We start from the raw sequence: 72,089 nt of genomic DNA on the forward strand, positions 1-72,089 counted from the left end.
GTTGAAATGCCTGGGTCACAACAGATGTGAGAAGTTAATAGGAGGTCAGTATTACATTATAATCGTCAAAATCTGCTACTAGTCATTGCTTAATGATGAATAATGCACATGGAATTTACCTGCAGAAACAGTGTGGCTAAACACTTGTGTTAACACGTATTTTTGAAAATGCAGGCAAAGATATGTGCCTCTCGGTGAGCTTTGGCGCCATGCGTATAGTGTGGAGCTTGTCGAGCTCATAAAAGTTTGAAATATGTCACCAAAGAACATCTTTGCCTTGGATCTAAGGATGTAAATAATTATGAGGTGGTATGAGAATCATTGCGATAATGTTGTATCTTAGTCATTCCATTCGTCTTCATGAAACCATTTCATAGACAAATCATTACAAATGTGATTGCTGTGTTTACTGTGCTTACCTTTAGGCCATATTTGAAGAGGTTGTTCCTGATGGACTTCAGTAGGTGTGGGACATCGAAGACCACAGGAACCCTCTGAACACCCACCAGAATGCAGTGGGAATCCTCGCCACCCAGAGGGTCCAGGGTGGCCCCAAGTAGGTGCAAAGCCTTGACGTTAGTCGTTGCCTGGTCACATATTACTGCCTGCACCTTGGAAATAGGTTAACACATTGTGTCAATACATGGTTTGATAGTAATTGTAGATTGTTAATGTTGCTGTTTAAAAGTCTGTCCAGTACATACTGTCAGCCCTATATGTTCTAGGTTCCGAATGGCATCCTTAATGATGCTGGCGATTTCCACGGCTGCCATAGAACCGGGGGAGAAGAAATAACCCATGGCCTGTTGAAGGACAAAGTTTTAGGTAAATGTTTTTGATATACACAGCAAAACAAAATGTTGGTCTTAAAACAACAACAAAATTTGTTGTTGGCTTGCCTGTTTCCACTTCCCCAAAATGCCCCTAACCATGATGACCACTGCCTGTTTGGCAGCATGGCCTGAGGAAGATACACCATAAATGGCATCATTTCTCTTGTCATAGTCAAATTGCATCTTGATGGCCATCTCATCTAAAACCAGAGTACACATTCTTTCTGCAGGGGTCATGGTGGAGGCGATCACTCCCATTTGGGAAATGATTCCTTGCAGGAAAGCCTGGCTGTTGGAACAAGCAAGTTAAATTAACAGTTGGCTATTGGAACAAGCAAGTTAAATTAACAGTTTTGTGTACATTTTGAAATTGTTAAACGGGGTAATGTAAAGCAGTCTATGTTAAATTGGTATTTACAGAGAAGTATCCCACACGTCCTGTAATGTATCGGTGTATTGTGGTTTTGGAGGGTAGAGCAAAAATGCTTCTTAAGTATCTGTAAGCCTTTGGGCTGCTGTGGAGTATCTGCAGCCTCAGACCGTTGTTAAACCTCCTTCCTCTTCCCTTTTTCGCAGCCTCCGACAGTTGTGCCTTAATAAAGTTCCGACAGCCTTCAGGACAGCTCTTCAGCATCTCTTCCAGAATTTCATGAGGACTATGGAAGAACAGGATGTAGGTATTAAGATTCAAATATTTTGTAAAAACAAAGGTTTATAATTCAAAAGGCAGTGTTATGGGGTGCGAGGTCACAGCTCGAATTTGTCTAGGGGTTAAACTAAACTTGTCTTTGTGTTCATGTTACATCACACGTCATGCTAGCCCTATGTGTGGTGCACAGACGTGGAAGTACATTACTTGGGTTGTTTAGGTTTTGTAGCTGGCTTCCTTCTTCTTTTCAGTCTTTTCAGCCGTGCAACCTTTGCCACTAGTTCTGCATCTGCATCCTGCAAAAGGCATCTTTTATTTGATTCTGTGAAAATGCTAGTCACAATCTTGAAATCGAATAAGCTCAGAACATCACCTTGTCCTTTTGTTGAAGGCTGCTTAAGGAAATGGTCACCTGAGCCTGAGCCTGTTCTTTTGTCCCTCCATTTTGGTCATTTTCTCCCTTTCTTTCCTCTTTCCCTTCTCCTCCTCCTCCTTCTGCAACTGCTCCTTCTGCTCCTTCTCTTTCTCCTCATTCTCCTTCTGCTACTGCTCCCTCCTCTGTCATATCCCCTATCCCTTCAGGTGCATCCTCTGTTTTTTTTCTCTGTCTCCCCCTCTATCTCTACAATGTCCCTCTCTTCTTCCTGCTCCTCAGAGTGCCTTCTCTCAGCTTTGGAGGATTAAGTCAGTCAGATCATTTAATGTTAATTCATTTAATTTAATGTTCCAGTAAATGTAATGTCATGGTAATGTTCCTGTAAATGTAATGTAATGTTTTGTCTTAATTATTTTTATTTAATGTTGGTCTTGCACTGTTCTTGTCCTCAATTGTCATTCTTACCTTCACTTCTTTTCCACCTTTTTAGAGGAGGGGAGGCAAGAGGTGGTGGGTTGATGCAATCAACCAATGTAGGGATGGCATCGCTGGTATGTGCATTTTTTCCGTTATGCTTTTTAAAAACATTAACACAAAGAAAATGTATCAGTATTTGTATTCTTTTATTATATTTAATTGGATTGTCATTGGATTCCTTCCAACTACAGAACTCACTTTTTCAAGGAAGCATTCCTCGAAATGCAGCTCACACACCACATATCCTCCCCGCATTAACTCCTTATGTGACATGGTTTGTCTGAGGTCCTTCCATCTCATATTTATGAGCCATCTCCTTCTCCTTAAATCAAAACCTGAATTAGACTGGTATTTTTCATTCTCTCACAAATTCATATTCTATTCTCACACATGTGTTCTTCACTAGCTCTCAGTCATCAAGCTCCTACACTCTCAGAAATAAAGGTACAGAAAAGTAAAAAAAAAAAAAGGTACAAATGCTCGTCGCTGGGGCAGTACCCCCAAGGGGAACAAACTTGTACCATATTTAATGGGTACAAAGAAGTACCCCTACAGTTTGTGCCTTTTAGGTACAAATATGTACCCTTAAATATGTTCCTTCAAGGGTACAAATGGCTCGTCGCTGGGGTGGTACCCCAGAGGTACAGCAATGGTACCCTTACCATAGGTACAGAGACAATTTGGTACCTTAGCAATACATTTGTACCTTAATCCACTGGTACAAAGAGGTACCCCATTAGATGGTACCAATTTGTTCTCATTAGGGGTACCACCCCAGCGACGATGCCATTGTACCTATAAAGTGGCAAAAATGTCCTTGATAAATAGAAAAGAATGAGAGCAAAAGAAAGCAATGTTTTGTTTTCCCACAATCAATGATTTAAAAGAAGTTAAATTGTACAAATTAAAATACTGGAAAGAGAATAACTACCGCACACCACAATCTTCGTTTGCAATAAACTTTAATGAACAAAGTTTTTCACATTTAAACAACTTTAATGGAGAATCACTTTATTAATGCATTACTTACTGCAGTGTAAGAACATAACATAACATGTTATCATGCTTTTTTACTGATTAAAAGCTACTGTGAGTGGTCATTGTATGCTTAAAGAGAAAGGCAACAGCAAAAGATTAGTCAATTCACGCAATCTGAAAATGTAATTTTTAACTATTCTTACACAGTATTTCATTGCCACAAATACAGATCTCCAGGTACCTCATCTGCATGCGTGTAGGTTCCAGATCACCCTCTATCCTTCCCCTCCAAATTTTTTAAAACTATTCTTACACACAGTATTTCATTGCCACAAAGATATCACCATCAACTGTATATACAGTGGGTACGGAAAGTATTCAGACCCCCTTACATTTTTCACTCTTTGTTATATTGCAGCCATTTGCTAAAATCATTTTCCTCATTATTGTACACACAGCACCCCACATGACAGAAAAACACAGAATTGTTGACATTTTTGCACATTTATTCAAAAAGAAAAACTGAAATATCACATAATCCTAAGTATTCAGACCCTTTGCTGTGACACTCATATATTTAACTCAGGTGCTGTCCATTTCTTCTGATCATCTTTGAGATGGTTCTACACCTTCATTTGAGTCCAGCTGTGTTTGATTATACTGATTGGACTTGATTAGGAAAGCCACACACCTGTCTATATAAGACCTTACAGCTCACAGTGCATGTCAGAGCAAATGGGAACCATGAGGTCAAAGGAACTGCCTGAAGAGCTCAGAGACAGAATTGTGGCAAGGCACAGATCTGGCCATGGTTACAAAAAAAATTCTGCTGCACTTAAGGTTCCTAAGAGCACAGTGGCCTCCATAATCCTTAAATGGAAGACGTTTGGGACGACCAGAACCCTTCCTAGAGCTGGCCATCCGGCCAAACTGAGCTATCGGGGGAGAAGAGCCTTGGTGAGAGAGGTAAAGAAGAACCCAAAGATCACTGTGGCTGAGCTCCAGAGATGCAGTCGGGAGATGGGAGAAAGTTGTAGTAAGTTAACCATCACTGCAGCCATCCACCAGTCGGGGCTTTATGGCTGAGTGGCCTGACGGAAGCCTCTCCTCAGTGCAAGACACATGAAAGCCCGCATGGAGTTTGCTAAAAAACACCTGAAGGACTCCAAGATGGTGATAAATAAGATTCTCTGGTCTGATGAGACCAAGATAGAACTTTTTGGCCTTAATTCTAAGCGGTATGTGTGGAGAAAACCAGGCACTGCTCATCACCTGTCCAATACAGTCTCAACAGTGAAGCATGGTGGTGGCAGCATCATGCTGTGGGGGTGTTTTTCAGCTGCAGGGACAGGACGACTGGTTGCAATCGAGGGAAAGATGAATGCGGCCAAGTACAGGGATATCCTGGACTAAAACCTTCTCCAGAGTGCTCTGCACCTCAGACTGGGCCGAAGGTTCACCTTCCAACAAGACAATGACCCTAAGCACACAGCTAAAATAACGAAGGAGTGGCTTCACAACAACTCTGTGACTGTTCTTGAATGGCCCAGCCAGAGCCCTGACTTAAACCCAATTGAGCATCTCTAGAGAGACCTGAAAATGGCTGTCCACCAACGTTTACCATCCAACCTGACAGAACTGGAGAGGATCTGCAAGGAGGAATGTAAGAGGGTACCCAAATCCAGGTGTGAAAAACTTGTTGCATCTTTCCCAAAAAGACTCATGGCTGTATTAGATCAAAAGGGTGCTTCTACTAAATACTGAGCAAAGGGTCTGAATACTTAGGACCATGTGTTATTTCAGTTTTTCTTTTTTAATAAATGTGCAAAAATGTCAACAATTCTGTGTTTTTCTGTCAATATGGGGTGCTGTGTGTACAATAATGAGGAAAAAAAAATGCACTTAAATGATTTTAGCAAATGGCTGCAATATAACAAAGAGTGTAAAATGTAAGGGGGTCTGAATACTTTCCGTACCCACTGTATATCAAGGGCATTAAAATCTAGCTCTGCCCCAGGCTGTATCACAGTCCATTCCTGGTCAAATTTGACTGAATAAGCATAAAAGTGCTGGCTAAAATACTTAGGAAATATCAGTTTTCCACAAAGAACCCACGTAGTGTCCACATTAAAAATGTATTTCATTTGGAAAAAAAGAGGAATTCTCTCACCATGCAACACATCCAAAACAAAAACATCTTGTGTGGCATACTTGACAATGTTAACGGTTACTTCTGAAACACGTTGAATAACTTTATCTTCACTAAAAGAAACAGCAGTAAAATATTGCTCTAGAGCACACTGGAGAGTAAGTGGTAAGGAACAAAATGGAGTGCTAGTACTGCTTCTTGGTACCTTCTCAAAATCATCTAAGAAATTATTTGAAGAAAACTCCCAGCATTGTTTTAACTGGTGACAGTTGCTCAGAGTGGAAGCTATATTAATGAAATTACGACAATTACTTGCAATATTCTTAAAATATTGGTGTTTGCCTTCAAACCTCATGCACCAGAGAGACCGAAGAGGCCCAAACATTGACATTAATCTAGAATAATGAATTAAATAATGGCACTTCGGTGTAATAACATTTCCAAATACAGCTTTCACCTCTGTAAAAAATTCTTGCACAAGTACATCTAAAAGAGGAAGGTTCTCTCTTCTCATCGTTGGAGCTAGAACAATATCTACAGTTTCTCGGCACAACAGGTACACACGCCAATATTGACGCTCAGGAGGTATACGATGTGCGATCAAAAAAGGAATAAGTCTAAAAAGGCACCATTTCTGAGATGCCGAGCCCACAATGCCTCCTTTTTGTAGTAGTCATTCAGACAACTGTACCGGCTTATTTGCTCTATCATTTTGACCTATTGTCATTCTCTGTAGCTCTTCGTTTACCTCTTGGATGCTAATATGTTTCTCTTTATGAGCTTGGCACAGGGCAAGTTTCAGAACTAACGGTTTGACACCCTCTAACATGTCATGCATTATGTCTGGAGGTAAGGACTTAGTAACATCAAAATAAGGAAGCAAATTAAATGGACAACTACACTGTACCCCATACGTTACTCTACTGTCAGGATTTTGCTGGATACATTCCAGGTGATACTGGTGAACGTCAGATGTTCTTAAAACATAACTATCTTCCTGAAATGTCTCTTTTATATCTGTATATGTTCCCATACAATGTCTACAAACTCTTCCTGAGTTAAATTACATACTGAATCCTCCAATCATGTGAGCTGAAAGGTTATCACCTGAAATGGTAGCTAGGGCTGCATGGACATTCTGCTCAACCCCAGCAACAGTGAGGGTGAACCCATCTGTTGAGAGCACTTTAAGATCATCTAGCAGTGGCTTTAGGATAACTTCTAAGCCACACTCATTTAAATAGGAATAGTGCACCAGTTATGCTAAATGAATATGCTTCACTTGAGACCTGTACCTTCCATGTACATTACCTACAGTGTAGTAGAGGGCGCACAGTTTGTGTTTTGTTTTCTTTGAACCCAAAGGATTTACTACCTCAAATTCATCCTCATAAAAATGCAGTCGTAATGTATTTGGATATTCTCTAAAGAAAGGATGCTCTTTATAGTACAATCCATCACAAAAGTCAGTTAAGACCTGTTCATCTTCAATATTTACAGAGACTATGTCATCCCATAAATCCTCATGGGAACAATATTTTTTTAAACATCAGAAATGGGAACATAGGAGAAGCTACCTATTTTATGTCCTGTAGACCCTCTTAAAGTGTCTGACACATTCTCAGTTTTTGCATTGTAGATTTGTCATAGACATTTACAAAAACTTTGGTAAAACTTTCTTTGCATCATATAAATAACTATTTTCATAAACATTTTGCTTATGTTATGTTCATATTTTGGGAATCAAATTTTTTAAATGAGATGTTCCTCACCCCCTGAACAAATACTGTATTTGAAATGTTGTTTGTCCTCTCTTTTTTCAGTATTTATTGTCATCTAATCCTGATTGCAGAATTGAGCTCCAACCCCAGTTAAGCAGACCTGAACCAGTTGATCGAGGTCTTCAGGATCAGCAGACACTACAGACAGGCTGGAGCTAAACTCCTCCTTGACCAGGACTGGACACCACTGCTGTAAGTGATCGATCTAGTCATGTTCAGAACATTTAGCAGGGGATCTCAACTCTGGCCCTTGAGGACCACTGTCCTGCAGACTTTAGCACCAGCCCTGGTCCAGCACGCCTGAACAAGTTAATCGAGCTCTTTTGGTTAAAAGAGCAAGTGAGATTGATCAGGTCTGGACATAAACTGCAAGACAGTGCACTTCGAGGACCAGAGTTGAGAACTCCTGACATATTAATTAGTCAATAATCACTGATGAAAAAAAGAATCATTTTTATTTTTATAGATTTATGTAATACAGATGGTACTCACCCAGAATAATACTTTTACCGCCGCCGTTCCCGCGGCGATAAATTGTGGGTGTGTATTTGCAGCCTCTAACCGCTAAGAGGCGCTACAGTCACAGACTTTGCAAAGTGTCAGTTTATTCTCTCTATTGCGTAATCTGCCGCCGCGCCGTGGCTCATTGAGAGCGATTGAAAGCTGGTAGCAAATCAATTCAAATGAAACATTGAACGAATTCATAATCACAATACTGAAATTACTGAAATTAAATTGAATAATGAAAAAAATTCAACATAAAACATTGTAATAGAATAATATTAGGCCACATCAATGAGGCTTTGTAAGAGCAGACATTAATTTGACAGTATTCAGACGATAGCTCTGTGGTCGATGCAACAACATGAGCCTCGCGCAGCTTCAAGCGATCTGAGATCGAATCTCAGTGTAGCCGACAGTGTTTATGTTTTTCCGTTCTTGATGCTTAAATATGTATCTGTTTATTAAAGGCAAGCATCTTGTTTAATTATCAATTGTACATTACAACATAAATTTGCTACATTCCAGTTGAGCCGACGCAAAGACGACACATCTGATGAAGGAAGACTGTCAGCCACCAGAAAATGAAGATGATCGTCTTTAATCTGCTAAATTATTATTATTATTTTGTGAATCATTCACGAAATTGAGATGACTGACAGTGATACCCGGCCATAGCAACAGAAGACATTTTTCAAAACAGATCGAACAAATCAGAAAAATACTTACAATAGCCTACAGTATTGCTTTCAATTAATAAACAATGAAAATAACAATAAGCAAAAAATAAACAATGAAAATGTAAAATAAAAATAAAATTAATTAAGTTTGAAACCCCATCGCACATTTCAAGGTATAAATAAAGTGTCGGGACAGTTTATTTATTTAAAACAGGGTTGCATCGATAGAGTTTATTCCCTTCGCGATGCAAAATAAGAAACTTATTCTTGCAACATTTAAAATTTCTATTGTCAAAGAAATTGCAGCTAAGTTAAAAAATTTAAACGGTACAAAACGAAAATAGTTCAAAGCAACATAAATTAAGAACAGGCGTTTTTCTTAGCCTACTAAAAGATCCAGCGCAAGAGAGAGGCAAGGTTTATTTTATCTCCCTCACTGCGCACGCCGGGTCTCTCGAAATGAAACATTTCAGGGTAAAAACACATACCAGCTGATAATACTGTATATGTCGCTGCGTGTCATCCACACAAATCACGAAAGAAAAAACTGTAACAAATAGTCTTTGTTGCTTCAAAGATACATTGATACATTTAATGTATGCCTTGCTGAATTCACCTTACAATAAAACAAGGTTGATCGCGAATTAAAGAGCTCTGTATCTGCTAAATTGAAATTGTGTGTGGAAAACAATAAAACATACAATATTTATAGTTTAATAAGATATAGGGCCTACATATGGTCTTTTGGAGATTTTGAGATTTATCCTTAAAAGAATTTTACCTTTGCCTGCTCATCAGGCTGGCTATCCGACACTCTCCATATGAAAGACTGAACATTAACACCTATTCGGGTTGGTCCTGCACCCCCACGATAAAGCAACTGCTTCTCCAAACCCCACAGGCTATCTGAGTTTGCAAAACAAAACAAAGAGTTTTCCATTCACACTTAAATCGCTATTCTAGACATTAGCTATAGGCTATTCAAGTGTTGATAATGAAGGAATTAAATAATTTAAGATATGTAGTAATATTTCTGTCATAAATGTTTATTACTAAATATTTAATTAGGCCTATTTCAATAATTGAAGAATTAAAACGCTACTTCAGTTTGGGCCAGCTTTTTCCAACAAGCAAAACTAAATCCGAAGCATCCGAAGGGGTTGATCCTGATCCTGTTAAATCATGATCCTGTTAAATCATAATGCAAGAGACTGGGATGGTGGAAGGAGCAGAAGAACCAGAAGACTGGAGATCTGGCAAAGATCTTCTAGTATCCGAGGGGATTGATTTATTTTATTAGAATTTTCTTATATTTATCCTTTTTAGAGGATTCATAATCCACCTTAATGTGTTGTGATGTGGTTTTATACGATTTTTTTGTTTTGACTTTGTTTATTTTTTACTCAAAATCTATTTAAAATAAATGCTGCTCTTTTGACAGTTCTGTTCAAACGTTCCTGATTTTTTTTTTCACGATTTACATGCCGACGACTGGATGCTGGCTACTGAAAATTAATTTTTAACATCCCAGGAATAATTACAACGTTCTTGTAATTATTGTAAACATTTTTATTTATTTATTAAAATAGATTAAAACAGAAAACAGTTATTTTAAGTTACAACAATATTTCAGAATATTACTGTTTTTAATGTATTTATAAAATAAATGTAGCGTTTTTCTAGGATTTCTTTCAAAAGTATTTAAAAAATGTTACTGACCCCAAACTTTTGAACAGTAATGTATTGTATTGTGTATATATATTTTAAATGACTGAATAAATGAAATTATTTGAAACATATGACTTCTAATGTACTACTTTGACTTTCAACAAGTGCAATTATTTTGCATGTATTGTGGCAAATGTAATGTACAACCAAACTAATCTTGTTGTTTGTTAAGGCCACAGGTATATTTACAACACATCTTTGCATTGTCCACAGTATGCCCACACTTTTCCCAGTGTACCCACAGTATGCCCACACTTAACCCAATGTACCCACAGTATACCCAATGGGGGCCCACTCTACTTAGTGTGGGCCAGCCCACAGTCAGCCCACACTTTGGGCTGTCCCGATGGGGGCCCACATGTGCCCCGCATTTCACGCCAGTATCTGGACCCACAGTGGGCTGCCCGCAAGGGCCCCATTCGGGCCCCAAAGGAGCATGTTTGCTGGGAATGTGCGCAGCACAGATCGTTTACACTATAAATAGTTTACAGACACAACAGTCTCATATACATAGGAAACAATACAGTTAACAGTCCTTCTTATGAAGATCTAAAACAATTCTGGTGTGCATTTTATACATTCGTTACCTGTAAAGGATGATATTAATGAACAAGTTAAAGCGATGCGATCATCAGTGTTGCTTTATCTTGAATGAAACGTATTGCGAGAACTCCTTCTCTAAGGGCCGTTACATAGTCAACGCATCGGTACGCATACGCGTCCGCAAGGCTACGCATCGCTACGCTTCGGCCGCCATTATGCGTCGATGCGTAGCCAAATGTGTCGTCCTAGTTTTTGATACGCGACGCGCCGATGCACGCAATACTATGCGTTGTCGGCGGGGGCGACATTGCAAGTATTGTACATTAATTCAAGTATATTATGTTTACAGAAGAAGGTTTGAATACAATGGCGGGCGAAGAGGAAAAATTATGCGAGCTTATATACATCTCGTCTACAATGTGTGTGTATGTGATTTTGGTTGGGTGACAGTAGTAGGTTACAGTTTGACAAGAGTTTACAGTTTGACAAAAGCACAATGTTGTGTTTTACATAAATATAAGTAGGCTAAACACTTTGCAGTTTTAATGATGTCCTGTATGAACAAAATGACGGAGTATGCTTTTATGTTTCCACTGTTCGATCGCGCCCGTGCCTCTCTTTCTCTCTGACACACACACACACACACACACACACACACACACACACGCACACACACACACACATTCCAGCATTGCAATCTTGACATCGCAGCCTGTTATTATGCTGCATTCACATCAAACGCGAATAGAGCGTCAAATTCGCGTCTATCGCGTCTAGTTCGACGCTTGAACATTTTGAATCCATTCGCGCGTCCAAAGCGGAAGCGAGCGTTTGAAGCGAAATAGACGGGCGTTCAGGGCTATGACTCTACTACCCCCTGTTGCGTGAGCGGTGTATTGCATTTCATGCATCGCCCGTGGCGCTTGCGTCTGCTTGCTTCCACTGTTTTGACTATGAAAGGAAGCGCGTTGCTCTCATTGACTATGTAACGGCCCTAAATGCATGCAATGACGCGCCCACGCCCGCACAACCAATCACACACATCCATCTTTAACTATAATAATATATTTAATTAATTCGAAGAAATAGTGCTTATTATAGAACCCAAAATATATGCAACAAGTATTTAAATGATTATAAATCTGTAAATAATCCCTTAGCAGAAACAAATGAAAATACATACGAAAACTGATAGTGATAATAATTATGCACTTATCACAGACGATTATTCAGCATACCTCATTTACAAATTATGACAAAGACTCTATCAGTCTTAGAAAAGGCACGCATAAGTAGCTGCTACCCCAGAGGATTGTGTACCCTGTCACTTGAAAAGTACTTCTTAGTACCCCACATGAAGTGTACCCTTTGACTTGAATAAGGTACTTTTTTGTACCCTACAGGATGTGTACCCGAAAGGTACTTCTTAGTACCCCATGGGAACACGATAGGACCTTTAATGGTACATTTGTGAATGTTGTACCTTAACTATTACTTTATATATGACAATGTACCTTTTCAAAGGGTACCTATATGTACCTTTCACCATGCATATTTCATTGTGTACCCCTTTTCTTTGGAAAGGTACTTTTTGGTACTCAGCTGGATACATGTTTGTACCTTTGCTGGCACATTTGTGAAATTTGTACCTTAAAGTACTTAATTGTACCCTCACTGTACCTTTATTTCTGAGAGTGTAGAGAGCACAGAGTTCTGTTGTATTCCCCCAACACCTCTTCCTTTCTTTATCTCTACAGTTGTACCTTAATGCTGTGATGTCCTTCATCCTCCTTCTCCAACCCCCTACAAACACACCACCCTCATCCTGTAGCTGTAGTTGGTAGTATAGTGTATTGATGTTATTGTAGTGTAGTGGTATAGTATATTGTAGAAAAAGTTAATATTGTAGTATTGTAATTGTTCATGTAATGTTGATGTAATTGTAATATTGTAGTGTAGAAAAGGTTCATATTGTTGTCATTATGTTAAGACACCCCTTCCCACTATCCCAACACACAAACACACCCCTTCACCCTTTAGGTTAGTTGTAGTTAAGTAAGTAATAATGTATTTAATGTTCATATTTTCATTTTTAGTTACCCCCCTCACCCCTCCACACATCAGAATTGTATTATTTATTTATTTAAATTATTATTCAATTATTTATTTTAAGTTGAGACCACCACTTCATTCCCACCACCCTTATCCTATTGTTGTTGAAAGGTTCTTAGGTTCTCCGGAAAAGTTTCTTGTTTTTCATACTGGGTAGCACCTGAGAATGTCCTTTCCAGTGTCTCTTCCTCAGCCCTGTCTCCTTCACAATTTCCCTCCCTTGTCCCTGCACCCCTGAATCTCTCATACTTTTCATATGCTGTTCTATTTAATAAATCAACAAATCACCTCCTATTGCAATGTTCAATATCTGATAAAAAGAAATCAATGAGAAATCATTTTTGTTCAGGATTAAATGATATGGTGTGTATACTTCCATCTATGCAAGGTCATTAGGCCACAGCATTGGGTAACTCCTAAAAAACCCATTCAGTCTGTAGAAAGTGATTCAGTGAACTAGTTAAAATAGTTAAAATATTAACAAAACAATTTGTATGTAGCAATCGAGTAAGGGAAGAGTCCCCCCTCCAAACATGTATCGTTATGATCTGTGGTAGCCCGCACAACCTGGCCGATTTTGGACATTAGCCAACTTGGCATTTGGCCAACTTTCCCTCCCACGGGAACCACCGTAAATTCAGGTAGGCTTTGACAATTAACACAGGAGCACATACGTTACCTTTTTTCGTCCTTGGGAAATGAGAAATAGGACAACCCTTGCCCACTATTAGAACAATTTATCATTGCACACCTGCGAGGCATTTTTCTCCTTTTTCAATTTGTATTGATATTTAGCACTATTGAGCGGGACATTGGTTGTTGTTGTTTTTTTAAGGTGGCAATACTATACCATATGTATCCTGTATTTCCTAACACAAGAATAACACAACAAGTACTCAAATTCAATTTATTTTCCGTGTAAATTTCACAGTACATACATAAACATAGGCAGATAAAAGTGCCAGCAACCAAAAAAAAAAAAGTTGCTGCGTTGAAAAAAAAAAACTTGGGCGAAAAAGTCTGCCTTAGTTTGTGTTTGTGGGGTATTTTCAGCTAAAACTTCACATACTGAGGACATCAAAGACTTCTTTTACATCTTGTGAAAATGGCATTATACCACCCCTTTCAGCGTAGTGTCAGTTCTGGCAGGTCAAGTTAGTCAAGCTCACATCACCTGACTCTCAGCTGATCCACGCCTACCTATTCGAATACGACGCCTATCACTGTATACATGCACGTATAGCTCTTCATCAATAATTAAAATGTTTTGCCCAAAAACAACGGATTATCATAAAAATTTCTTTCTAATATGGATTACTATTATTCTGCCTGAATTACATTATTCAACAACAACTGAGAGAGCTTGACAGACTGGTATTGGAAGCAAAAAAAAGTCGACACATGAAGACTATCAAAGAACTATCAAAGAATCAACTTGTATTGCTTGCATGCTTCAGCCATGTTTATCAAGTCTGAAGGATTGAAGATGAAAGATCAACAGACTGCTAAAGATGCTGAGGAATTTCCACTGCTATACCAAGAAATTTGGAAATTTGAAATTGCAAGCCAAGTGCTAACTCCGCTTAACCAGACCAAGTGAAATTCTCCTCAGATTCTACCATTCACACAGGATGTCCAGAGACTTCATTGCTATTTGTCTAAGAAACAGAAACAATTGAGTGTCCAGCAAGAAGCGCCTTTTCCCTTAAACTGGAAGGACCTTGCTAAAGTGACCCTGGCCCAAGTTATCCTCTTCAACCGTCGTAGAGCAGGAGAGGTATCCCGAATGCCCTTGTATGCGTACTTGTCAAAGCTCATATCAGAAACACACGAAGATATTAACCTAGCCCTTACAGCAATCGAGCAGAAGCTTTGCAAACATTTTGTCCAGATTGCCATAGTAGGAAAGAGAGGAAGGAAACTCCCTGTTCTCCTTACCCCGGTCATGAGGAAATTGCTCGACTGCGACTAAAACATTTCCTCTCACGAGTCATTCCAAAATTCATGGCATTGGATGTTGGTAGGTTAATGTATATCGCAGACACTGCACTAGCCATTATTTTTAATGGAAGGAGACGTAGGTCTGTTATCCAGGAAGGAAAGACCATTATCCATGTCAAGGAAAGACCATTATACTTGGGAGCGGCACATTTGAGGTGTTTCTAGGAGGTTATAGTATGCGATTTCATAGAGGAACTGTGAATTTAGAATTTCCAGAATAATAGTTAATGAAGAATAGTTAATGAATAGTTTAATAATGAACTCTGTCTCGTCTTCTGTCCGAACATGCCCTGGTGCCTTTAAAGAATAATCATGTGAAGAATGATGGCTCGATGGTGTTTTAAGCCCCCAATGGCTCCTTAGAGGCAGCTAACCCTACCCTCAACCTTAAACCTACCCATCCCCTCGCTGCCTGGAAGGCACCTTTGGGGGCTTAAAACACCAAACACCAAGAATGATGCCAGGTGAACCATAATGGTTTCTATTGAAATTTTGAGAAATAATCATTTTTTTAATTGCCTGAAAAACCACCTCATACTTTATTAATTCACCCACACATAAAATCAAGACAAATGGCACAGACCAAAATGGGCACATATAGTCATGTGTGAATCAGGTCTCCCAGAGAAGCTATCCAAAGCTTATAATAGGGAGCCTGAGGACATATTGAAATAATACATTAAGAACAAATACTTAAACTAAAACAAAACAACAACAACAACAACAAAAAAAAGATTTTAACACCAATCACACAACAATGATATCATACAAAAATACACAATACAACATAAGACACACAAAAGGGAATCAGGACAATGCTTTTAGGATCTACTGTAGTCTATGTAGGCTACTGGAAAGGTTATAGATATAAGCGTAAAAGTTCCTTTTTTAGTGTTTTCTTAAAGATGGATACAGATTTCAACACCTTCAGCTTGCCATCTAGCTCATTCCAAATCTTTGGGCCTCTACTTGTAATGCTCAAACTTGCACTTTTAAGTCTTCTGGTTTTACCGGTGATCAGGTGTTTGTTCCTGGTGGCATGAGCGTGAAGCGGACTACTAATTGGAATGAGCTGAGATAGCCTGCTGTTTGTCACATTAACTACTTGGTGCAAAATGCACGCATTGTGGTATATATTCAACTCAGTAAGCCGGAGGAGACCAAAGCAGTGAAAGAGGGGTCTTGTGGGAGTGTTGTACCAAGACCACGATATGGCTCGTATTATCTTCTTTTGTAGACTTATTAATTTATTAAAGTGACTCGGGTAGGTATTACACCAAATTACGTTACAATAACTAATGTGAGGTTCAAACAGAGTTTTGTACAGGGTAAGAAGAGCAGGTAATGTAAGATAGTGCCGTATTCTGAAGAACAGACCAACATATTTTGAAAGCTTCTGTATCAAGTGATCAATGTGGCATTTAAAATTTAGACATTTATCAATGTGAACCCCCAAGAACTTTGTAGAAGTGGTTGGTAGTATCTCCTCATCATTTACATTGAGGCAAAACTGTTTTGTGGCTGATGCCCTTATATTTGATTGGAACACTATATAGTTCGTTTTTTTAATGTTGAGAGATAATTTATTGCACTTGAACCAGACAACAATTTTTTGTAGTTCTTCATTTAAAAGAATTTGTAAGTCACTTGAATTTTTATGTGACAAAAACAAATTGGTGTCGTCAGCAAACATCACCTTTTGAAATACTTGAGAGGAATTCACAAAGTCATTTATATATATGTTGAATAGTAATGGACCTAATATTGAGCCTTGGGGAACCCCGTATTTAATTTCTTTCTTTAGAGTTATATGGTTATTAATCATCACATATTGTTTACGACCATGTAAGTAACTTTTAAACCAGTCAAGTGCTACTCCTCTAACGCCATAGTGATGTAATTTCTCTAGAAGAATATTAAAATCAATAGTGTCAAATGCCTTAGATAGATAAAGGAAAACACCAACTCCACAGTCACCCTGGTCTAAAGAATCATTGATTTTTTCAATAAGGTCTAAAACAGCCATAAAGGTAGAGTTCTCTTTTTCCTGAAACCATACTGTGATCTTACTAGAATATGAAGCTTATCCAAATAATGACTTAACCTAATATGTACCACTCTCTCTAATACCTTAAACAGAGATGGTAGAACAGAAATTGGACGGTAATTGCCCATATTATTTTTGTCACCTGATTTATAAATTGGAGTAATTCTAGCTATTTTTGTCATACTTGGCACTATACCATACAGAAGTGATAGGTTAATGCAATGTGTAAGTGGCTGTGCTATTATGTCTGCAACAGCTATCAGAATTTTACTACATATTCCATCAACTCCTCCTGTACGAGAGCTCTTCAAATTTGTAATAATTTTATGAATTTCAGTTTTGTCAGTAGGTTTCATGAAGAAAGATTGCATATCATTTCCATAGAGATAGTGTCTAAAAGAAGATCCATTGGGAGGTCTGATTTTTTTTAGCAAGATCTTCACCTAATGAGACAAAGTAATCATTAAAACTATCAGCTAATAAAGGTAAATTGTCATTCGAACATTCAGGTAACACAGCTGACTTCTGGCCCCTGTTTAGAGCTTTGTTCAACCTTGGGCTGCATTTATATGTTCGGTGTAGTAAATTTGTTTACTCTTCCTCATAATATGAGTAAGTTTGTTTCTAAACTTAAAATATTTGCTTTTGTTTTCATCATTGGGATTTTTCCTGTAGAGCTTATAAAGTTTATTTTTACATTTGATAGAGTTGAGAATCCCTTTAGTGAGCCAAGGGTGATGATCATCATTTCTGCATATGACAGTCTTCACTGGAATGGTATTGTGGATGGACTCCATTAATTCGTGCATTAGACTGTCATAGGCAGTCTCTGGATCACGGGTTTCATACACACTAGTCCAAACCTTACTCTCCAAGTTATCACGGAGCTGCTGTAGTGTTCTCTCATTCAGGACACTGATCTTTATCTTACAGCGTTTAAGTGGAGGTTTAGATGCCAGGTTTAAAGATAGCACAATTGGGTAGTGATCAGATATATCAGTCACAACCACACCTGACTCCAACCTCGAATTTTGGATGTTTGTAATAATATTATCAATGATAGACTTGGATGAGTGAGTTACTCTAGTATATCTATTAATGGTCGGTATAAAGGAGGAGGAGTGAAGAGTGTTCATGAAATAATTTTTAATAGGACCATCCCTAGAGATGTCAATATTAAAATCCCCGAGGATTATACAGTTGCGATTTTTCCTATTGATATCAAAAAGAGTTTCCTCAAATTTACTAGTAAAAGTAATAGGATTCACATCAGGGGGGCGATACACTATTTCTTTATTTCTTTATTTTTCAAGGATAACCCCTTGAGATGCACCATCTCATTTTCGAGGGGGTCCTTTACATTACAAAGAAACCAGCAACAAAATGGAAAATCATAATTAAAGTAAATACTACACAAGACTATAAAAAACATTTAAATACAGTAACATTCATACACACACACACACACACACACACACACACACTAACAATGCTCCCACAAACCTAATCCCCCCATTTTAGCCCATACCATAATCGGAGAAATCAATGAGCCATCTGCAAGCATGCAAATACAAAAACAAGGTATAAATATGCTTACACACTTCACTATACGCATACAGGTACATAAATGCAAACATGTACAATATAAACAAAAATAATAAATAAAATTAAAATTAAAAGAAAGAGAGATCAGAAACAGGAACACGGTGTTTGAAAATAAGTAAGAAGAGATGATTTGAAAACATGTAAAGTAGTTATAGATCTGAGCGAGCAGGGAAGATTGTTCCAGTCTGATGGAGCTTTAAATTTGAACGCACGACGACCTACTTCTTTGCAAATTCTGGGTACATAAAAGAAGAGCTGATCCGTATGCCTTAAATTGTACTGTGTATTAAAAGAAATTAGGTAACATTTCAAATATGGAGGGAAATGCAAGTGAATACACTTAAAAATAAGTAGTAACCAGTGAAATTGCCTTCTTGACTTGGGAGCCAGCCAGCACAAAGACTCATACATTCGGCAGTGGTGAGTTCTATAGGGACATCTGAGCACAAATCTACAAAGACTATTATAAAGTACAGAGATAGGACGAAGATTTGAATCAGTAGTATTCCCGTATATAATATCAGCATAATCAATTATTGGAAGTATCAATTGCATAATTATTCTTTTTCGAACCTGTTGTGAAAAGCAATCAACAGAGCGATAAAGTGACTTCAATTGACCATATATTTTCTTGCAGATTGAATTAATATGAGGTTTGAAGGAAAGCTGAGTATCAAGCCAGAGACCAAGATATTTAAACTCTTCAACTTTTGTTAAAGCTGTTCCATCGAGAAAACTAATAGACCAGCTTTTAGATATAGGCAAGGAATTAGGTCGAGAGCAAAACAACATAGTGTAAGATTTGTTTTTGTTCAAAAGGAGTTTATTAGAAGAAAACCATTTTTGAACTAAGTTAAAATCAGATTGAAGAGAATATTGAATTTGTGAGACTTCAGCACTGGATGAATATATTACAGTGTCATCTGCATATAAGTGAATTAAACTATCTGGACAGATTTGCGGTAGATCATTAATAAAAATGGAAAATAAGAGAGGACCTAAGGATGAACCTTGTGGAACTCCTTTATCAATAATTTTGAAGCCAGACTGGCTGCCTTGAAAAGTAACGCATTGACTTCTGTGATGAAGAAAAGAATTAAAAAATAATAAAGAATCAGAAGAAAGACCAATAGCATGTAATTTGTCTAAGAGAAGATAATGATCAACCATATCAAATGCTTTGGTAAGATCAATAAATATAGCACCTGTCAGCATATTACTGTCTGATGCTGACAGTATGTCGTTTGTGAATTTTAAAAGAGCAGTGGTGGTTGAAAAATTTGAACGAAAACCAGATTGATGTGGAGATAATACATTTTGGTCATTAAGATATTTAGAAAGTTGATTAAAGATTAATTTTTCAAAGATTTTTGTTACACTATTGATAATTGAAATAGGTCTGTAATTATTAATATCTGTGATATCACCTCCTTTATGAAGAGGAATTACTCTGGCACAATTCCATGATCGAGGTGTTTCGCAGGTCGCCAATGATAAATTAAATATATCAGCCAATGGAAATGATATAACATGAGAGGCAAGTTTAAAGAACTTGATCTCAAGACCATCTGGACCAGCACTGCATCCGGGGTTTATGCCATCAATAACCTGCTGAACATCATCTGGAGTGATAATATTAAAGCAAAATGATCTATTAAACCTATTTTGAGTCAAAGAAACATCAGAGTGAGAAGGAAATGAAAAAGAACTGCCAACTGTAGAGAAGTGCTGGCTGAAAGCCTCTGCAATTAACAAAGGTTCACTAATAGTTTCATTATTTACTCTAATTAGGGAAACAGGGTTTTTTATGGGTTTGTTGGTTATAGAATTAATTCTCTTCCAGAATTGCTTTGGGTTCTTAAAGTCAGTTGATAAACAATCCTTATAATAATTTGCTTTAGCATTTCTAGTAATAGTTTTACATTTATTCCTTAGTTCTTTATAAGCATCCCAGTCAGCAGAATCATTTGATATACGATATTTTTTCCATGCCTTGTCTCTTTGTTTAAATAAGTGTATGAGATCTCCTTTGATCCAAGGTAAGTGTCGACCCTTAACCTTGATTGATCTCCAAGGAGCATGTTTATCTATTATCTCAACAAATTCAGTATAAAAGTAATTCCATGCATATTCAACAGATGGAATTAACTGAAATCTCTCCCAATTTATATCTAGTATGTCTTGAGTAAAGTGTTCAGTATTAACGTTATTCCATTTCCTTACTCTAATTAATTTTGGAGGAAGATGAGGCAATTTGATTTTCCAAATACAATAAACAATAGAGTGGTCACTAAGAGAGTCCGGTAATACCCCAGATTTTAAGATTCTACCAGGATGAGAAACCAAAATCCAGTCAAGCAAAGAAGAGGAGCTAGGACCAACTCTAGTGGGTTCAGTTATGAGTTGAGTTAAATTTATGCTGTTAAAAAGATTGCGATCTTTATGAGAGGAATTAGCTAGCCAATTCGAATTAAAATCACCTAATATGATTTTTTCACTAGCACAATCTAAAGAATTAATAGTAGACAAGATACATTCAGTGGTTTCAGCAGGAGCATTAGGAGGTTTATATATATTTCCTATTATAAGTCGTTTGTTTTCATGGAAAATAATTTTAACAAAGAGGCCTTCAAAATGCAGGGGATTCTCACTTGGCAATACAAGTTCTGCAGTCAATTTTGAGGATACATATATTAAGAGACCCCCACCTCTTGAGCCCCTATCTTTCCTGAATAAAACATAATTGTCAAGTCTGACTTCATCATCAGAGATCTCACTGTTTAACCAGGTTTCGGAAAGAGTAATGATATGTGGATTATTATAAGCGAGCCAAGCTCTTAATAAATCAATTTTAGGAGGCAAACTCCTAATATTCAAGTGAATAACAAATAAACCTTTAGTGAAGTTCATTACTCATAAATATTAATATACACATGATATGAAAGCAAAAAATGATCATAAAGCAACATTGCAGGTTATTGTATAGAGCAGTAGGGGGCAAGTGAAGAGAAAGGCAGTAGGAGAACAAACACACACACACACACACACACACACACACACACACACACACACACACAGAGTATGCACATAAACCTGTAAGTGCACCACTCAGTCTGCATAACCCAAATAAACGAGGTCACTTTCTTCAGGAATAATTATATAGTATAACCATAACTGTATAAAAATCATCAAATGACATAACGTCAAACAATAATAATAATAATGATAAAAATAAAATAGTAGAATATAAATGCTACTTTATTTAATTTATTTAATAAATCAAAATATCAATTGCATATATCAGACTTATAAATATATATCCTTTCCCATTTAGGAGACCAAGACTAGCCCATCTTTTAGTATTACGCCTTTTTACGCCATTTGATTCATATTATATGGCAAACAATAGTAAAACAACACCAACCCTTTCCACTTCCAGCATTGATTTGCAAATAAGAAACAAAAAAACAGCAGTCACTCAAATAGCACTTATGCCAATGATAACAATACAAATAATAAATAATAAGTTCAATGCCAGTCCGGCGAGGAAAGTACCCACTGGGAGAGAAAAAAAAAAAATAATAATAATAATAAATAATAATAATAATAATAATTCTCTCTTTTTTTTTTTCTTTTTTTTTTTTTTTAACAATTCATCAGCAAGCTGAGTATTGTGCTGCTATTAGCACTAGCCTTCATTTACTAACTTTAGGCTGTCATGTCAGAGTCAATGGAGGAGTTCATAAGAGAGAGTTCACCAGCAAGGGATTCCTCAGCTTCCTCAGGAGTACGAAAGAAATGTGTCTTACCAGCAAAGGCAACTCTCAGTGTGCAAGGATAGATCAGAGCATACTTAATGTCCCGATCACGAAGCTTTTTCTTAACCGCATCAAACCCTCGGCGTCTCTGGACCAGAGCAGTGGAGAAGTCCGGATAAATGAAAACACGAGCTCCTTTGAATTGTAGGGACTCTTTCTTCTCCCTGGCTAGTTTCATTACTTTTAGCTTATCCTGGAAATAGTGAAACTTTACCAGGATCGGCCTGGGACCCTTGGCTCTGGAGTTGTCCTGCATACCTGTACGATGACAGCGCTCAATCACCGGAGGAGAGGAGAAATTCGCTTCACCTAGAAGCTGTAGAATCAAGTGTCTCACGAAGCCAAGGATATCTCTGGCCTCTGCCCTCTCTGGAATGCCGATGAATCGTAGATTAGAGCGTCTGCTTCGGTTCTCCGCGTCCTCTGCCCATGATTTCAGCTCAGTGTTTTCCTTTTCAAGCACTTTTACCCGTTTGACCAGCTCTGTTATATCATCCTCATTTGAGCTGACTCTCTGCTCCAGCTCGATAACCTGCTCTCCAAACATTTGAAGCGATCCATCTATTTTGGCCAGGTTGGCTCCAAGTGAATCAATTTTGGCATCCAAGTGTGAAATCATCTCCAGCTTCATTTGCTGCATCATGTCCAAAATACTTTGGAGAGTAATTGTTTCATCACCCATTGAGAGGCCGGTTTCTTCCCACTCGCACAAAGAGAAGAATATGTTCCAATAACTTGTTGGTTTGAAGTTGGAGATTGGTTTAGTTTGCTTATCTTGATATAACTCTAATAGATCCTTGAAGAAAATCGTTTTGTAGTGGAAAAATTATGTCACAATGACCTCAGTTAAGCAAAAACATTGGGCCAGCAGACTGAGCTTGCAGCACACACTCACACCACGGCGGCCATTTGTGCACTATGCCAACAATGAGATTACTGGTTGCATTGATGCTTATGTCAACAAACAATGAATCTGTTTGTTCATCATCCAAGGCCAAATTGTCACAGACATTGGCCTGGAATCTTGATTTAACATAAAGAAACACACCTCCACCCATTCTACCTAATCTGTTCTTGTAATAAAGTTTATAGCCCTTAAGGTTAAGAGAATCACAGTATGACCTATCATTTAACCAGGTTTCACTGCAAGCAATTACATCAAAGCTACAACCTGATGCAGACAGCATTGACACTAATTGATCGTAATGTTTGGTTAGGCTTCTGATATTGATATGGACCACCGAAAAGTTATTATTCATACTTAAGCATTTTAGATTTTCTAGGTCATATTACTTGCAAGTGATATATGTACCAATGTCACTGCAGTGCCGAACCTCCCCATCTAGATCATCCCCTCATGCAAGTGTAAAAACTTTTTTTAAATATATGGGAGTTTTTGCGAAATTGACATGTGTCCATTGGGTGTATTTTCATTTTGTAATTTCAATTTGTGCAATTTGAAGGGTAATGCTTCTGTCCATTACTTGAGGGGTTCTGATTGCATTAGGCAGTTTGTGAGTGAATGTGATGACATCAAATGGAGTTAACCTCAACAAAACTAAGGAAACACATTGCTAACCTGTCGACTGTTCTGAATCTCAAAGACTACAGAATGACCAATTGGCAGATTTCCTTGGGCATAATATCGAGGTCCACAGAAAGCACTACCACCTTCAAGAGGGCACCCTCCATCTTGCTAAAATATGCAAAGTTCTTCTAGCGTTGGTACAGTAACAGCTAGGAGAAAAAAAGGGAAGAATCTGGATGAAATTCAGCTTGATGTGACAGGTAAGTAATGGAATAGAATTGAACAGAACAGAGTAGATGTATTTGAAAGAAAAATAATATTAATTCAAATGGAAACAAGATTTTTTTTTAAGTTTGGCAGATAATGTTGTTTTAAATAAAAACTCACTTAATTTTTTATTTATTTTTTCCATCAGAAAACAAGACATAACAACTTAAAGATGCATTTACTAGACAAATTATTAAGAATTTTTTTGATATTTGGACTGAAAACAAGACTAAAATACCAAGATAAAGCATTTATCTTAATAAAAATTCAGAAAAACAATTTTTTATTTAAAATTATTGTAATTTTTTTGCAGTGAACCAGATTTGGCCCATACATGGTCAGATTTATAGGTAACATGTTTATCAGTTTATCAGAAAGATAAATTAACACTTGTGCATTTGACTATTTTAAAAAGACATTGTTGAATTTAAGATGTATTGAGACTATACTGTAGTCACATAAAAACAGCATAGTTTCTGCAAGTCTTCATTTTTTCAATATTCAGTAGAATTTAATTATATTTATTTTTATTCCCTGAAAGAAGGTTGACTGAGAGCACCGTGATGGAGATCAAGAAGACCATTTTGGGCATCTACAGTATGTGGTGAAACACGGATTTGCAGATGTGACCGATAAATCTTACATACCCTTGAAAGCTCCAGAAAGTGATCCTCAGAAGATCAGACTCAAAAAAAGCGGTTTACCAAAGGCTCGGAAGATAAAACTCTTTGTCTTAAAAGGTATGAGCAGCACTTATGTATACTTTTAACCCTCTGAGCTTCTTCGTAAATGGGTTACACTTAGCTTCCTCCGGGTCAAAAAAGACCGAAGCCTTAAAATGTAACTTTTTTTTTTTCCCAGGAAAACCAATCAAATATATTTTTGCTCAATCATATTTTTTTTATATTATTTAGAATTTTTAAAGATTTTTATGATACTTTGCATGAATTATATCATTTTTATGAGCTATTTTTTCCATTAGAATTAATATATATATTTTTATTTTATTTTTCAATAAATTCAACATTTCTCATCAAAATAGAGTGCAAACATAAAAAAAAAAATTCAAGTGAGAAGAGCGCCTTTTTTCCCAATACATTTCAAGTTCAATTTATCATTTAGCTTAGAATATAAGTTATTATTGTACAATTATTGTTAGCATTGAACAAATAAAAAGTACCACATACCTTGTCTAGATTGTCCACTCCACCTTTGGTGGCGTTGTAATCTAAAATCAACTCTGGTTTTCGGTCCTGGCGTTCGCTGACTGCTGCATTCTTGTGTGTGGTGCTCATTAGGATGACGTTCTTCCTCTTTTTAGGGCAGTATGACATGATGGTGTGTGTCTCAGTGAATGCGAAGAGAGATGATAGAGGAGCCCTGTTTCCAGTAGTCACCAGTGCACTTGGAAGCTCTGCTCTGTTTTTGCGTACAGTACCCAGCATCCTTATTTTTTTTTGCAAGAGCTCTGTGCCAAGAGCATAGGACGTGAAGAAATTGTCACAAGTGACAATGTGTCCCTTCAGATCCTGTATCATGTCATGCACCACACGTTTTCCCAGGTTTTGTTCACGTTGTGCTCCTGCAGGTTTGCCTGTGTACACCTGCATATTGTGGCAGTAGCTGCTTTTAGCGTCACAGGCTGCCCAGATTTTAAGTCCATATCTAGCCGGTTTGCTCGGCATATACTGCTTGAATTGGCACCGGCCTCTGAAGCCAACCAAGCACTCGTCCACGGTTACATACAAGTCTGGGTTATACATAATGGGAAGCCTTTCCACCCATTTTTCCCACAGTTCACGTATGGGTGCCAGCTTGTCAGCTTCTCTTCTTTGGGTTCTTGTGGTTTTGTCATCAAAACGTAAAACACCTGACAATCTGATGAAATCTTTCAGAGACATGGTTGCTCGAAAAATTGCTCTTCCCATCTCCCCATGCCACAGGCTTCGTGTTGCTTCGCCATGTGATTTCGAAACCCCAGCAAGAATGAGAAGACCCATGTAAGCTTCTATTTCAGGCCAGTCAACATTTCTCCACTGATCCCCATAAACTCGATTCCCCTCCATATTTGTCATGCTTACTAAAATGATCTGAATAGAGCTTGGGAAATACAACTGAAAAGTAGACTTGATGTCTTCAGCTCTTGAAATGGCATACCTCGTGGGACCAGGTGTTTTCCTCATGATCTCCTCTCCTCGTGCTCTTCCTGGAGTTTGTGGTGGAGGACATGAACTCCATTGTATTTCTCCATTTTTTGATAGGAATGATGGATCTCCCTCAGGGCCTTCCTCCCCTGAATCCTCCTCTGATAGCTGATCCTCAGTCATCTGGAAATCTGGGTCAGCCTCCAAATCTTCCTCTATGTCTGAACTGTCATCTGGTTCACTAAATTCACTAAATTCTTCGTTATCACTTGCCTGAAGCAAGTATTCAAGGGTCTCTTGAGCAGTATATCTTCTTGCCATTTTTGCTGAAAAATGAACTGTGGACTGTGGTAGCAGGCTGAGGGGAAAGTGACTTTTGTAAACAAATACTGATTGGCCTGGTGGTTACCGGGGGGGCAATCTTGATTCTTTGATCTAACCAGGAGCCACGGTAGCAGGCAGAGGAGAAAATGTTTGTTTTATAAACAAATACTGTGATTGGCCTGGAGAGTGTGTGTGTGTGTGTGTGTGTGTGTGTGTGTGTGTGTGTGTGTCTGTCTGTAAGAGAGAGGATAAGAATCTCTTTTGGATTTTAATTTATTTATGATTTATTGATTTTATTTCAACAAATGCTGTCTTGCCTGTTCATTTCTGTCTGTGTGTGCGAGTGTTTCATTTATTGATTTTATTTCACATTCTCAAAATGTGTTCTGTTGCAGTCTAACCAGTTAATTTCTCTCTCTGTGTGTGTGTGTGTGTGTGTGTGTGTGTGTGTGTGTGTGTGTGTGTGTGTGTGTGTGTGTGTGTGTGTGTGTGCGTGCGTGCATTTGAGCGAGAGTTTTTTTTTTTCATTTATTGATTTTATTTAGCATATTCTTAAAATTTGCTGTTGCAGTCTTGCCAGTTTGTCTCTCCCTTTCTCTCTCTCTCTCTCTCTCTCTGTATGTGTTTGAGAGTGTGTGTGAGAGTGTGTGCGTGTTGCATTTGAGCTAGAGTCTCTTTTGTATTTTGTATTTATTTATTTTTGCATACTCAAAATTTGTTGTTGCAGTCTTACCAGTTCATTTCTTTCTCTCTCTATCTCTCTCTCTGTGTGTGTGTGTGTGTGTTTGTTTGTGTGTGTGTGTGTGGGGGGGGGGGGGGGTCTGTTTTAGAGTGTCACCCCTTCATTGCTGTACACTTTTTTTCTGCACAGTGGCTGATCTGTAGTTTGTACCACCAAAAGTTTCTCTGAGTTTTCCTATTTTTTCGTATTTCCCATTCATTTCCTATGTGGGTCATTTTTGACCCGTAGGAAGCTAAGTGTGACTATTTTTTTTACGACTCTTTAACATATCAGAATCATCTCCTTGATTTTTTTTGTGTGTTCACATAGGTAATACAACAAAAGTCACCAAGTTTCATCCCCCTCCGATGAAGCAAAAAAAATAAAAAATTCAAAACGTAAATGGTTTCGGTCATTTTTGACCCGAAGAAGCTCAAAGGGTTAAGGACTCTTTTATGTTCATGTTAAATGGTCATTGTTGTGTTTCCACTTTTCTGAACAGAGGTGATTTTAAGTTTCTAAATTTTTGATTGCTGACCTCGTACTCCAGACAGTCGAATCATTCAAAAATCAAACACAAAATTGAAACTGCATCTCATCTACTTTTGTGCGAAAGCCTAGAGGTGTTGAGGAGCTGGACAGGTGGAAAGCAACTGAGTCATTTCCTTCTATAAACATTGGAGGCTGACATGCCACGGCTATTTTGTGTGTGTGGGTAGAACACACATCGGCTCCATCCTGTGAGCCCTCTGCCAAGATGGCCGCCACACCAGAGTCTGCATCACCATAAAAATGTCAGAGGGTCAAATATCAACAAAACAGTGAAGAAATCCATGTGTGCTGGAAGAGCTTGAAGGGCACATATTTTAAAAATAAGAAAACCAACTCTACCAGTGGTTCGGTACATTGTTTTTGTACAAAGGTAACAATACATACAATAGGTTCTAAACCTATTAAGTCAACCTCTGAATAATGATTTTATTTCAAATCATTTTACTAACCAGATCATATAGACTGCCAGTATTTTTATTCTGTCCTATATTAAACCAGTCCTTTTTTGTTTCCTATATAAAATAATTAAATAAACAAAACAGCACTTGAATGTATTCATTTGCCACTTCTATAATTTAAAGTGACATTAAAAACAACAAATCCCTTTACTCTGACTATATATGTCATAATCAGCTGCTCATTATTTAGTAGGATGAGAGAACATTTCTCTGTCAATTCAATTCAATTCAATTCAAAATGTGCTTTATTGGCATGACAACTGCCTAATGTTACTGAATGACACGTTGACCCAGGACCCAGGACGTATTCTTTGACAAATACTTTCTTTTCTCTCTGTTTTTTTGTTGTTTCAGTCTAATAAGTTTGGTTGGGCTTTATTTTGTGGATGAGTGTATCAGTGTCCTGATGCTGGCTATTTTTCGTCATGTTAGTTTTGTTTTTGCAGCTTCAGGAACATCTGAATCAGGGGACTTTTTTAATGTTCATTTCATTGTTTTTAAGGGCTTTAAAATGGAGTTGGGGTCACTAATTTTTAGATGCTTCCAAAATTTGATGGCCAATGAAACTGGAATAGCCAATATCCTCTACTGATGGAAACATTAAAGAAACGAGCCATTTCAAATGTGCAGTTTCATCAGTTTCCCTAAAAGAACACAAAATATTTGGATGTTTTACACACCATTTACATTTTTCCCCCTACCTACTTACATTTTGAAAATACAAATACTTTTACTTGTATTTGTTAATTTATTTTTTTAATTGAACAAGCAAAATGCCATATTGTTTCAGTTTAATACCAAATTGTTTTTATTGTGATGTGCTCACAATAACATTTTGCATGTTTTGTCTTCATATGTATCGATCACATTTTAGATCATCTAACATGATCACCCAGTTTAAACAAGGGGTTAACTCCTGTGGCCAACTGTGGAAAGGCACTGGAATGCCTTCAGGAAAGTCTTCACCCACAAAGAGGGGCAACTGACAAGGTTATCATTCAGATCATTATTTAAAGTTGTCTGGAGTGAGGAGGGTTGAAACAGGTGGGAAGCGGAGGAGGACACAATGTTCTCTTAGGAATGTCTTCTCAGTTCAATTGAAGGTACTTTTACAAGACATAGTTTTGAACTAACTTCAAGTTCAAATAAAAATTCTGTTGTCATTTACTCACCCTCATGTTCCAAATGCTCTACGGAATGTGAATGCACTTTCAAGCTTTCATTAACAAAATTTGAAAAATAGTGTGCTATTTATATGTGTTGATTTTATGTTGATGTAAATATAAAAGCCTACATTAAATCTGCTTTATGTTTTATGGGTTTGGAAAAGACAAACGTCTGAATAAATAATGACCGAATGTCCATTTTTTAACACATGAAATTGTATAATAAATGTACAAACAAGAAAGCCTTCAATTGTAATTTTGCTCGTTTAAATTGAATTTATATAGATGATTTTGTGTGTTTGCTTGTTTGTGTGCAACTGGGGTTCCTATAACTTATGGCTTATGTTCAGGGACTGTAGATTCTCACTGTTAGTGCAGTAGTTCACCATCTGACAATGGCATATGACATACAAATAATAAGCAATACATTTGGCATTTCTTTGTGTTTAGGCCTAATTAACATTAAGTACATGAATAGATTACTACTCGAAAGGAACAACTGAGCACATAAACTACATTTTTGTGATGTATGCTGTATTGTAGAGAAAAACGAGTGCAGCTTTCCTTTGAAGACCTGCTTGCTTTTGTGACTAGAGCAGAAGCAGAGCCACCACTTTCCCACAGCCGCCTGAGATTCAGTTCTACGACCAAGAGAGAGTCTAAATGTTTTCCCTATGCTTCTACCTGTTCAACATTGTTGTACCTACCAAGAGGAACTTCTTCTGAGGATGACCTTCTTGAGCTCCTAATAGAGGCAAATTCATGGATCGGCTGGTTTTGGGAAAATATAACATCAACCTGTGTAAATTGCTTGGATGTTTACTTGGAGGCACTAAGACTTAGTGAAACAGTCACTATTTCGGGGCCCAAGCTGTGTAGCTGTTGGTGCCCTGTTTGAAAGTGTATTCGTAGTGAATGCTCTTTTGAATGGTGTTATCAAATAAGGAATTTGTTGTAAGCTAAAAAAAACAAAACATGGAACTTATACAGGTAATGTGATGGTTACAAAAACATAATGGTGTATGTAACTTTGAAATTTGTCGTAAATCTGCAGAACCTATGTTTATGCATGATAACAAAGTCAAAAGTGTGTATTTTGTTAAAGTTACCTATTTTGACACCAATGTGACCTCAGCAAAATGGAAATGTCACTTTATCAGAATATTGTGTTTTAAAGATAATTTTTTAAATCCACAAAAGCTTTACTTGTCATTATTGTAAAGTGGTTAAACAATGTTTTTCATGCTTGTTTTTGCATGTTTGTATATTCAATTTTATACATCTAAATGTCACCTCTGATACAGATTCTGTTTTCTCTGCTGTGGAAATGTTTTTTTTTTTTTGTTGATAGTGAGTTTGATTGGTAAAAGCCCCAAAGGTAATTATTCTAACTGAATGTATTGATAAAATGTAAGAATTTGATATGAAAGATGACAGCCTAAGCCGTCCTTGCTTTCTCTTTCAGTTCATTCACAGACAAATTTAGCTTTCCATTTGCACTTATTTTCAGTTTCAGTGTAGTTTGTGGCATGATCAGTTTTGGTCATACCAAGGGTTAAATCGTGTCATCTCAGTCTTTTCTGGAATGCTAGTTTTTTAGGCAATTAAATTAACATCTGCTCTATCTCCCTGCAGCATATAGCCTATATTTCCTGGTTCTGTAGGTATCCTCTCACATTTGCCTCATGAGCACCTGTACGACGAGTAATATTTGAACATGACTCAACAGTATCCCTCACATAAATGTCATGCCGTTATAGTGCTTGGCTAACGTTTTAACCGTATTTGTATAACCACTCTGAGACGTCTTGGTTCATTCTCAAAGAAGGAGAGACTCCGGCTTGTGTACGTCTGAACACCGGTTTTCTCGCCCTCAGTCATGTTGCTTCAACCGACTGTTGATTGCCATAGGTATGCTATCAGAATACACTACGCCCTCTTCTGAAGATGGGGCGGGAATATGCAGCTCATTTTAAAGTGATAAACACCAAAACAGCTCTTTTTTAGATACGCCCCAAATATGTATGTTATAATAAGTGATTTGTATATAATGTATGATATAATTGAATGATTTCAAACAGAAAACAAGATTATGCTTACCCCATTGGCAGATTATTTAGCTTGTTTCAAGCAAAAACTCACTTATTATTTGTAAAAAAAATTCAGAAAACAAGACAATTTTTACTTGTCTAGTAAATGCGTCTTGATTTAAGATGTATATATATATATATGGACTGGAAACAAGACAAAAAGTCTATGTAAGAAAAGCATTTTTTTGCAGTTTTCAATCTCAAAATTAGAAAACATGTCACAGCAGTACAGGCATACAAAATACTCCAGAAACCATATTTCTGGATGCTCAAATTTGAGTTTTTGGCACCGGTAAAAAAATACTAATTTTCATCCGAAGATTTTCATAACGAAGGAGTTAAGTTCGCGTTTTTTAAAGGGGTGGTATAATGCCCCTTTTTACAATATGTAAAATAAGTCTCTGTTGTCCCCAAAGTGTGTATGTGAAGTTTTAGTTCAAAATACCCCACAGATAATTTTGTACAGCATGTTATAGCGGTGGTTGATTATGATTTCACTTTGCTAACTTTAGTTAGTGTGTAATGTTGCTGTTTGAGCATAAACAACATCTGCAAAGTTACCATGCTCAAAGAGAAATAATTTTTTTAAGGACTACAACAAACGGCTGGTACCCAGCAAACACATTTGCGTTGTGGCAACGTCTGTGACACGTTGCATTTCTGCTATGGCAACGTCGCTGTCTACGTGCTCGCAACATTGTAACAACGTAGAATTGTAAGACGTGACAGGGCTGTAGCAACGTTGTTGCGCGACATTCAGCAACTGAGAGACGACGTTGACAATAAAAAAAAATTAAATAAAAAAAAGTATGCTAGATAGGCCTAGATATCTTGCATATGGTAATCAAACTGCACTTCCAAAAGTCATAGGCTACATTTGTAAAAAAAAAAAAAAAAAAAATTGATTTGATTTGATTTTCGCGCTTCAGGGCAGTGACGAGTACATGTGTAGTCCAGTGGTTGTCAAGACACCCTTGGCACAACCTTAAACCTTAAGCAATGGCCCTGAACGGTGGTTCAATGTCAACATTGTGACAACGCTGTAACAACCTTCACCACACAACGTAGTTATAGCAACCTTTTGGCCATGTTGTTAAAACCTTGTTAGAAGGTCGGGTACGTGCCAACGTTCTATGTTTTGAGGGGTAGGGACTAGGTGCACTGTGTAATTTTTAGCGACATCTAGTGATGAGGTTGCGAATTGCAACCAATAGAAGTTACGGTGGCCATGTTGGCCATTACGGTGGTAATATGTTGTTGTCTGAGACAGCAGAAAGTAGCCAGTTCAGCAATGAGGTTTCTTTACAAAGATAAATTAAGAAATGATGTTTACTTAATTATTCAGTAAAATGATATGTTATTGTGAATATTATTGATACTTGTTCATCATTGTGTCAGTGTTTTATTCGCTGACTTTAGCTAGCTTTTTTGCACGAAGAACGACAGTGACGAAACGCAAAACACTGTAGAAACATGGTGGCACAAAATGGCTATTTCAATATAAGGGGGCCCACGGTGTATGTATATGATGTATTCTCAGTATATATGATGCCACTTGGAAATATTATAAGGAAACATGGAATTAGTTTCCATTGTTATGCTGATGACACTCAAATATATATTTAATCACGGCCAGATGAAAACGCTCAATTATCCAAATTGACAGAGTGTGTTAAAGATATAAAAGATTGGATGACGCGTAATTTTCTTTTATTAAATCCAGACAAAACAGAGGTACTACTTATCGGTTCAAAAAACCACCCGCAAAACCTCTCGCAATACAACTTTAATATAGTAGGATGTCCTGTTACTTTATCCTCTACAGTAAAAGACCTGGGTGTTATACTCGATTGCAACCTGTCTTTTGAAAATCATATTTCATGTTACAAAAACCGCCTTTTTCCACCTTAGAAACATTGCTAAGCTACGTAATATGCTATCAGTTTCTGATGCAGAAAAGTTAGTTCATGCATTCATGACCTCGAGACTAGATTACTGTAATGCTTTATTAGCCGGTTGTCCTGCATCCTCAATTAACAAGCTACAGTTAGTCCAGAATGCCGCCGCTAGAGTTCTTACTAGATCAAGAAAATATGATCATATAACACCGATTTTATCATCACTGCATTGGTTACCTATAAAGTTCCGTATTAATTACAAGGTATTGCTACTGACTTATAAAGCCCTAAACGGCTTAGCTCCAGTCTATTTAACGGATCTTCCATCGCGCTCTTTAAGATCACTTAATTCAAGGCTTTTGGTCATACCTAGGATATCCAGATCCACCAAAGGAGGGAGAGCATTTTCACATTTAGCTCCAAAACTCTGGAATAGCCTTCCTGATAGTGTTCGTTGCTCAGACTCGCTGTCCCAGTTTAAAACTAGATTAAAGTCGCATCTCTTCAGCCAGGCATTCATATAATATTTTTAATCTTACAGTTCAAATTACAATCCAGCTTCTAGTTAATAAACGCCAGAGGAGAACTGGCCCCCGACTGAGCCTGGGTTCTCCCAAGGTTTTTTTTTTCTCCATTGGGTCACCTGATGGAGTTTTAGGACACCATTAGGTCACTTGATGGAGTTTTTCGGTTCCTTGCCACTGTTGCCTTTGGCTTGCTCAGTTGGGGATATTATGGGGATTTTTAATTTGATTTTATCAATCAATAAAATCCACTAGAAACAAACCTTGTTGTATTATTTTAATTTAATACTGTGAAGCTGCTTTGATACAATCTGTATTGTGAAAAGCGCTATACAAATATACTTGACTTGACTTGTATGTAGATAGAAATGGCTCATTCTAATGTAATACAAACATAACGGTACATTAAGTAAGGTCTTTATACTCTACTGAAAACAGTTATATGATATTGCATTTCTGTCAACAGATCTTCTTTAATATTACACGATGCACCTTTAAGATATATGAATATGCTTTTAAGTTACTTGCCTCATGGGTTTACATTATCTTAACAAGCAAAGCAATTCAACATTACATTAAATAAAATATTTGGGTAAGAGATTTTCACAAATGTTTTATGTTTATTGAACACAATATACAAGCCCTATTCGAATGGTAATTGTTTCTTATGTGGACGTCTGCAAAAATAAATGTTCGTGGCACCTCAGTGATAAAACTCATGCATTTGGATGGCGATTTATTGATGGTGGAGAAGCAAGTTTTGTAATTCCACGAATGCGCTGCTCACGTGGTCAGTCACATGATTGTCTGCTGTAAATAAAACGTCATATGCTTGGAATAATACGAATAAATTCGTATTTAACTTAATAAAATAATGTTATAAATGTATTATTTATTTAAAAAAATAGGAAGCTAGACTCGTGTATACCATATTCGAATGGTTCTTATATTCTTGCATTTGATCTCAAAATGATTTTAAAAATATGGAAATTAGCGAAAACAAGTTTAAGCAGCTTCTTATTTACATGAGGTAAAAATAAGCATTTCAGCATTTAATTACATTTCAGCATTTCAGTAATAAAAAAAGTACATCTTTAAAATACATGCAAATTACAGTTAAGCGCAAACATTATTGCACGTGATCGGCAGAGATAAAAAAGGATTTAAACAATGAATTTTGAAGTGATCTCTTCTTGTTTATCAAAAAACAGTGGGTAATTCAGCCAGGGATTTTTGCACGGGTGGTGGGAGAAAAACACTGACATTCTGGATTCAGACTGCAATAAAAATCTCAGACTAACCCCTGTAAATTATGAAAATACCTTATGACCCCATGAGAAACAATTACTGTCCGAATATGGTTACTGACTGAACAAATTTGGGTTCGGTGTAAGCACTGAAAACATATCACAATATAGTGCAGATCAAAAACATTATAAAACATTCCAAATATCTTGAAACTTGCATTTTCCAGGCATCACGTTTCAGCCTATTTTTGCAATGTTTCACGGTGTCTGTGAAACGTTGAGGTACCATCGTAGTAGTTTCGCGCACGCGTGAAGTGAAGGCAACGTACAACACGAACCTCAAGCGGGAAACACTTAACATAATGCGTAATTTGTGCGTTACTAAGGTAACGTTAAATCAAGCAAGCCAGTATGCATAGGGCACGAAGTGTTGGCGAAATGACACATTAACGGACCGGAGGGAATAAAATCGAATGTTTTCCAGAAAACTTAGAAAAATAAATTCAAGCACTTTCAAGGACCTGTATCTATGTATGTTTATTTTCAAAAACTTTCCAGGGCCTTGACTTTTTTTCCCTCAGATTCACAAACTTTCAAGGACCCGTGGGAACCCTGTAAATACATTTTCACCAATTTTTAGGAATAAAATGTTGTATAAAATCAGGCAAATTATATATGAACAAACCCCTCTGTAAAAACCTTCAGCATATAGATTTAAGTGCTACTAAAGTGGAGAGTTCTGATGCAGAGTATAGGAAGGAAAAAACATTTTGAGAAAATGACCTTTAAAGATATGTACTGTAATTGAAGTCAACAGACACAAATAGATAAAGTGCTATAAAAGATACATTTAAAAGTGTATTTTGGATGTTTTCTTTCCACTAGTCTGAAAAAAAACACCTTATGAAAATCTAAAAAAGCCCAAAATCAAAAAATTGACAGATGCATGAAAAATCTGTGTTTTTGCCAGTAGTGTCTCATCTTATAAGTTATATTCAGCTGCCTAAAAACAAAAAAGGTTCACCTTGGTCCATTTATGTACATACTAAAGAGTATAACCTATATATAATCGCATTTTGGTAAAATGTAAGTCAACATTTGAAACGCTATATATATATTATTATAATTTTTTTACATTTAGATACATTAGATTTGAGTAGGTAGAACCCAATACTTAGATTTAAAAGTGTAATCCGGCAATTTTTTATAAAAAAAAAAAACATCCCATTGTCAATGGCGCACAATGAGCTATAGGGTAGGCAATGCTGTGAAGGGTCCGTCTGTTGTATCCAACCCCTTACCAGTCAGGGATCACTGGTGATCCCAGATTATTTTAGTTCAAAATATGTTTGAGCTTATATATCTCAATATTAATAACAGTCTGGTTAATTTTGAGTCTTGAACTATAAACTCTCAAGTGTTGGCTTTCTAAATGTATGTGTGTTATGTTTCTATTCAGAATTACTTATGAGCAGTAACCTTTTTATTTTGGGCATTTCATGTATGCAGCACTTGCCAAAATTGGGGGTGAAGGGGAAGGGGTTTTAACCGTGAAATGAAAGGTGCATTTCGAAGCCGCATTTGAAGGAGCCTTTGAATTGGGACAGCCTTTGTCACGCCGTGGTGACGCAATCTGCCTTCGAATGCGGCAGCCTTTGAATTGAAGTTAAAACGGTGTCAGTTTTAGGTTCTGGGAAGTAGGTTGTACTATCAGGTGGCAGGTTTCAATAAACCTTTATTGATTCAAAGAGCTGATCAGGTAAGCTGATAAGATTACTGATAATAACTGTACACACTTTACAATGTGACCTTCTAAATGTAGGCTAAAGTTGTAAAATAAATGGAAAAATAAACAAAGAAAATTAAATAAATGATGGATATGAAATTAACTTGTAAAAACTTTCTTAGCACCCCTCTAATTTTCTTGTAAAACATACTCTAATAATCTAATAAGTTTTATTTACATAATTAATTTTTAATTCTTATTTTTTAATTCTTAATTAATTCATAATTATTTTATTTTTTAACTGTGTACACAGGTACTATTGAACAGAAATGTAGAAGTTTATTTTAAAGTGCAAAATAAAGTTGTGTAAAAAATCTGCAAACTATTTTTTACAACACTGTTGATTGGGTAATCTGCACACAATTTTCGTCTTCACGCTCACTTGGGCCAAATACAGGAAATATGTTGGGTGTGTATATATATATATATATATATATATATAGACTTATTTTTCCTCCCATATCATATTTTTTATGAGATGTTTTTTTTTTTTTTTTTTTCATATAAATAAAGCCAATATTACAATGTTCTTAGAATGTTTAATGGACAACATATTGAAAGTTACATGCGTTCACTGTCACTTCAGTGATCAATCAGAAATGGCAAAACTTAATTTTTTCTTTTAAGTTTAAAGTGTATCACCAAGGCTGTCAAAGAGTAAAAAGTAAATGTCCAGCAAATATAGAGTAGTTATATTCATTATCATGGACCCATGTATTTTCCATGAGACGCACATGAACGTGATCTCCCTCCTCTAGAGTCAAAATGGTAGAACTAGATGCTGCTTCATGGCGGTTACCTAAAGCATGATTAATTGTAGCGATCATCTGCTGTCCATTTTTATAGAGATACAGACACATATGTTTGGATGTGTGGTGTATTGCACTGAAACTGAAGAAATAGATCCCTTTAACAGGGGCTGTGAAGATGCCTGTAATAACATAGGTAATAATTAGCATGCCATGTCCAACATCCTCAGCATGTAGTTTTCAGAATGTCATGCATATATGCATATTAATACATGTTCCACATACCAGTGGTTGGGTTGTAAACTTTATCAGTATTCACAAACACATTTTTGAATACCAGTGTGACCTCAGTGTTGAATGGACCGGTGTGTCCTGGGACTCCAAGTGAGGCAGCAAATGCCACTTTATATTTTTCTGCATAGAGATTCACAAAATATTCACACATAAACCAGTGTACAATATAACTAACACATTTTTTTCATCAATAGGAATGTTTACTAATTTTTCATCTGTAAATTGGACATACATTAAATGAGACCAGACAGGAGGTTACCTTTTCTCCTTAGCTGCTCCAAATGTTCCTCAGTGACCTCTAGTTTGTTCTCAGTGACCTCTAGTTTGTTCTTCAGAGAACTCACCGTGGATTTCAGCTCTGCCAGCTCAGAGAGGATGCTTGTGAGGCAGCACTGCTGAAAGTCACCAGAAGTCAAAACAGCACCTCTTACCTCTTCTTTCAAATGCTCAGTACTATTAGTCTGTACTGCCTTGTCCGCTTCCTGGACCTCAAGCATACAGGCACAGCTGGACACGAGGAGCAGCAGCGGATACACAATGGTGCAGGACATCGTCACCTGTCACAATCATATAACCTGAACAGCTGTGGACTGAATGAGTTTGAATGAACACTATCAATTTTTCAGTCTGTCATAAACATTTAACCTGTGACACTTAAGACTGGAGTAATGGCTGCTGAAAATTCAGCTTTGCCATCAAAGAAATAAATTACATTTTTAAAATATATTCACATAAAAAAATCATTTAAATCATTTTTTATCCAATAAATGCAGCCTTGGTGAGCATTCAAAAAAAAAAAAAAAAAAAAAAAAAATATATATATATATATATATATATATATATTCAAATATTTTACCAGTATTGTTTTATGTTTGCTCAGATAATTGCAGTTCAATTAGCTAAAATATTTTTATAATGGTATACAAGCATACACTGACAGAAGCAATGCCACATAAGAGAACGTACCAGTGTTGGATTTTCTTTAAACCAATGCGATTTCAGAGTTGAAGGGTCCAATGTTTCTTGTATTAACTTGATGTATCAGATCAGAGTAGTACAGCTGTTACAAGAAAAATGGAAAACCAGCTGATACTGACTTGATACTTTATACCATGTGGATTAATGTTTAATTTACAATGAGGAAAGAAAATCTATATTTTAATTGGCTGGCAGTTCATCAACGTGAAAAAAAAAAAAAGTATGTTCATGTGTGTAAGATTGGCTTGATTTAATGACAAAACTGGACTCTTGAACTTTCACAGAAGTAGTACACCATGTAATAAAACAATAAATATAAAAACCTGGAGAAGAGATCACGAAGCAAGGGCTCAAAAAGTAATTTGCCTAATATTCTCTGCTCACCCATCCTAAGCCCCTCTCTCTTTCTCTACCAGGCTCAGGTCATCAAAAGTTCATGCAGAATGGCAAAAGTTTACTAAAAAAATTTGTATAACTCATATAATGTATCTTGTGATTCCAATTTTTTTTTTTTTTTTTTTTTTGTATCATTTCAAAAGTCTCAGACAAGCATCAGAAAAGACCTTTACACTAGTTACTAATTTGCAGAGGAGAAAGATGATATTTCTCACATTCAAGGTGTGGACGAACACTGATCCATGATTGCCCCACACGGTGAAATAGTTATTTTCATGGCCGGTGAAATAGAATATTTTGTTGTATGAATTAATTAAACATGCAGTATATCAGACTATAAGAAAGAACAGAGCCTCATTTTTTAGCAAAAAAACAACTTAATGCATTATTGTTTATTAACACCTGAATGTGGGTAAGTTTCATAAAAAAATATTTTGAGAAAAAAGGCTGAGAAATTTGAAAGAAATCGGCCACCGGGGGCGCCTTCGTGTTTTTCACATTCATAAAGGATAGTATATCACGCCATTTTTTTGTACATGCCCTCGATATTCATACAATATGGTAGAACTCATTCTAAGCAACTTTGCTGTCAATCGAATCGTTCGTTGATTATTGGAGATTATTTCAAAAACCTTTTTTCGCGAACTAGTCCTAGGTTTTTGACTAAACCTCGACAACTGCAAAAAAGCTTTAAAACTCCTAAATTTCCTTAGATCATAGATGAAAAAGAATTTACAGCAAATACGGGCAATTTACTTAGTGGTTACATGATGGCTTGCCAAATAAAACAAAAAACCTTTTCCCAATAATTGCTGCTCACAGTTTTTATTTTTTATTTAAAAATATTTTACCAGTAATGGGTAATTCACACCATAGAATAAGTCTCTGTGCTGATGATGTTTTATTATGTATTACCTCACCTGAAACTTCAATACCTCCTCTCATTAATGTTATTACTGTATTTAGCTTTTTTTCAGGATACAAAATTAAATGAAATTAACTTTTGTGACCCTTAACTTTAACCAAACATACAAAATTAACTTTACACCCCTATTTGACAAAATAAAGTAGGACCTTGATCATTGGAACGCCCTTCCTGTCTCATGGTTGGGAATAATTTCCTTAGTTAAAATGAACATATTGCCTAGGTTGCTTTACCCTTTTCAGATGATCCCAGTAGTTTTTACTAAAATGGTCCTGAAAGATTTAAATGGATGGTTGAGCTCTTTCATATGGAGCAAGAGATGACAAAGGCCAAAGATGCCAGTTTTACAGTTACCTGGCTCACAGTCGCACAGCCAGTCAAGAGAATGTGAGAGTGCGCGCCAAGACGGGAGGCTCTCTACCTCTTTATATCTCTGCTACTTATAACATAGATAACATAGGGCCACAGACAATGCTCCTAGCCAACTGAACCTTTTTCTGCCTTATTAGGAAAGTACATTATTTATTATAGGGAATGATCATTAATATGAATAAAATAATGAATAAAAAAACATTTACATAATTGTTAGAAACTGTTCATAAATATTACTGATTATGTCAAAGATTATTACCTGCACAACATTCCTATGAAAGGGAAGATGACGTTCTTTGGGGCAAAACGCAAAATCAGACTGTGGAATGCCTCCAGTGACGACGTCTGAAAGTGGTGGCTGAGCTTTTCTATATCCTTGAGAACTCTCTTGTTGTATAATAGCTTTTCCACTTTGTGGAGTGCTATTGATCCTGTATCCAGATTAAAAAATATGAATAAAATATACAAAATGTAACAGTTTACTGTCATTTTATTTAGTGTCTCTATATAGTCATACCTGGTTGGAACCATTTTGTTGGATCCCTTGAAACTTTGTCTGGGTGTTCACACTTGGGGAAGAGGTGATTATCATGAACATGTTCATTTTGTATGTGGCTCTGCAGTGAATTCCACTTCGCCACCTGTTCTGGCCCAGACTCAGATGAATTCGCACTCCAGTAAACATGGTTTTTGATGCTGTGCAACCATTTTTTCAGCACCTCGCAGTAGAGACCTGCGCGGGACATAATTTTCAGTCCCGCTCCCGCCCGCTCCCGCAGTGTTTAGTACCGCTCCCGCCCGCTCCCGCAAAGATTTGTCATTTTTAGTCCCGCTCCCGCCCGCATCTGTGATATTATGTCCCGCTCCCGCCCGCAAATGCCCGCAAGACGGCAGGCAGGATCAGGGGCGGTGCTAGGACGTTTTTAGCCCCGAATAATTTTGTTAAATTGTGTCTCTCATAGAGCAAAACAATTAATCAGAAAAAGAAATGTGAATAAGATTACAGCAGCCGTGATTACCTAATCATGTGCATATTACAGTTTTATTTATATTTTTCCATTTTGCATTAAAGCGATGTGCTTTTTTGCAGCGTTGAGCGTTGCGCACTTGATATTCTTGATGCTGCTCTGATGCACTACATTACGCAATGCTCTGTTTGTTGTTAGGATGACTAAAAGTTCAGCGGTTGACGATTTACACTGTAAGCGCTTAGGGCTATATCTGAGGTGCTCTGAGTCTGTTCCTCGTCCATGATGTCTATTTTGAACTTGAATGAAGTATTCGAACACGGAGCAGCGGGAAGGAATTGTCTCTAAACAAGTGTGCGCGAGATTACGCCCCCCTCTACCCCAAACGACAACATCCACAAGTTTAGATTGCTTAAAACGTTTTTATTGCTGACAAACAGAATCTCTCTCACAAGTACAAATTATGAACGCTACTTTAACCATTTATATATTTTACTTTACACTAATATTTAATTTGCGGGAGTGCAGCGTATCATCCCTCCCGCCCGCACCCGCAAGTGCACCGGATCATCCCGCCCGCGCCCGCAATGACCTTTCAAAATTTGAAAGGCGGGAGTGCAGACCTCTACCTCGCAGTCCTTCATTTTTGAAAGTTTGTCAAGCTTCTTAGATAAACCTGTACAAAGTAAAAGCTCGGTTGTCCAATCATTATTTCAAGATAATCAAATTACACCAAAAATAAAAATGAACAAGTTAGGTTGAACAGTTGAACACAATTAATTGAACAAGAATCAACTTTGTATTTGATTAAATACACAAAGATAAATAAATTACCTTTCTCAAAGTGCCACACGTCATAGAACTGAGTGATATTGCGGTCCCTCAGGTTCTTCTGAATCTGCGGATGGCGATCGGTGACTATGTAGTCAACAGCTAAACCATTAAACTCCAGCTTATCGAGACCACGCTTTAATCCCTCCTTTTCCATATGATAACTGCCACCAACCTCGTTGCTCTGTTGTTGGGTACACAACAATTCAAATATAGGAATATAAACAATAACAGATTAAAGAAAGCGTCAAAATTATTTTATATGCTTAGGAATTATTAACCTGAACTAGTTGAAGATCCAGAATTTTGTTGGTTTCCATGTGCATAATGGTGTAGCTGCCAAATTTGGCTGAGTGTCCTATTGTAAACATCATAATCATATATAGAACATTACTGAGAACATCAGTATCATAATATTTTAGGAAAAATCAAAGACTATAAAATAAACAGCATGATTTTTTTTTTTATACTCTAAACATACCTGGTGTGTCAGCACGCATATCCCCAGCCACAGCAACATTTCCTCCCTCTTGCAGCTGCCTAATAAGATTCAGTTGATCTCGGTTCCACTTGTGTAATGCATCATCTGGAGCTTCATGGCCTTGAAAATCTATGAAAATATAAATTAAATAACATTGATACAGTACGTATACTGAAACAACACAGTACTTTTTATTTTATTTTAATGTAATTGTAATACCTTCTCTAGTTGTTTAAAAGATCCACCGGTAAAATATGTTGCTGTAAACAATAGCAGGTTTCCAAGTGGGGTACTCCCTACAATGGGCTGGCTCTGCCACTGTCTGTGGTAGTTACACTTTTCACAAAGCTGGGTGAATGCAACAAATGTCCCCCTTCGTCTGCTCTGGACAACACACTTCATCATACAAATTGGACATGACACAAACAGCTCTCGAAGACAGCTTTCAAAAACAATGTATTTGTTATCGCTGTGGATCTATCCTAAGGCAAAATAAAATGAATAAATATTATGAAGTTGCTTTCATGGTATATGTATTTTGAAAACACACGTATTGGTAAAAATGTATGTAAATATGTATTTATATCTTACGTCAATTCAGATTCTTGAGTGACAACAGAATCTGGGTTATATGTGGAGGTGTTGGGTTAAACATGTAATTCTGATTCTTCCTCCTCATCTAACACCAGACGAGGTCTCTTGCTGGGCCTATAGATTGAGCCCCTTACTGGTGTTGATGACAGCTGCACATCAGGAAATATGTCAGTTGTTTCAGTGCCCACATCATGACCATACAATTTTGCCTGAATGCCTACAAGTCAAAAAAAAAAAAAAAAAAAAAAGTAAAAAATTCAATTAATCAAAAACATCTGTCATGCTATTACAATTTATTTTTTTTTAAGTGAGACGCATAAGCCACTTTCTAATGCACATAATTTTCAATAGCCTGTATAACAATTATAATAAAAAAAAACATTATGTACTAGTACTGCATATGATAAAGTAACACATAAACACATTTAATGTCTGTATTTCATACCTTTGCTCCTTAAGTGGAAATTGCTGAATGTACCCATTGAAAGTTGTGTGCCCACTGATCTCATCTTGGGCTTTATCTCTGTGGCTACAGTTTCAGTCTCTATAGGGTCTGACTGACATCCAACTTCATGGAGTGTAGATGTAGTGGGGAACTCTTGGGAACTTGAACCCTGCTGAGATGTTGTCTGTAAGAAATAATGACAATATGTAATCAATGATCAAATAAGAGCAAAAACATACATTTGACATGTAAAAGAGTACATCATTTTTTTATTACTGTATAATAATCATTACACCACAAAAAATAAGCTTCATAAACAAGAATTTCATATAGGCTAATCGTTCTAACAAATAATACTACCGGTACAGTCCTCAAATGGATTTTTTTGAGTAAAGACTGCGGACCTATAGTGATCACTACTGAATGGCACCGTTACTTTTGTATTTTTTTAACGATTGTAGCCAAATATCTGTCGCAAGAACTATTAACCTCAAAACGAACACTAAACATTGTGTCATGAGGTGACAAGTGCCAGCTTTAGTTTCCGTGCAAGGCGGAACTAATGTCTACCGAGATTGCCTCCCGCCGGACCCAAAACAACTGAACACCGGCTTAGTTCCGGGCAAGCGCAAAACCCATAGATATCATATATAAAGGCTAGATGTCTCGTGCGCACTGCTGGCCAATGGAGGTCGACGTCCGCACGTGGCGGCCATCTTGCGACAGTGTACTCGCTCACTACTTCAATGGTGCATGTACTTTTAAATAACCATAACTTGCTCATTTTTCTACCGATTTTTAAACGGTTTGGTTTGTTATAAACGTCAGAGATGTAGTTATGACACTGCATACATACACTGCATACATATGAAAAATTATAACATACATTTTCAAGCATTCGGAATTATAGCCACGTTAATAACGTTTGTAAGAAACCAAACCGTTTGTAAATCTGTCAAGATTTCAGCGAGATAAGAGGATTTGTGTGCGTGCTGATCATTCACCTTAATGCACAGAGCACTGTCACAAGATGGCCGAACGATGATGCCGGAAGTGACTGCGCCATAAGACATCTAGCGTTTATATATGATATCTATGGCAAAACCCCCGTGAACGCGGTAATCAGCCAAAGTCACCGCCAGCTGTGCACCATGAGACACGTCATCATTAGGGTGAGATATAAGGAGAGAGTACGGGCCGAAGCGGGAGTTGTTTTTGGGACTGAGTATCTCGGAGGAAGCGCGAGCGGTGGAGAAGAGGAAGTAGGGCTGGCAACGGATGCGAGACTGTGAGTGTGGGAGGATGAGCACGCTGATTTAACTGGAGGAAGGAAATCGTTGTACAACAAGATCGCTGGTGAGAGACTGTCAAGTCAAGTCAAGTATATTTGTATAGCGCTTTTCACAATACAGATTGTATCAAAGCAGCTTCACAGTATTAAATTAAAATAATACAACAAGGTTTGTTTCTAGTGGAATTTATTGATAAAATCAAATTAGATATCCCCAGAATATCCCCTGTGAGTAGTCCAATCTATCTCCATCTCTCTCTCTTGTTTATGGGACTTCTTGATGAGAATGCCAGGTCAGGAAATGGGCGACAGCCATATGTATTTCCCACGGAGTGTTGAATTGCAGTGATGAAGTGTTGTAATGCACTGTTTTGATGTGTGAAGTGTGAACTTAACCCTGCTGGATGTCCATCACTCGCCTGTGTGTTCTATCATGTTCTAAGACGTGAGAAGAGATAATACTGTTGTACTCCACAGAGACTTGAGTGTATTATCTGTCAGCCCATTGTGAAGAGAGACACGTAAGTGAATGCTTAACTGACTGCTTTGCAGTAAAATCCTCCAGCCGTAAGTTCTCTGTCTGTCATTACTGAAGAAGAGGATTACGTGCCTGTATATTCACCTGGTTGTGTTGCACTGACTTCTCTCTGTCGTAAGCTCTGTGTCTGCCAGCCCTTTGAGAGGAGTGCATACCTGAATATTCACCGACTGCTTTGCAGTGAAGTTCCTCCAGCCTAACGTCTTCCTGTCACAAGCTTTGTGTCTGTCAGCCCTTTAAGAGGATTACGTGCCTGTATACTCACCTGTCTGCTATACAGTGAAGTTCCTCCAGCCCTTTAAGAGGAGTGCATACCTGAATATTCATCTGACTGCTTTGCAGTAAAATCCTCCAGCCGTAAGTTCTCTGTCTGTCATTACTGAAGAAGAGGATTACGTGCTTGTATACTCACCTGTCTGTGTTGCACTAACGTCTCTCTGTCGCAAGCTCTGTGTCTGTCAGCCCTTTAAGAGGAGTGCATACCCGAATGTTCATCCGACTGCTTTGCAGTGAAATTCCTCCAGCCGTAAGTTCTCTGCCTGTCGTTCCTGAAGAAGAGGATTACGTGCCTGTATACTCACCTGTCTGCTTTACAGTGAAGCTCCCCAGTCGTAGGTTCTCTGTCTGTCAATACTGAAGAAGAGGATTACGTGCCTGTATACTCACCTGTCTGCTTCGCAGTGAAGCTCCTCAGCCGTAAGTTCTCTGTCTGCCACCTGTAGAAGAAGAGGATTACGTGCCTGTATACTCACCTGTCTGCTTTACAGTGAAGCTCCCCAGCCGAAAGTTCTCTGTCTGCTTCCCGTTGTGAAGAAGAGTACGTACCCGAAACACGCACCTGAGCCGTCCTGCAGCAGCCTCCTCCCAGTCGTGAGCCTCGACTCGTCCCTTCCACTGGAAGACAGTGAAGCCACTCACCAGAGCACTTCCCTTCACGGAATCCTGTGAGCCTTTGGGGGATTCGTAGGACGGAAAGACCCTGCCCAGAAAACTCACCCATCTGAACTTTCTGATTCACTTTATTACTTAATAAAATATTGATTCTTTGAAGTCCTGTTTGTCTGTCGTCTTGTTTGCCTGTCCTCTGTCCGACTCCCCAAGGGTGGTAACGGGTCTCGAGGGGTGGGTGCAGTTCGATTGGCCCGCCCCGACCTGTGACAATTAGCTTTACTACAGTAACGTTAGCCAAATCAAACACAGAACCTTGTTTAGCATGACTGTAGATAAACAAGCATGTAGATAAAAAAAAACACATAAAAGCTCTAATCAAAGAATAATTTACACTAATTAAAAGTTCGCTGTTGAGATTTTAAAAAAAAGTTTGTAACGTTAGGTGTTTGTCGGATAACGTTAAATATGAAGAGCATTTAACAAACAGCGTTGTCGTTTGTTTACTTCCTTGCTACAACGTACAATTAACAATACGAACTATTACAGGAAAACACAACGACGAAAAATAAATCATACTTACAGGTTGTGGGCCGTAAACAGCTTCTGTTTTTAACGTTGGAACTGCTCCATCTTTCATAATAAGCCGTTTTGTGAATCCTGCATTGAACTCGCGAAGATTGTGGAAGCTTTCCTCTGTAAAATGTGCAGCACAGAGAGCGAGATTTGGGTAATAATTAAGAGGGACCAAGTTAAAAATAAATTTCAACCATTGATCTTTAACTCCCTCGTCCCTAGGAAGGTTGAACAAAGTGGACATGCAATCCGGATGAAAATAACAACGTCTCCTCGGCATTGCGGCAACAACACTCCAGCCTACTACACAATAACTCTTCTCCAAAGCAATATATTGTTTCGCCCCCCTTATTTAATATTCTTGGAGGAGGGGTTTATGTAAATATTGGGCTTAGTGACGTCAGCAAGCCCACTGACGGGAATGTCGTGTAGTCCCTAGCGGCCGTTTTCTGTAGTCCTTAGAAATTGATTTCTTTAAAAGCAAATATCTCCCTTTGATTTAAACTTTGAACGTTGTAACTTTGCAGATGTTGTTTATGCTCAAACAGCAACATTACACACTAACTAAAGTTAGAAAAGTGAAATCGTGTTTTACCTCCCCTTTAATGTCATTTCAACAAATTACAGATAAATACAAATTTCTAAAGTCAAAATTATTCAGATTTTTGCAAATTAGGCATTTTATTCAAAGAAGAACATTAAATGATAATCTTGAAATATCTCCAGCTGAGAAATTACTGTTTCAAACATTCGTGAAAGCATCGATTAGTGTTTTTTTTTTTTTTTGTTGTTGTTTTATGTGATCAAACGGGCACGGACACAGAGAATTCAGAAATTATGGGAAAGGGAGTTGTTAGTTCCAATTGATGAATATATTTGGGACAAAGTTTGGGAAAATGCTAAAACAATATCTGTGTGTAATCGTACGAAAGCAATTCAACTGAAGATTTTGCATAGATTACATATATCTCCTAATCGTAGACATGCTTTTAACAGTTCCTTTTTCACCTTTTTGTCTCAAATGCAAGGCTAAAATTGGTACTCTGACTCACTGTTTATGGTCTTGTCGTCTTATTCAGAATTATTGGAATGACATACTTATTGGAATGCAAGAGATTCTCAGTATTAACCTGGAACTGGACCCCTCTTACTGGGCTGGGCCACTCTTACTGGGCTTGTCTAGTGATAATTTAACATTTATGGCTAATAGAAGACTTTTCAACATCATGACTTTTGCAGCTCCAAAAAACATTATTTTGCAGTGGATTAGTGATAAACCCCCCTCTGTGAAAGGATGGCAAAAGGTGTTAATGGAACTGATATCATTGGAATACCTCACGGGCCTGTACCATGAAGCCGGATTAGGTGGCTAGCCAGCTATGTTTCAGTTTAGTTTCCGCCAACCCTGGGTTTTAGGTACTATGAAAGTAGCTCGGCTTTAATCTGTGTTCGTTGCCATGGTATCTTACGCTGCACGGCTAACCTGCTCCGGGGCAGGTTATGTTCTGGATTCAAGATCTCAGACTGAAGTTTGACCAATCAGCTGAGAGCAAAGAAACATATAGGTGACGCGGAAGGAATGTCTTATCTTTGCGAACTTCTTGAGCCGCACATAAAGAATGTAACACGTCGAATTCATTTATATATTTTTTTGCAAGGGGTACATTCTTGCACGGTGACGCACAGAAGCTAGGGGAAAACACGGTTTGTCAAACCATTCGCAAGGTCGCTCTGCAGGAGTACATGAATAGTTTCATTAATAGTGTTCCCCGGACATTTATCGACCATGTCCATAAAAGAGGGCTTTTATAAAATTGCCAGTAAGATATATTGATAGGGTGACATCACATGAACACTTTTGTTTTTTTTCAAAAAGCAAATTTCACAAATGTACTATACAATATAATACATGTTAAGAATTATTTTGAATCTTTTTTTATTATTATTCTGTTAATCTTATGATAGGATTCCCTAGAGTCATTGCAACATGTATGCAGTCTATTGCTCCAATCTCCACTGCTCTAGGGGAACATGAGGCAGATTATGTTAATAGGAAGTCCTATCACAGCCTTAATGTTCAGGTAGAGATGATGTGAATATGTGAGATGATTATTTTCTGTGAGATGAATCTTTAAATTAATAGTAACATTAACAGATATAACAATGATCTACTAAACATTTCATCTGCAGACGACTTGTGGTGGTCATGAACATATGATCAAGTTTGGATGCCAAATGGTCTGGCTCCAGTGCTTGTCTCACAAATTTTCCATGAGTCTGTGTTGTGTCAGCACTTTGAGGAAAGCAAGTTAAATTTGGTACAGTACAAAACACTGTTAATTTGAACTGAGATAGAAAAACCTACACAATAACCCCAACATGACCCTCAGACAGGGCCACAGCACCGCTTCAATGTGGCCCTCAGTAAAACCAGAGTGAAGATCGAGATGACCTTTGGCATCCTAAAGGCACATTTCAACTGTGTTCGGCGCTTCAGAGTCACCAGAGCGGGCATCACAGATAGTGGCTGCATGTGCAATTCTGCACAATATAGCCACCAGTAGAAAGGAGCGAGAAACACCACAAAACCAGCTTCTCCCCGATGAAACTGACCTGATCACACTTGACCACCCAGCTGGTGCAGATGTAGATGCAATCACCATACAATACACTTAATAAAAGCACATAGAAACTGCAGATATAGGTCTCAACCTGTTTTATTGGTTTTGTGGGATGGGAGGGAGAAAGAGAGCAAGAGAAAGTTGCATTAATAAATATTCATACTAAAGTGTTACTTGGTTAAATAAGTTATACTAATATATATATATATATATATATATATATATATACATACTGAGATCAGTTTTATTCAGTTTGATTTTGTTTGGAGCCTCCTCAGCTCACAGTCAGCTCCTTTAGTCTAGTTCAAGACTCCTTTAGTGTGCAGTGTAGTTCAAGACTCCTTTTGTACAGGGCCCTGACTGAGTCTGTTTCCACCTGAAACATAATTCCACCACAAACATGATCATTACAAGTTTTCTGGAGGCTCATCAAATCACAAAAAGTTCCTTGACTTCCTACAAACACAGGACTGACTGTAATTTATGTCAAGGCCTATTTTTTACAGTCTATGGTCAAGGCCAAGGGTTTTAAATCCTTACACATTTCTTCTGAAGACCATTGAGTTAGAGGCCTCAGTTTCTGGGGCAGGTTGTGAAAAATCCTACAATAAAAGAGATGTGTAAGGGCCAGTCCCTTTATGCCACACATTCAAATGTTTGCCATAATAAAAAGCCCAGTGCATTCACATCAGCAACTGTCTGAGAACACACAGACAGAGTGTCTTCATTTCCTCCACCCTAATAAATAAAAATAGACCAATGTAAAGATTATGTTTGGTGTTCTGTCTGATGCATACTGACCTCTGTGTGGGAGACTGTGTGCATGTGTGCTGGCTTCAAGAGGGACACTGTATTTCCCTCTACTGCAGAACATACAGTCAGCCATATTTAAAACTTAAAAAGTAGTAATGTATTGCACACGTACCCAGTGTTACTTGCTTAGAGGAGCCAGCACCAGGGTCAGACTGTACAGCACCTGTAATCCCATCCATAATCGGCCTTCCCTATTGCCTACTCAGAGCCAACTCCTCCGCCAGTGTATTCTGGTTTTCTGAATTTAACTCTTTATTTCTGTTTGCTGCAAACAAGTGTTTGTAATAAAATGTTCACAAAAGTAATAAAAGGTTGTGGTAAATACTCACCACTTTGAATTATATTTTTATATTTTATCTTCTGCCAAGAACATTTAGAGTTGGGGTTGCATCTAAAAATCAATGAATATTAATCTTTCTTAGTACATGCACATTTTTATATATTATAAAAATAGGCTATATTACACGTATACATACATAATTTTACATATAGAATGTATTTGTTTAACTTACACATTAACAATCAGCAATCTTTCTCCAACAGTCTTCTCTTGCTTTGGCAGCAGAGACAGTATTGTTTCGAGCTTGAAATACATTTTAATTGTAATACAAATACAATTAAATTCATCGTAATTATGAATGATTATCTCTTGCTCCTCCGCGGAAAAATCGCGATCCGCGATTGGTTGTTCAGTGTCGACGTCACTCTTTTATGTGCACGCGCGCGTGGAGTAATCATAGCTTGAGGATCAAAGCCTGAGTTGACAGAGAAAGTTGATGAGCTGCATCATGGTACCAATAAAGCCTGATTGCATCGGTTTGGTTTTGTCAACTCAAAACTAATCCTGTAACCCCGAGTTTGTTCAGCTACCTTCATGGTACAGGCCCCACATGTCTAATCCACTCTAAGACAGACTCTTTTTTTTACAAAATATGGGAGCCATTTTTAAATTATCTGGACCCTAGAGTTGCAAACATTTTGTTGTTTGGATTTTACTGATGAGCACTTTGTTTATCCATAATGTTAGAGCTAATAGTTTGCAATGGAAGTCTGTACTCTCTGAGCTTTTTTTGTATGTTTGTTTTGTATATATTGTCAATCTATTCTGTCAATAAATGTAAGTTGTTTTTGAGTTCTAAAAATGCAATAAAAAAAAAAAAATTTGTTTACCATTTATATTTTCTCAATAATGGTTTCTATCGTAGGGTGATGTGTTATTTTATGTCTATAGTACAGCACTTTGGTCAGCATTCATGTCGCTTTTAAGGTGCTATAAAAATAAACTTGACCTCGGATGCAGTTGCTGCCAATCTCTCATGAGATTAAAAGAAGTTATAGCATATGTACAGAAAGATAAAATATAGCTGCAAGCAGCAATTATCGGGGCCAAGCAGAAGAGGACGACAAGACATGGCTGAAAGTGTCAGACCAACTGCAACAATGAGCAATTAAAGACATTTAACCCTCTGGGGTCTGAGCTGTTTTCTGGCCCTGGAGGTGTTCTGACATGCTCTGACATTTGTGCTTATTTCTGTTACTTGTGACATTTTCATGGCTAAAGTCTGATTACACTGTATTTAGCACAAACTCTGCTACAATAATATATCAGCAGCATGTATGTAAAAGTTTGTAGTTTTGAGATAATGACATTTATGCGTGGTTTGTGAAAATACAAAAAAAAATGGTCACTGAAATAAAGTCATGAAACCCCTACTGATTATTTCTTCACAAGACTTTTGAAAATTGTATCACGTAGCCTAGAATATTTGCTTCAAAACTATGTGAAAATCACCCTGACTGCTCATTCAGATAAGACAATATATTGATTTAAAATTTGTAAGACGTGTTTTGTGTAAGAAAGCTTTATGCAAAGAGGCCTGATCACGTCATTAATATGTATGGCTTTCACACCTGAGAAAGACAAAGACCCTCCTATAATGCCCTATTAGGAGCTATCAGGCCCTGTCATTCTGAGCAACCTTGCACAAAGAATGAGGAGATTTAAAAAAGAATGGCTTGTGTTGTGTTGTAAATAAATCCAAACAAAGATACACAACAAGTGACACAAAAGCACACTATTTAACATCAGATCCCGAGGGAGGTTGGAGACATGGAGTCCGAGTGGACCATGTTCTCTTCCTCCATTGTTGATGCGGCCGCTCGTAGCTGTGGCCGTAAGGTTTCTGGAGCCTGTCGCGGCGGCAATCCCCGAACCCGTTGGTGGCGCACGGAATTAAGGGATGCCATCCAGCTGCAGGAGGAGTCCTACTTGGCCTTGTTGGCTTGTGGAACTCCAGATGCAGTTGAGAGGTACCGGTAGACCAAGCGTGCCACAACTCCTGTGGTCGAGGAGGCAAAAACTCGGGTCTGGGAAGAGTTCGGAGAGTCCATAGTGGAGGACTATCGGTCGGACTCGAAGATATTCTGGCAAATCATCCGCCGCCTCAGGAGGGGGAAGCAGTGCTTCACCAACACTGTTTACAGTGCAGTTGGGGAGCTACTGACCTCGACAGGGGATGTTGTCAGACTCCGGAAGGACGACTTCGAGGATCTCCTCAATCTCAGCGTCACGTCTTCCGATGAGGAAGCAGAGACTGGGAACTTGGAGGGGGACTTGCCCATTACCCAAGCTAAAGTCACCGAGGTGGTTAGAAATAAATAAATAAATAAATAAATATGCAATGATGGTAAAAACGAAGTGATACCTGTACTTTTAAAATATTAAATTAAAGCCAGTAGTAAGTCACTAGCCGCGTTTCCACTGTCGGGCCAGGGCCGGGCCAGGGCTTTAAACGGGCCGTGCCGGGCTAATAGCCTCGGGCCAATAGCACCGGGCATGCGTTTCCACTGTCGGGCCAGGAGCTCCCCAGCGCTTCACTAAAACACGCCCGTAACACGCCTCTCTGGGACAACGTCACACTAACCCATCATTTCACCAACAAATGGAAGTTTTATCAGAAAACTAATCAGAAATCACTGGAAACAGCGTTGAAAACAAACACGATAAAAGCGGCCGTTTGCTAGCTTTTTTGTTTGTTTGTTTAGCAGCTACTTGAATATTTAAAACCCAAGCATCGATGTTTTACCACAGGTTTACAATAAAAAGTGATACATTGATCATAATGAATTAATTTATGTAAAAATTATGTAAAAATTGCACATTAGTCACGCAGAAATAAATTACCGTTAGGTCTATTTCACAAAAGAAAGAGGACACACTTACCTTTTCAGTCGCGTCTGTTTCTTTATCTGGTAACTTAGTTACAGGACATATTTACATCACATTTAGAAAAAATTATAATTTCTACAAATATATGCCATACGACCTGAGGAGCTTTAGCACTCTCTCGACTCCCATACAGATATTTTCAGTCAGAGAAACAGAGGAAGCTCCCGAAAAAAAGTTACTTTATTTTTTGATAGTCCGGTTTAAAGAGACGAGACGTAGGCTATGACAGATAAAATAAAAACATGACTGTGATAGCCTTTAAGATTGGTCTGATTTCTTCAAGCGTTCGCTATGTTTTTTTTTTTTTACTATGCGTATCTTCAAGCGTTTACTATGTTTACTATGGTAACGGCTAGCGCGCATAGTCTTTTGCATCACAAACAGAAGGCATTCAAACATGAACGCGATTTAAATTATTTTATTTTTAAGTCTTAAATGCTGACAGAATCATCCGGCGCTGCCGTCTCCCAACGGTAAACTCCTCCTCTGTTGGTAACCACTCCTCTAGCCCGAGCTGGCCCGCTTTGGCCCAAGGTATTCGACGGGCCAGAAATCCTGGCCGTTGGCCCCGAGTAAGCCCCGATCAAGCCCCGGAAGTGACAGTGGAAACGCGACTGGCCCTGGCACGCACTAGCACGGCCCGGCCCTGGCCCGACAGTGGAAACGCGGCTACTGTCTTTATGAGTGAGTCATGGAGTCATTCATTCATTCAGTAAGGAAGCAAGCTGCTATTTTTATGAACGGGTCATTGAATCTCACGATTCGTTCAAAGCCACAGAATCGTTCACGAATCACCGCTGTGTGCTGCAGTTCTGCTGTGCCTTTCGTAGCAAAATAGAGCAATAAGCCTACTGACAATACTGTTTTAAATGTAGTACATCACTTAATGTTACCTTTCTGTATGTTGAACTGTTGTATAAAATCAATGTCACATTTGAAATCGTGTGGATATTCAGGAAACGTTGCATTCTTGTTCGTATAATATGATCAACATTAAAAACACTGCTGGATATCATATTTTGATCGCAGATTTAGTAGCACAGATAGCACAAACGGCTCGTGGCAGAACACAGACCAACTGAACAACACTTTATTTTAAGTAGAAAATCTCAAATGAAGATCGCTGAACTCCAGCTTACTTGTCTGTGTTTTCAGATCATCCGCGGCTCTTCAGCAGTGTAGAGAGTGCGCGCGCATGGTTGCCACATACTATTGAAAAGACCGGGTAGAAAACGTGTTCTTTTAACAGAAAAGCTCTGACTGCTGGTTTAATTATTAAAATCTGGCAACCGTAAGCATGAACGCTCATAAAAACAGTCAATGTGTTGTCGTCTCCTTTATTTGACACAAACAAGTGGTTTTGGTTAAGTTTAAAAAATGTTTAAACACATTTCAGTCTCGTCTTTTTTCGTCAACGATATTGCATGTGTTGATATAGTCACAGTTATCGTTTAATGACGTGGGTGTCGTCTCTCATCGTCTTGTCTTAGTCAGGGGAAAAAAGGTCGTAAACGAACATTTTTCGTCATAGTTTTCGTTAACGAAATTAACACTGATTGGCAGTGGTCTGTCTGTTTTAAAAATGGCAGCTGATCAAGAACCAATCAATGCTCAATAAATAAAAAATGGAGCGCGCAAAAAAGCAGCACTATCCAATGACACCACTTTGGGTGAATCGTACACTATGGGGCGCTAACTTCATATAGGTCATGTGAGCTGACGGCGCCTCTCTGTGACGTGTGTAGCGGGTATGTTCTGTGGCTCCGTGCTCAAGCTTGGGTTGCGAAAATATGACAAACCACTTTATTGTCTTGTCAACGAAAACTCAGACGTCTCATGTTTTAGTCACCAAAGAGCTTAATTTTTAGCTCGATATCATTACATTATCGTAAGTTAAAAAAAGGTGTGTCAATGCAATGATATCGTTATTGTCTCAGTTGACAAAAACAACATTGGGTTGAAGTTAATTGAAAATACCAAGATTATGGTCTAAAATATATTCAGTTGCTGTTCTAGCTAGGGCTGGACCATATCATATTGTGCAGGGTTATACTGGTATAATGTTTGGACACCAGTGTAAATTTTCATACCACTGTAGACGATATAATTTGCATGCTCTACAACTGATTTTGACTTGAGTCAGGACCAGGGGCAGAGATTGCAGCTTATGTTACACACAGCGTGACTCAAAGCAGCATAAACATGAGTGTGGAAGCTTTAGGGGCAGGCTCATTAAAAAATCTAATGATATGAATGAAGCGTGTTGCTTGAGTAGATCATATTTGTGAGGAAAGGGCTCAGGCTTTGCATCTTAAATGAACTCCAACTGAAGTTGTAGCATTGCCTAGCTAGCTAGCTTGCTTTCCTGAGCATGGCTCTAACAATAACACGATAAAGGCTAATAATATCTTCATCTAGAGCGTTCTTCCGATCTAAGTCTCAGGCTTAGCGCATCTACTTCTCTCCCTCTCTCTCTTTTTCTTCTGTGTGTACGTCTGCGCTGCTGGGTGGCACCGAGATGCGCGGAGGAGAAATGGGGAAAATAGTGCAAGCTTTGAAAGCCACAATAAGTTTGAGGCATGTTGCTGCCAAACACATGTCACAAGTCTATCCCCAGTCTATTACCCACAAGTCTATCCCCAGTCTCCTGGCAATAAATACGCAAGTAAACTGCACAGAGGCAGGTGAATTTACAGGACCATGTTACTGTGAGGAAGATGAAGGTGCAGCAGTTATTGTACCAACAATATTTGATATTTCATTATTGTCCAAAAATGAGGTAGCCCCACAGATTTAGGTGAATTTTGATGTATAAGAATAATAAAATAGCTTTGAATTAACATGACAGAATTTAAACTATTTAAAAAATTAAAGTATTTTGTCAGGTGTCAACAATATCAGCAAAAATATTGTTATCATGATATTTCTTATATTGTGATATATACATTTTTAGCTATATAGCCCAGCTATATTGTTCTGGCTGAAAGAGACCACTTATTTTTTTGCTCAAAAGTTGCATGTTTTGTCCAGTTATCTTCCGTTTGATGAAATATTTGCCGATCTTAAATGAAATATGTTGGTGTGCTTTATAGTGTTTTTTATCTGTATCATTATTATAATTCAATTAAACACTAATCAATTAAACTGATTTAACTCTATAAAATGTCGTTTTTTGTTAATGCATTATTGAAGTTGAACTATTTCACTGTGTTTATTCTTAGAAAGAGTAACATAAGTCAAAGTTTAATTCATTAAAGTTAGCAGTTTTAAATCGTAAGTCAGACAGTGCTTGCTCCAAAGTATCTGGGCATGAGCAGTCTGAAAAATCATGCCAAATCAAGTTAGGCTCCAAATCGGGTAATAACAACCTTATTTGATAAGACCTAGCTTGTAGCATGAGTTTGTCAGATACCAGACCACTAAGCTGTTTGTGTGTTATGTTTAAATAGACCTCATAAGTACAACCGGCCTCACAGACCAGTAATTTGTCTGATTTGTGTGTAAATAGACCTCATAAACACTGTGTCCCTATATACCACAATTGGTTTTGACCCCATAATCCTGTGAAATGTCACAGTTTTATATATGTGTGTGTTCTGAAAGACTAATTAAGAATATGAAGTGAGTATTGGCTTTTGCAGATTAAATGGAGATGTTTGACATGACTTTTATGTTGACAGGATGCTGGAAAAGGTGGGTCCCCATAAACCACCAAGAAGTCAATATGACCTCATAAACCACATATGCCTGTGTGTGTGTGTGTGTGTGTGTGTGTGTGTGTGTGTGTGTGTGTGTGTGTGTGTGTGTGTGTGTGTGTGTGTGTGTGTGTGTGTGTGTGTGTGTGTGTGTGTGTGTAAACATGCATCATGGAGTTAACATGGAAAAACTGGTTTGCTTTAATGCAGAATACTGGTGAAACCAAGTATTTCAAAATGAAAGTGAGCCAATAAGTGGTCTTCTACTTCCCTCTGCTGGCCATTCTACTTATTAACAGTCGTTTCATATGTGCTTTTGCATTCATATTTTTAGACACTAAAAAAAATCCCTTATATAACAATTACTATTATAACAGAATCATATTTTGTCAGAGTTATCACTTCATTTGTTCTGATACTTCACATAATTGCTAACAATATGGTAAATCATGGTTAATAACGCTAGAAACAATAAATCATAGTAAATAAGGTAAATCATGCTAGAATCCTGGTAAATCATTCTAGAATGTGGTATATCATAATAAATCATCCTATAACATGGTAAATCAAGGTAAACTAAGATAAATCATGGTAAACTATGGTAAACCATACTAGAACTTGGTATAACATGGTAAACTATGGTAAATCAGGCTAGATTCATGGTAAATCATACTGGAACATAGTAAATCATGAAAAATCACACTAAAATGTGGTATATCATGGTAAATCATGCTAAAACATGGTCTATTCCATCTATGATGTCAGTGGTTAAATGCTTGCTAAATAAAACTTGATGTCTTTTGATGCTTAAAGCCCTTAACTGCTTGAACCCTGATAAATGCTGCTTGCAGCTTTAATTCTATTTGAATCTGAACATTTTCATAGGCATCATTTATCTGAGACTAGACAGTAGTCCATCTTTCAGTAAAAAACTAAACAAAAAAAAACATTATTTGTGAATAATTTTGAAAATATTAAATTTGCACTTCATCACACTAGTCTTGATGTTTCACCAAAAAGTTTGTTTTGAAAAGTTTTTATTTTGTACAAAATGATATAGAGTCACACCTGTGGTGGTCTGGTCAGAAATGACCAGACATTGAAAGTGAATGAAACATACTTCTGAAAACTAAATAGTCTTATTTTAAGTCTGTTCATTATATCCAACAGTTCAAGTTCAAATATGTACATGTGTGTTTGCAAACATACAACCTAGGGGTAGGCGATATGGCAAATATTCATATCACAAATTTTTCAGGAAAATCACGATTCACAATTTTATCACAATTCTTTTTCAAGTTCGTTTTACTATTTTGCAAGTGACTGAGCATCACAGCCAGACGAATGTCCACATTTAAAAGAAAAAAAGCTTTAGGTTTAGCCTTAAGTAACCAAATATAAAATAAAAAAGAATAACAGACAATTAGGCCGAAGTGGAGAAAATAAAAATCTTTGTCATTATTTTCTGTTATTAAAAAAATAAGAACAAAAATACACATTACACAACTTAGTATACAAATGAAATAAATTGCGATTTATTTTTTCAGATACAGTGAGTGAATTTAGAGGTAGCATTGAAAAAGTATTTAAATAAAGAAATATGAAATTAAAAGAATACATAGACTTCACTGTTTTATAAATTATGAATTGATTCTTATTAAAGTTACTATTAAAGTTCTCAGTCAGTGAGTGATTTTCTCTTTGTGTTTTGTTGTTTTATTAACATTAAAGGAATAGTTCCCCCAAAATTGAACATTTTCATAATTTACTCACTCAAGCTGTTTTAAACCTGAATAAGGTTCTTTCTTCTGTTGAAAATGAAAGTTATATTTTGAAGAATGTCGGTAATCAAACAGTTGCTGGTCCCCAATGTATAGTTTTTTTCCCCTATGGAAGTCAACGGGGACCAGCAACAGTTTAATACCCACATTCATCAAAATATCTTCTTTTGTGTTCAGCACAAGAAATTAATACAGGTTTGGAACAATATTAGAGTGAGTAAATTGCAGATTTTTTTTAAAAGCACTATTGCTTTAAGACCTGCATGTGACACATCTAATATACTGTACATGCATATAACACATGCACCAGATTTTCTCTTAAATGTTTGTTTTCACTTTAGACATGACCAACTCTGTTTATGTAAACCTTGTGTGTATTTGACAGTATTCGTACAATGAGACTCTAGGATAACTCAGTTCAGTAACCAGGCACTGTTTAACTGGCTGTTAATTCCTGCGCTTCAGGTTTATGCGCTCAGAAAAGCCCAAATTAGAACAGCGCATTAGCATACAAATAAAATGTTTAACCAGCAATACTTTAAAGCACATGCAAATAATAAGCTTTTGTAAATTGCAGTGTCCCGCATCTGCATTAACGTGTGATGTGTATGTACGTCGTGTTGTACAGCATGTTGAGACAGAGGCACCAGAACTGTAACGGATAGAATGCACTGTAAGCCGATACTACGATAATCTTCAAAAGCAGATCGTAGAGACATTTTAATTGTCCACGATCAATAATCATGAGATCGCACAGCCCTAATACAGCCCTTAGACCTATGCAGGTGTAGATCCATGCATACACACACACACACTACCCAAACACACACACAGGCACATTACAACACAAACTATTGTAAGTATTACACACTGAGAAAAAAATGATCCTACCTTTAATTGCATCACATATCCATTCATCAATATAACAATACAACACAATAACAACCAAAGGTTTACACACACACAACCGTTTAATCCGCAGTGACCCTGTTTCAAAAGAATCTTTATTTCATGTTCTTTGTTTCATCACAGTTTCCAGGCAAAATATTATTACATTGTGTTTTGGGACTAAAATGTACAAATATAGATTTTACAGCACAAAACTGTATAAATGCTTCACAGTGTTTTACTCATCATTCATTTTATAGCAGCACAATGGTGAGAAACCTTGTGTGCATGATGTTCTTCATCAGATCATTGATCAAAACACTAGTGAGAAGGAGACGTTGCACATTGAATCTTGCAGTGAAGTTGCATTAGAAGATGTCTGGAAACTGTGGTGAAACAAAGAACATGAAAAAGATTCTATTGAAACAAGGCCACTGCAAATTAAAGATATTTTGCGTGTGTGTGTTCAGTATTGTCAGATGTAGAAATGGATATTAGGTACAGTTCAGACTAGGATAAAATTTCTCTCTGTGAAAAAGACTCACAATAATATGTATGTTTTAAAGCAAGGTGATTTGGGTAGCGTGTTTATGCATGTATCCACAACTGCACAGGTCCAACGGCTGTATGTTTGCAATCACACATGTACATATGTGAACATCAACAGGGCCAAGGGCTTAGTCTTTATATTAATAAAAAGTCACTAGGCCTTTTAAATCCATTTTAAGTCAGATTAGCGCCATCTGTTGATAGAAAATTAAATAAAACATGTTATTGCATTGGTTTACCACTAGATGCCTGTATAGCTCTCTATGGAGAGGCTTGTGAGTTCTCTATTTGTTTTTGGACCAAATTACTTACTTTTAATATGTGGATTTGAATGTATTTTTTAGAAATTCTCAAATAATATTTTTTGCCAAGGTTAATAAAAAAAAATAAAAAAAAATTGTATGTGAAGTGTACACATACATATACACACACACACACACACATATATATATATATATATATATATTATGTTATGTTATGTTTTTCACAATTGATGTTTTAGAGTTTCACTCAATCATTGCTGAGCACTTTTTTTTCTGCATTGTGGCCGATTTTTAGAGAATTTTTGGGGTTTTGCCAATTTCCCATTCATTTCCTATAGCCGGTCATTTTTTACAAAGAGCAAAAGTGTGACAAATTTTTTTACAACAATTTAGCCTGGTCGAATCATCTTGTATTATATATACCTAATGCCATAAAAGTCACCAAGTTTCGTAACATTCAGATGAAGCTGTGATAAAAAAAAAGAAAACATTTTTTTAAGCACAATTCATTGGTGTTTGTGTATAAAAGTGTGTGTGTGTGTGTGTGTGTGTGTGTGTGTGTGTGTGTGTGTGTGTGTGGGTGAGCGTGTCTGTTTTGCACTCTTGATGTTTTAGAGTGTCACCCCTTCATTGTTGAGCACTTTGTTTCTGCATCGTGGCCAATTTGTACATTGTGTTTTTGTCAATTTCCCATTCATTTCCTATGGCCAATCATTTTTGACCTAAGAGCTCAAGTGTGACTGCTTTTTTTACAACCACTTAGCCTGCTCGAATCATGACCTCAATTTTTTTGGTTCACATACATAATGCCATAAAAGTGACCAAGTTTCGTAACAGTGATTTGAAGCAGTGATTTAAAAAAAAATTAAAAACAGAAAAATTTTCAGTCAGAAATTACCGAAGAGCACCTGAGCTAATATATATATATATATATATATATATATATATATATATATATATATATATATATATATATATATATACACACACACAACATCTTACAGTCGTTAACACTTGTAACCAGTTAAGTCTCATAATAAGCAAATAATTATTAATACCAAATTATGTTTAATGGATAAAAACTTTTTTTACATCACTACCGTCCTTTTTGTTGAAGAAAGAAAACAAATACAAAACAATTGACAAAAAAACTACCCACTATAAATAAATTTAAATTTACAATGCAACAAAGATATGCACCAACCATTTATATTTCCTGTGAAATACCTTTTATCATGGTAAAAAAAGGTTAACTATACTCACTGAAAATGTTAATGAATATCATTTATCACCTGCAGGTCTCCAGATTAGAAGCTGCAGTCTACAACATGGCACCATCAAGCAACACAGTCACATTTAGAGGTCACATGTGAGGTCCGAACTTGCTTTATTGCAGATTCAACAGCAGATATAGAACTGCCACTGTGGGAGAGTCATATTGACTTAATCAAACCGAACAACTCCTACACCTTCACTAATCTCAGCACTAGAAATTTCATGGGAGAAACAACACTCACCACAACACTGGCATTTCTAATGGAGTGATGGTGGTTTGCAATCTCAATCACCCCACCAGTGGCAGCAACAACCCAGAAGACTATACTACACAATCTGACCGCAGAACTAGAAGGTGCAGTAATTAACCTACTAAAGCTTTGCCCAAAATGCCACACCCCACAAAAAGACTTCAACTTAAAAAATCAGTTCCACAGATGCCACAGCTGCAAAATCCTTCGCAAAACAGAAAGCTACCTCACTAAATGCAACGGCACGCTCAGTTTCCATATTGATGATCAAGAAATTGGACAGTCAATTGGCAGTTCTGTACTCAGCAGATTCATAAAACAGCAACGTGACTTGACAAACATGGATTCACAAGACATTGAGGATGTACTGATAACAGCAGGCCCTGTGATGGTACAGTACACCAATGAAAACCAAATAACTGCACTTTCCAAAACCATCACTATTCATACCCAAGATGGAGAACAACATCACGCCAGTGATGAAGAGCTGTGTGAATCTACGTCTGAAGACACATCTGTTTTTACAACAACCGTTCAACAAGACACTCCACAGACATTGAAGCACCTTGCACAGGACAAGCTCTCTAACACAGATGATCAACTACCAGAAAAAATGAAAAAACAATCAAACACAGCACAAACTACATCCACTGCCCAAACCACAACTACTGAAGACACCACAAAAGACAGAAATCTTCCAGCGCCTTGCCTGCCCTCAAAAAATGATAAAAAGTCAACCCACAAAAATGATCTTCAGTCAACTTAAACAACAAACGATAAATAATTCTCAGCACTATCTCTGAACCTCACCTAGACCACTAAAATTCAACACCCTTTCAATTAACAAAGACAACAGGTCATTGCCACCATAAATGTAACTCTTCAGAGGTATGTTACACAACACACAAACACACACATCAGACATTGACTCAACTACTTATACTTGCTTACACTTGGAGTTCATTTTCACTGTTGAATATCAACTACCTTATCTATCTGTATTACAATACTACATTTCATAACTGAACACAACTTTATTTATATATGATAAATAAACATGTCACTTTAATCTAATAAAAGTGGCCATCAGTACATACTTGTTACAGCTTTTATTTGTCATCTGTTTATGCTAATAAAGTCCTCTAATGCTTTTCAGACTAAACATTGATGTTCCAGAGTTCAAGCGTTCCAGAGTTATACTGTTCAATTACAACACAGTTAAAAAGATATTTAAATACATAATTATGAATGCATCTGCTCTTATGTTAAAGACGTAATTGTAATTGATAGTATGTTCTATATAATCTATAAAAATTGACTTGAAAGTAATTTAAAATACTACTTTGTATGCCATACTAGCATTGTTATTGGTCAACTATTAACTATTGGTGCCTGTCGTGATGGCAATCCCCAAACCCGGTGGTGGCGCCCAGAAGTAAGGGATGCCGTCAAGCTGAAGAAGTCGTCCTACCTGGCCTTGTTGGCTTGTGGAACTCCAGAGGCAGCTGAGAGGTACCGGCAGGTTAAGCGTACCACAGCTCCTGTGGTCGCGGAGGCAAAAACTCGAGGTCTGGGAGGAGTTCTGAGAAGCCATAGAGGAGGACTATTGGTCGGCCTCAAAGAAATTCTGGCAAACCATTCGGGGCCTCAGGAGGGGGAAGCAGTGCTTCACCAACACTGTTTAGAATCGGTAGAATTGTCTATGCACTGATATGTCCTAAGAAATCAGCGAGTTGATCGAGTTCATTGTTCCTTAAGTTAAGGATGTTTCAGAATATGAGCAGAAGCTGTGCTGCTATTTTAAACGAGTCGAACTGGTGAAGTGGTAGCCATTTGTGAAGTGGTAGCCATTTCTTTGCGGAACTGAGTAGATCGTAAATAATAAGGCTTCTTTGCACCACATTCATCTGCAAATCTTTTGAGATTTTGATGTCCTCTGTAATACGACAGACATTTTGGCACTGCAAACAAGTACTCATTTCAATCTGGCACACCACATTTCGTTCTCTTCTCAACAATCAGATAGAGTGCATTCACCATTTCAGGAGTTAGCAACACGGCAACCTTTCTCCCCCTTTTCCCCTTCAGTTCAACCCGTTCAAAATACCAGCACAGCTTCTGCTCATATTCTGAAAGCCCAATTTCTTCATGGGGGTTTGAGCGATCTCGTTCTACAAAATTTCTCAATTTCATCTTCGAGACTTCCCCAACACGTCTTCTGTTGAATAAGACTATTTTAGTTAGTGTTATTCTTGCAAGATGGGAATAGTTCTGCGCTGCTGCCTGTTCCTTCAATGATGTGGTTGCTGACTCTGCATTTTGATCAAGATGCTTGTGGAGTTTTGTGATGTCCTCTGTGAGTGGTAATTTGGTTGGTTTGTTGTATTTTTGTTCACTGATGGTGCTTAAAGCATTGTGCGATATGAACTCTGACCACTTTGCCCGGTAAAGCTTCTGGAATGCCTTAGAGGTTTTGACAAGTTCCTCGTCTCCAGCCATGAGAGCATGGCAATGAATGATGTCACTAACTTTTAACAGGGAATGTCCAATTTTTAATGCAAGGCATGGCGTTTTGTAAGCATTCTGATTCAGTAGTCTCTTTTACTGCCCTCATAATATGCATGAAATGTTGAGGTTTTATGGCATCCTCTAAGGTTTGGATTGGAGAGATTTTGTGAAGGGCCAAAAGGAATCTTCCAAGCTGACGGACCTTCTGGTGGATATAGTCATGGTTTGGAGGGTCATGTCTAGGGCTGAACGATTTTGGCAAAAATCAATATTGAATTTTTTTTCAATCAATATTGCGATTTTGATTTTATTTCGGTTCTTACCCTCCCCCCCCAAACTATACATTTGGGACCAGCACCTGTTTGATTACCGACATTCTTCAAAATATAACTTTCATTTTCAACAGAAGAAAGAACCTTATTCAGGTTTAAAACAGCTTGAGTGAGTAAATTATGAAAATGTTCAATTTTGGGGGAACTATTCCTTTAATGTTAATAAAACAACAAAACACAAAGAGAAAATCACTCACTGACTGAGAACTTTAATAGTAACTTTAATAAGAATCAATTCATATTTTATAAAACAGTGAAGTCTATGTATTCTTTTAATTTCATATTTCTTTATTTAAATACTTTTTCAATGCTACCTCTAAATTCACTCACTGTATCTGAAAAAAATAAATCGCTATTTATTTCATTTGTATACTAAGTTGTGTAATGTGTATTTTTGTTCTTATTTTTTTAATAACAGAAAGTAATGACAAAGATTTTTATTTTCTCCACTTCGGCCTAATTGTCTGTTATTCTTTTTTATTTTATATTTGGTTACCTAAGGCTAAACCTAAAGCTTTTTTTCTTTTAAATGTGGACATTCGTCTGGCTGTGATGCTCAGTCACTTGCAAAAAAGTAAAACGAACTTGAAAAAGAATCGTGATAAAAAAATTGTGAATCGTGATTTTCCTGAAAAATTTGTGATATGAATATTTGCCATATCGCCTACCCCTAGGTTGTATGTTTGCAAACACACATGTACATATTTGAACTTGAACTGTTGGATATAATGAACATACTTCTGAAAACTAAAAAGTCTTATTTTAAGTCTGTTTCATTCACTTTCAATGTCTGGTCATTTCTGACCAGAACACCACAGGTGTGACTATATCATTTTGTACAAAATAAAAACTTTTCAAAACAAACTTTTTGGTGAAACATCAAGACTAGTGTGATGAAGTGCAAATGTAATATTTTCAAAATTAATCACAAATAATGTGTGTTTTTTTACTGAAAGATGGACTACTGTCTAGTCTCAGATAAATGATGCCTATGAAAATGTTCAGATTCAAATAGAATTAAAGCTGCAAGCAGCATTTATCAGGGTTCAAGCAGTTACGGGCTTTAAGCACAAAATACATCAAGTTTTATTTAGCAAGCATTTAACCACGACATCATAGATGGAATAGACCATGTTTTAGCATGATTTACCATGATATACCACATTTTAGTGTGATTTTTCATGATTTACTATGTTCCAGTATGATTTACCCTGTTCTAGCATGGTTTACCACATTCTAGTATGATTTAATATGATTCTAGCATGATTTACCATAGTTTACCATGATTTATCTTAGTTTACATTGATTTACCATGGTATAGGATGATTTACTATGATATACCACATTCTAGAATGATTTTCCAGGATTCTAGCATGATTTATCTTATTTACTATGATTTATTGTTTCTAGCGTTATTAACCATGATTTACCATATTGTTAGCAATTATGTGAAGTATCAGAACAAATGAAGTGATAAACTCTGACAAAATATGATTCTGTTATAATAGTAATAATAGGCCAGCAGAGGGCAGTAGAAGACCACTTATTGGCTCACTTTTATTTTGAAATACTTGGTTTCACCAGTATTCTGCATTAAAGCAAACCAGTTTTTCCATGTTAACTCCATAATGCATGTTTTTACACACACACACACACACACACACACACACACACACACACACACACACACACACACACAATATAGGCCTATATTAAAATAGAAAACCATTATTACAATAAATGTTTTCTGCATTTTTAATGAAATAAATGCATGCTTAAACCATATTAGAGACTAATTTAAAAAACATAAAAAAATAGTAATGTGTCAAAAATGTTGAGTGGTTGTCTTCTGGTCTATCTTCTATTCTATACTGGTATATACTATCACTGCATAATTATCAAAAATGTTAATATAATAAAGTAATTTCACATCACCATTTTGCGTGTTGTTGGCAGTCTAAACTTCACATAATAGGTTTGTAGGTGACGTTTGGGCTTTATTGAACCAACTATGATAGATTTTAAATGGTAAACGGTGCATTAATATAATTGACATATATAGGCTTAACATAAGTGTCTTGAATACTACTTACGATTAAAGCGACTTTTGGTGCTGGTTTTGTGTAATGGTTTGTAGTCAGTTAACATCCATTGTTTCGAAGAAAGTAGATCCAGATCGCTTCATAAATGTAAAATCGTATGTAATTTTCAAATTTGAATTGATTTCTGTGTGACTGGGAAATTACATTAGACATTGGAAAAATGTCCAATGTAAATTAAAAAAGTAAAAAAAAAGGTGAATTTAGGTGACTTTAGTTTTGTACACATTGCCATGTTAATTATAATCACATGCATTTTGTTTTATTGACCTTAATATTATCATTGATATTAGTTTGAGAGGGGCACTTTTGATTAATTTTGAAAAAGGGCAGGGGCTTGAGCACCCAATATTATGTTGAATGAATGAAATGGAAACTAAATAGAATAAATTATTATAATAAAACAATGTACACATTAGCTACACAAATCTACACTATTTTAATGTTGCTATGTGACAGGGTGAGAGACACCTATCAAATTCAATATTGTTAATATTATCATAGTGGAACAATAAAATAATATAGATGATGTAGAACTTTTAATATTTATTGCACAGATCACAGCTGGGCAACAAATAAGTCTAATAATCAATTATGTTTCTTAAGAAATGTAATAATAATAGTAATAAAGTAATAATAAAACATAAATACGCAGGTGAATGTGACTGTTTCACGTGTCGGTTTAACGTGAGAGAGGTTGAGTTGAATGTTTCAAGATAATATGGTGGTAGTTAGAATTGAAAGTGGTGGTTTTGGAGCCGTTAACAATTTAACATTATGTTAATAATCAATTAGTTATTACATGTTTTTATATTAGCATTAGTAGAAATATTTGTGTGTATGTTTGTGAAACTGTAATTGTAATATTAAAGATTAAAACGGGAGTTTACCCCTTAAAGTTGGTGGTACATGCCAATAAAGGTCAAGCTATAAGAAATTTCATCAGACAACTAGCTACAGGTGAAAATGGCTGCTTCTAAGCGATTAAAGCTCAACGGCCACAACGAAGATGATTCCGTTTGTGGGTTTATTCACAAAGTAACTGAGCGCGAGTTGCGGTAAAATCGCGGAAAAAACAGTTTAATGCTATTATTCAAGTTAGCCGCGAAGATTTTCACAATGTAGTTGTTTTTGCCCCTGAGAAGCAGACTTTTTTTGCTAGAGTGATCCATGCAAGCAGTGGAACTGAAAGTGTTGACTACAATGGAGTGCTTGTCGAGACACAGACATGCTACATAGAAGACCCTTGTACCTGGTAAAATGAAAGTACAGCTGTGGGAGAGCTTGATTGGAAGGCTTATTCAAGGACGTTGTTACAGAATCTCTAACTTGAGCACAAGATCTTTCCAGAGTAAACCATATATAACCACCACTCGGTACAGTGAGATTCAAGAGATTGATCCGTTGAGTGATCTGGGATCAGATGCAAACTTCTTTGTGGATGAAGGAGAGGTGACCACGGTTGTGGTCAAGATCTCTGCTGTTGAAGCAACCATTTCTCGGTGCTGTCCAATATGCCAGGCTTGGCAGCTTCAGTCTGATTGCAAAAAAAAATGTCATCGGTGGGGCAGATGTAATAAATTACAGAGTGTAGGCAACTTAAAAACCAACAGTAACAATGTCAGTCAATCTCGTGGGGCATACTGAAGATATGACCTTCTCCAATAATGTCATTAAGAAGTATCTCACAAAAGCGAGTGCGCTTCATCTGCTCATGGATCACCAAGATTTGGAGGAGCACTTTATTGAGAATGAATTGTTCAAGGTGAAAATGCAGAACGGTAATGTCATTGAAATTGCCAACGCTGTTGCTGCTGGTGCTGCAGAAGGTGCACCTGTGGATGCTGAGATTAATGGCATTGAAATTGTCAACGCTGTTGCTGCTGCTGGAGAAGGTGCACCTGTGGATGCTGAGATTTAACAATTTGAGTTTGCATGTAATTCAGATACCTCTTTGATTATCAGAAATATCTTAATTTGCATTTTAAAGATGAACAAAGGCGTGCCTACTTCTTTTCCGCTTTCTCTACCTGTCTTTGCCTGAGTATTGTATTCTCTCATGTGTACTAATCTACATTTACCCTTGTGTCTTTGTCGTGTCTTAGTCCTGTTGTGTCGGGAGCTGATTTACTTTGAGAAAATTCTACTGAGCCGGAGAATCGCTGCTTGCCTCTACTCTCCCTCGGGAAACGCCAGCCCGCTCCGTTTCCCTGTCATACGGAGCTTCCTTCTGAGCATCTTTTCGCCTGGGCTGACTGCTGTTTATGTTGTCTACGAGCCGAGACCTTATTTGGACCTCTTACTACTGCTAGTAGTTCTAAGTTTCCCTTTGAGAACTTTATCTGTTTATTGAACTCTTTGGCAAGCTCTGTTTCTATTAAAGTGATTATTTCTCTGCATTTGCTGTCTGATCCTCTTGCCTTCATGACAGAATACTCAGGCCACCCGGATCCAGCAGCGGAGAATCCTGTGCGGTCTGTGGTAGAGATCCAAGGAGTTATGCTTGGAAGGCATGAGGAGGAACTTGCCGCTGCACGGCACGCCGTCGATTCCCTCGCCGCTCAGGTCAATGATCTCACGCTTCAGCTTCACCAGCTTAGACACAATCCTCCTGTTTCACCTGGCGCCCAGGCTTCCTCTGAACCTCGCATCAATAACCCTCCGTGTTATTCTGGTGAGCCTACCCAATGCCGTGCCTTTTTAACACAATGCGAGGTTGTGTTCTCTCTCCAGCCAGCAACATATTCCAGGGATCGAGCCCGCATAGCGTTCGTCATTTCTCTCCTTTCCGGAAGGGCTCGTGAATGGGGAACGGCTGTTTGGGAGTCAGAGGCAGAGTGCATCGATCGTTTCTCTCTCTTTAAGGAAGAAATGATCCGCGTGTTTGATCGCTCGGTTTATGGTGAAGAAGCCTCTCGCCTCCTGTCTTCACTGCGCCAGGGTAAACGCTCTGTAGCGGACTTTTCCATAGAGTTCCGCACCCTGGCCACCACCTGCGGGTGGAATGAGCCCGCACTACTAGCACGTTTTCTTGAGGGGCTCAACGCTCAAGTCAAGGACGAGATACTGGCAAGGGAGGTTCCTACTCGCCTGGATCCCCTGATAGAGCTCGCCATACGAATCGAGAAACGTTTCGATCTTCGCCGCAGAGCTCGCAGAATGGAATCGGCTCTTCTGACTTCGACACCAGCTGTCTCACCATCTTCTTCTTCCGCCGCCCTTGACTCTGAGCCCATGCAGCTCGGCAGCATCCGTATCTCTGCAAAGGAGCGAGAACGAAGAATTGTAAATCGCCTCTGCCTTTACTGTGCTTCTGCCGCCCACTTTGTGTCATCGTGCCCATTAAAAGCCGGGGCTCGCCAGTGAGAGGAGAGCTACTGGCGAGCGCGACTTCCCCGGACTCTCCACCTAACTCCTGACATATCCATCAAGAATCGCTATCCCCTGCCGCTTATGTCATCAGCCTTTGAAGTCCTGCAGGGAGCAAAGATCTTTACAAAACTCGACCTCCGTAACGCCTATCATTTAATCCGCATTAAACAGGGGGATGAATGGAAGACTGCGTTTAATACTCCCCTTGGGCACTTCGAATATCGCGTTCTTCCGTTCGGATTGGTCAACGCCCCAGCAGTCTTTCAAGCACTAGTCAACGATGTCCTTCGGGACATGCTCAATGTTTTCGTATTCGTTTACCTCGATGACATTCAAATTTTTTCTCCCTCTCTCCAAGTGCACGTCCAGCACGTCCGCCGTGTTCTTCAGCGCCTTCTCGAGAATAAATTGTTCGTTAAAGCCGAGAAATGCAGATTCCACGCACAATCGGTTTCCTTTTTAGGGTCGATCATTTCGGCAGATGGGGTTAGTATGGATCCTGACAAGGTGAGAGCAGTCACCGATTGGCCAGTCCCAGATTCTCGTACCGCTCGTCAGCGTTTTCTTGGATTTGCTCATTTTTATCGTCGCTTTATTTGTAACTTCAGCCAGATTGTCGCTCCCTTAACTGCGTTAACGTCTTCCAAGATCCGATTTCGATGGTCAGAGTCCGCCCAGAACGCTTTTGATCGTCTTAAGACCTTGTTCACTTCAGCCCCCATATTATTGTTTCCCGACACCTCAAGACAATTTATCGTTGAAGTTGACGCGTCTGAAGTTGGCGTTGGAGCTATCCTTTCGCAACGGTCGCCTATCGACGAGAAGATCCATCCCCGCGCGTTTTTTCTCACACAAGTTGTCTCCCTCGGAGCGCAATTATGATGTGGGAAACCGCGAACTACTCGCTGTTCGCCTCGCCCTTGAGGAATGGCGTCAGTGGTTAGGAGGTGCCTCCGTTCCGTTTATCGTGTGGACTGACCACAGGAATCTTGAATATATTCGGTCGGCTAAAAGATTAAATGCTCGTCAGGCGCGTTGGGCATTATTTTTTACTCGTTTTGACTTTACGATCTCTTTTCGTCCGGGTACCAAGAATATTAAGCC

The 72,089-nt window shown here is 37.7% G+C and overlaps 2 long non-coding RNA genes across 2 annotated transcripts; both read right to left on the minus strand.

The window, feature by feature from the left end:
* Positions 1-37,629: 37,629 nt before the first annotated feature.
* On the minus strand, positions 37,630-38,383 carry LOC311289883. The gene is made up of 3 exons (XR_014627232.1): positions 38,286-38,383; positions 38,018-38,146; positions 37,630-37,914 (listed from the first exon to the last, which is right to left on the minus strand). It is a non-coding gene; the product is annotated as an uncharacterized lncRNA (long non-coding RNA).
* Positions 38,384-42,523: 4,140 nt separating this feature from the next.
* LOC311288664 lies at positions 42,524-43,071 on the minus strand. Its single transcript, XR_014626970.1, has 3 exons — positions 42,978-43,071; positions 42,778-42,854; positions 42,524-42,680 (listed from the first exon to the last, which is right to left on the minus strand). It is a non-coding gene; the product is annotated as an uncharacterized lncRNA (long non-coding RNA).
* Between the last annotated feature and the right edge of the window lie 29,018 nt (positions 43,072-72,089).

This window comes from Rutilus rutilus (assembly GCF_951802725.1).
Source record: "Rutilus rutilus genome assembly, chromosome: 4".
Classification (NCBI taxonomy): domain Eukaryota; kingdom Metazoa; phylum Chordata; class Actinopteri; order Cypriniformes; family Leuciscidae; genus Rutilus; species Rutilus rutilus.